The 72,089-nt window shown below is 34.4% G+C and overlaps 2 pseudogenes; one reads left to right on the top strand and one right to left on the bottom strand.

Annotated features, from left to right (window-relative positions):
- Nucleotides 1–17,869: 17,869 nt before the first annotated feature.
- On the top strand, nt 17,870–18,856 carry LOC150017951 (casein kinase I pseudogene; annotated as a pseudogene).
- Nucleotides 18,857–48,514: 29,658 nt separating this feature from the next.
- LOC150017950 (small nucleolar RNA SNORD116) lies at nt 48,515–48,602 on the bottom strand (annotated as a pseudogene).
- Between the last annotated feature and the right edge of the window lie 23,487 nt (nt 48,603–72,089).

Here is a 72,089-nt window from a genome sequence, read left to right as displayed (position 1 = left end):
TGTCTCTCCTTGATTCTGCCATCATTAGTCTGTAAGTTCTTTGAAACCAACCAATTCATCTTCCTTTTTAAAAAACCTTAGGGCCCTGCATATTTTGTATAATGATCAGCTTAAATAAATTTTTTGTTGACTAAATCAACAAGGTTTACTAGAATGAAGCAAGTTTGCTAGAATTAGTTATAGATTTTAGATTACAAGTCTCCTTGGATCCTACCCAAGAAATGCATTTTGTTTGTTTATTTTTTTGGTTTCTTTAGATTGCCAACTTTAAATGATTTGTGTTGAATACTTGGGAACAGAGCATTTGGAAACATCATAAAACTATCTGTGGCCTCAGAGAGAAAATCTGCAATTTGGCTGAATTGAGCTTCTACTTCTGTGAGCTCTGAGGGAGGAAACAGGTCCATAGGGATTAAATGCATTGTGTAAAGTCTCATTGCCAGTTAGGAACAGTCTTTTTATGAAAACTCAGCTCCCTTAATTACTTATATAATATTATTCAATTTATGATATAACATTATTTGCCCTATAGTTATGAAGTACAATGGATTCACTTGAAATCTTTCTCTTCTTAATGAAAGCTTCACACTCTCATTTTGGATCCTCATAATTTAGTCCCAAAGAAATATGAAAACAAAAATAAAAAGAAAGTTTTAATTATAAGAAAAAACTGCATTAAAACTTCTAAGATATAAGACTGTCTACCTTACTTAGCAAAGAAATATTAATGAATTAATTACACACTAAATATGGGAATATATAGTAACATAAATATCTAGTTCAATCTTTTTCTATGTATATAATATATTGGATAGAAAACAAGAATTTTTTTAAAAAATTTCATTTTAGTAACCAGTCTTATATAATTTATTTCTAACTACATGAGGCTATTATGAGAGTACATGAGGATGGAAGTTTATTAGCCAAATAACATATATGCATATATGCATAACCATGGACACAGACAACAATGTGGTGAAGGTCAAGGTTGGGGCTAAGCAGAGGGGGACAAGGAGGTTGAAAATGTGGGACATCTGTAATAGTATCAACAATAAATATATAATTTCTTCCTTTCTAGAACAGTGAATCTCTGAGTAAAAGTCACTGTGAACACTCAATCAAGCCCTCCAAGACCAGGTCCCTTGTCAACTGCCTTCCACGTAGCTTTGGGAGATAGCATTCAAATATCCAAGTTTGATTATGTTATCTCCACAATTAAAACCTGAATATAGATAACTTTTCATTATCACCAATAAGGAAATAACTTTTAAAAACCTTCAAAATATTTTAAAGTGCCTTCAGCATTGATACTCAATCTTTTGTACTATCTTTCTTTGATTTTGTTATTTTAATTAATTTTTTCTTGAGAAAAAATAAACCCAGTCTTTCTATCCCCATGGAACTGAGCCATAGGCATATTTTGCAATTTTTGGCTATAATGCACATAAAATATATACAATTCTGGACCATCTACTTATAACAAATATAATCTATTAACTGATGAAAGCACAACAGAGTCTTTTCACTTCCCTGAGAAAAGAGTGTGATAATAAAATGCATTAGCATGGAATAAAAATTGCATTACTATCTGGCCCTGATCTCCCTATTCTGACTTATCTTCCCATCCTTCAAAGTCTCCATTCCACTTCCTCCTAGTCAGTTTCTTTCCCCAAAACTTTTTAACCTAGTCACACAGAATTTTGTTCTTATCTTTTAAACCTTCGCCTCCTTGCCTGCGATGCCCTTTCTTTCAGAAATATCCTTATATCTTTTTTTATTGTATTAAAATACTTAATATAAAGTCTATTCCCTCACTAAGTTTTAAAATTTTTATTATAATAAGAGCACAATATGAGATCTACCCTTACTTTTTTTTTAGTACAATATGGTATTGTTCACTGTAGAGACAAGGTTACATAGAAGATACCTGGAACGTATCTTCTGTAACTGAAACTTGAATAGCAACTCCCCATTTTCCCTTCCCCCAGCTCCGAGCATCCAACATTTGGCTTTCTGTTTCTACAAGTTTAACTATTTTAGAGTCTTCAAATAAGTGGAAACATATAGTCTTTGTTCTTCTCTGACTTATTTCATTTAGCATAATGTCTTCCATGTTGATCTGTGCTGTAGATTATAACAACAGTTTTCTTCTTTTTTAAAGGCTGCATAATTGTCCATTGTTTGTATAAACCACATTTTCTTCATAATTTCATCTGTCAAAGGATGGACATTTAGGTTGTTTTGACATCTTGGCTGTTATACATAGTGTTGTAATGAGAATAGGAATGCAAATCTCAAGATTCTAATTTTCATTCTTTTGGATAAATATCAAGAACTGAATTGTTGATCATCTGGTGGTTCTGTTTTTCACTTTTTCATTGCTACCAATTAGATGAAAGGGTTTCAATTTCTCCACATGCTTGACATTTGTCACTTTTTTAAAATTTATTTTTATCATTTTTTATTGTTATTCTATTATAGTTGTCTCAATTTTTCTCCCTTGGCCCTCCTCCACCCACCTCACCTCTCACCCCATAGTCAGTTCCCACACTGTATCCATGTCCATGGATCATTCATACATGTTCTTTGTCTAGTCCCGTCCCCTTCTTTCCACCATTATTCCCCCTCCCCCACGCCTCTGGTCACTTTCAGTCTGATCCATGTTTCCTTTCCTGTGGTTCTATTTTGTTCATTAGTTTATTTTGTTCATTAGATTCTTATGATAGGTGAGATGATATGGTATCTGTCTCTCACCAACTGGCTTATTTCACTTAGCATAATATGCTCCAGTTCCATCCACCATACACCAGAATAAACTCAAAATGAATAAAAGACTTAAATATTAGTCATTACACCATAAAAGTATTAGAGGAAAACATAGGCAGGAAAATTTCAGATATCCCATGTATAAATTTTTTTGCCAACATATCTCCTAGGAAAGCATTAACAAATGGGGCTACATCAAACTAAAAAGCTTCTGCACAACTAAAGAAACCATCACCAAAGTGAAAAGGGAGCTGATTATATAGGAGAACACATTTGCCAATGATACACTGGACAAGGGTTTGAGCTCCAAAAAATATATGTAATAAACAACTCAACAGCAGGAAGATGAACAATTCAATTATAAAATGGGCAAAGGATCTGAATAGACACTTCTTCAAGGAGGACACACAGATGGTCCATAGACCTATGAAAAGATGCTTGACATAACTATCAGAGATGCAAATTAAAACCACAATAAGATATCACCACACACCTGTCAGTATGGCCATTATTAATAAACAACAAACAAGTGCTGGCGAGGATGGGGAGAAAAGGGAACCCTGGTGCACTGTTGGTGGGAATGCAGACTGGTGCGGCCACTATGGAGAACAGTATGGAATTTCCTTAAAAAATTAAAAATGGAACTGCCTTTTGATCCAGTGATTCTGCTTCTGGGAATATACTCTAAAAATACTGAGTCACCAGTTCAAAAGAACTTCTGCACCCCTATATTCATAGCAGTACTATTTACAATAGCCAAGTGCTAGAAGCAGCCTAAGGACCCATCAGTAAATAAGTGGATAAAAAAACTGTGGTAAATTAGTGTTTTGTGTGCGTGTGTGCGTGTGTGTGTGTGTGTGTGTGTGTGTGTGTGTGTGTGTGTGTGTGTGTGTGTGATAGCCATCCTGAGAGATGTAGGATGGTACTTCATTGTGTTTAGATTTACATTTGAATGGTAATTAGTGAAATTGATTGTTATTTCATGTATCTGTTGGCCATTTGTATGTCTTTGGAGAAATGTCTATTCAAATCCTTAGCCCATTTTTAGTTTTCTTTTCTATTTACTTGAAGGGGTTTCTTATTTATTTTGGATATTAACTCATTAGCAGATAAAGGGTTTGAAAACAGTTTTTTCCATTCTGTTGGTTTCCTTTTATTTTGTTGCCTTTTTCTTGGGTGTGCTTCCTACTTTGGAGTACCCCTGGATGTTAATTTTGCTTTTGTTGCTTGTGCTTCTGGTGTCGTATCCAAACATTTTTTGACAAGAGCAATAACCAAAAGTTTTTCCCCTCATTTTCATCTATCAGTTGTATAGTTTCAGATATTACCTTTAAATACTTAAGCATTTCAATTACATTTTTTTATGTGCTGTAAGATAAGTGTCCTATTTCATTCTCCTGCATGTGGATATCCAGTTTTCTCTGCATCATTTGTTGAAGAGACTAACTTTAGCCCATTATGTGTTCTTGCCATCCTTCTGAAGATGGATAAGCTATATATGTGTAGATTTATTTCTTGGCTCTGTATTCTGTCCCATTGGTGTGTGTATATATATATATATATATATATATATATATATATGATTTTTATCATACTGTTTTCATGCTATAGCTTTGTAATGTCTTGAAATCAGAAAGGGAGGTGCCACCAGCTTTGTTCTTTCTCATTTATTTTGGATTTTTTTTTTGTAAAATAATGCCATTTTTATGATGATTACACTGACTCTAGATTACTTTGAGTAGTATGGATATTTTAACAATATTAAGTCTACCAATTCATGAATATGAGATCTCTCTATTTGTTAACGACTTGAATTTCATTTGTCAATGTTTTTTAGATTTCATGGTACAAGTCTTCCTCACCTTTTAAAGCTTATTCTTATTTTATTCTTTTTTATGCTATTTTAAATGTGATTGTTTTTTAATTTGGTTTCTAGATAGTTCTTTGTTAGTATATAGAAATACTAATTGGTTTTGTATGTTGATTTTGTATCCTGCAACTTTACTGAATTTATTAGTTCTAACAATTTCTTTTTGTACTTCTTCAGGGTTTTTTACATATACAATCATAACCTCTGCCAACAGAGACTACTTCTTCCTTTCTGGTATGAAGACCTTTCATTTATTTTCCTAATTGCTCTGGCTAGGACTTTAGTACTATATTTAATAGAAATGACAAGACTGAGCATCCTTGTGTTGTTCCTGATGTTAGAGGAAAATTTTTCAATTTTTTCCGTTGAGTATGATGTGAAATATTGGCTTGCCATATATAGTCTTATGTTAAGGTAGTTTCCTTTTATCCCTGTTTAGAGTCTTTATCATATTGAATTTTATCAAATGCTTTTTCTGCATCTAAGATGATCACGTGATTTTTATATTTCATTCTGTTAAGGCACTGTATAACTTCTAATTAATTTTCATGTGGAATCATTCTTTCATCCCTTTTGGTCATGGTGAATGATCCTTTTGCTGTGCTGTTGAATTTGTCCTGGTGTTTTGTTGAGGGTTTTTGCATCTGGGTTCATCCGGGATAATGGACAGAAGTTTTCCTTTCTTGTGATATCTATACCTTGATTTTGTACTAGGATAATATTGGCCACATAAAGTGTGTTTGGAAATGTTTCCTCATCTCCAATATTTGGAAAAGTTTGAAAATAATTGGCTTTAATTCTTTAACAGTCTCAAGCACTTTTCTTTTTATATGAAAATGTGTGTTTCCATCATTGTAACAGAATTCAGTGACCATGCATAATGGAAAAGGTGGGTCAGCTGGTTGCCTTTCATAAAGCAATAGCACCTCCAAGGCTTCAAAACGTTTGCTTTATAAACTACCCTCAGATTGTCACTTACAATTTCTGTTTTCATTATAAATAAGCAGCGAAATGTGCAGACTGTCTGTGTTGCAGTAAAACACAGCTGTTTCCATTTGCTCTCCCATCAGTTTCATTTTCACATCATTCTGCAGTGGAATTGAATTGAATCATTTCATGTCTAGCACAATGAGCATTCTGCAGCTTAGTAGCAGGAACCCTTAATCCTTAATTTCACTTCCTTATGTGTTTCCCAATAGCCTCGAAATGGGACTTCAGTTTCCAGCTGTGGTATTTTTAATGTAAAATATGTGGTCTTGGGCACAAACACCTGACCCTGATTTACTTCCACATGATATTAAAAGAACTTTTTGCCAAACTCTGAGTATCAAAATGTAGTAAGATTCTTTCAATTCCAGTTAATTGTAGAAAATAGTGTGTTTCCATAACTAGGAGAAAAAGCGATTAGTATGTGTTTTACAGTGAGGAAAGACAAAAATTAGATGTGAATTATGTTTGTATCACAATAAAAGTTGGTCTTATAATTTAATAATAACTGCTATGTGTATAATGTATACTTTTAAAATACTGGCAATATTTTATCAATATTTCCTTGACTTAGGTAGGCAATTATTATTAACCTTATAAGTGATGAATGTGAATGTTAGAAAGATTATTAATATCAGCTCAAAATCATGTATACAATGGCTGGAACTATAAATAAGGTTTTTGAATGAATGAATAAAGAGAGACATCAATTAATAAGTTCTGGGGCTGGAATTTCAGTCCATGCACAGTGAATCATGTTCTGCTTCATGCAGAGTTGGCGATGTTATGTGAATTCTCATTTAGATCCTGGGCCATTTCTTTGCCTGGTATCTGTATTCTCACAGATGGTGTAAAGTGCTCTAGCATTCTCTCAGGTACACTCCCACCAAAAGGTGTGGGTCCTGCCACTTATTATTATTCATGGATGCCATTGATCTTACACTTGCCAGGAGGGACATAAGGCTCTCAGGGGATGGTGGATAGTTGTAGAGTAAGGTTGTGTGACATGCATCTCGGTCCCAGGGAACTGATAACTGGGTGAGCTCTGGGTACAGTAGTGTTCCCCTGGTTTACATATTGGACAGATGTTTAACTAGGACTTTGACTCTACTACCTCTTAGGATTTTAAAATATTGCTGAACATGGGAATATTTTAGCATTCTTACTCAGCCCTACTTCAGCAAAGATGTTTTGCTATATTGGGCAATCTTCTTGCTCAGAAACCTTTTTGTTTTTTTTCCTTTGGTTCCCTTTGCTGTCTTTCTACCTGTACTCCATGGCTTGTCACCCACATTATTCTTTATACTGAAGATCTATTGCACTATTCAAAATTTTTTGTCACAGTAACACTTAAAGGCCCATTAAAACCAACATACAAGTAATAATCAACAGAAAATTCAGAACCCCATTTTTTAAATTAGAGATTGTAAAGGATTCTTACACCCTGAAAGAAGGTTTATATTTATGGTCCTTCTCAGAGAAAAATCAAAGTCTTTTCCTACCAATTAATGGGCTAAATGATGCTTTCTAATATAGCAAAGGAAAAAAAATGTTATTTTTCTAAAAGTTTAACATTCTTAATTTACTAAGCTAGTCACGTTTTTACCTGATTTAAAAAAAAATGAACTTGTTCTTAGAACAGATTTAGGTGCAGAATAAAATTGAATGGAAACTATAGAGATCTTCCATCCATGACTCAGTCTGCACGCACAACTGTCAACATCTTGCATCAGAATGGTACATGCATTATAATCTATGAACCCACCCTGACTTACCATTCTCACTGAAAATCTATAGCTTCCATAAGGTTCACTATTGGTGTTGCACAGGGCAAAACAAAACTAGGTTTACAGTTGTGAGTACACAAAACACAATTTATTCTTGTATGATTATTTATTAATTATTGTATTATTTTTCCATACAAACTGTAAACCTAATTTGTTTCACTCTGTATATTTTATGAGTTTTAATTAATGTATAATGGTATATATCCACCATTGTAGTAACAAACAGAATAGTTTCATTGCCCTAAAAATATTTTTTGCTTTGCCTATTCATTCCTTCTTTCTGCACATCCTCTGCCAGCCACTGACCTTTTTACTGTCTGCATAGTTTTGCCTTTTCTAGAATGTCATGTAATTGGAATCATGCAATGTGTAGCATCAGATTGCCTTCTTTCACTTAGTAATATGCATGAAAGTTTCTTCATGTTTTTTAATAGCTTCATAGCTCATTGCTTTTTAGCACTCTATAATATCCCATTGCCTCAATGGGCCACAGTTTATTTATCCATTCATGTACCGAAGGATATCTAGGTGGATTATGAGTTTTGGTAATTATAAATGAAGGTACTATAAACATTTGTGTGTAGGATTTTGTGTGGACATACATTTTCAGCTCATTTGGATAAATACCAAGGAGCGTGATTGCTGGATTGTTTGGCAAGAGTACGTTTCATTTTGTAGAAAACTGCCAGACTGTCTTCCAAAGTGGCTCTACCATTTTGTATTCCAATGATCAGTGAATGAAAGTTCTTGTTACACATCCTCGTCTGTATTTAATGTCATCACTGTTTGTAATTTGGCTCTTCTACTAGATGTGTAGTGGTATTTAATTATTGCTTTAATTTTCAATTTTTTTAGTGATATGTGATGTGGAGTATATTTTCATATGCTTATTTGGCATCAGTATATATTTGGTGAGATGTCTACTCAGATATTTTATTTTTTAAATTGAGTTATCTTATTGTAAAGATTTCTTTGCATATTTTAGATAAAAGTTCTTTATAGCTATGTCTCTTGCAAACATTTTTTTCTCAGTCTATGGCCTATCTTTTCATTTTCTTGACAGTGTCTTCTGCAGAGCAGGAGTTCTTAATTTTAGTGAAGTTCAGCTATTCAATTATTTATTTCAGGGATTGTGCCTTTGATGTGGTATCTAAAAATTCATTGCCAAAACCAAGGTTATCTATATTTATTTCTGTTATTCTAGGAGTCTTATAGTTGTGATTTTTACATTTAGGTGTTCAATCCATTTTGAGTTGATTTTATGAAAGATCTGTGTCTAAATTTATTTAATTTTTTTGCATATTAATGTCCAGTTTTTCCAGTATTGTTTGTTGAAAAGACTATTTTTTCTCCATTATACATGATGAGGCAAAGTAGATTTACAGCTGTGAGTATGGAAAACAGAGTTCATTCTCGCATTATTAATTAATTATTGTATTACTTTCCATACAAACAACTGTAATCCTACTTTTGCCCCACCCTGTATTTCTCTTACCTTATTGTGAAAGATCAGGTAACTATATATCAGGGTCTGTATCCAGGCTTTTTACTCTGTTTCATTAATTTTTTCCCAGGAATTGTATGCTTATCTCATGCAATGCTAATAGCCTTTATTACACTCATTTTGCAGATGGAAAATGTAGGCTTTTAGGGGATAATTACTTTGTCCAGTATTGAGCTAAACTATGTTTAAATTCGGCTTTTTGTTCTTCCATAGCTTCTGTTAATCCCACTAAACCAAATATAACACTTATATAAAAGATTTGGAGCAGAGTACTCACACACACAAAAGAATGAACTAGAATGGGTTCAACATTACTTTAATACCAACTACAATTGTTCTTCCTTTCTCTACTATTCTATTGTGCTCTTTTATGCTCTCTTATTTTAAATCTTTATCTGGTTCTGGATTAGTGGAAAAGAAAATTAAAAGTTTCCATTTATATCCTCAATATTTAAAAGATAAAGGTGGTCACACCTGAAATTTTTTCATATTTAGGGCAAAAGTTGTGTGACTAATTTCTCACATTAGCACATTTACCCACCCCACCCCATTTCTTCTGAGTGAGCCCAAATAAAGAAGAGACTAATGCTCTTAAGTAATTGAAAACGTGTAAGACCAATTATTCACTTTTTAAAGCTCTTTAAAAGCCACAGCATCAAGGGAGAAAGATAAGTTATTTAAAAGAAACCCAGTTTGCAAAAAAAGGTATTGCTTGTGCTTTGACTTCTGATCTATTTTTAAGGCATTCAATGCACATGCTGTCATTTGGGGATACTGTTTGACAGATGAATCTGTCACAAAGAAAAAAGATAATCATGTTTTTTAAAACTATCCGAAGAGAAATCAGAAAACTCTTTGCAAGTAATGGGAATTTATCTGAAATAAGATCTAGTGGAGACCTATTAATATTTTTTGAGATAAGTTATTTATTTCCTTATCCTAAATTGCACAACAATAGAGGTTTAAAAGACATGCTATTTATTTTCAAACAGTGTTTTTCCCAATGTGATGGGAGTAAGCTGAACAAGAAAATGGTTTCTATGACATAGAAAGCATGTCAGCTGATAAGGTAGATTTACTATTCACACTCTATGTTATGTGGATTGAGACTATTATGATTGCAGATACATTAAAACATTTAATAATTTAACTGGGCATTTAAAAATGTTGCCTCTTCTTTAGATACCAAATTAGCTTCTGTTCTGTGCTATTTGCAAGTATATTTCAATATACATATTCAGAAACATTACAAATGAATCAATGACTAAATAGATCAAAGTAAAAATTATTGTTGACTTCTGAATTGGAACAGAATATTAGTAAATCTTAACTGAAGTCATTTACTGTCTTCACATTGTATTCTCCTTAAGTGCGATTGTGGTTTGAAAAGTGATTGTAAAATGGTAGTGATTTTCTGAAATATCTCCTACATTATATTTACTCTCCTATGAGGAAAATGAATAATTTCTCTCATTGCCAATGTTGAAAATACTATTTGGAATTTAAAGCTATTTTGACAGCCCTCTTAAGATAAATAAGTTCATTAAAAAATATGTTTATTTATTTTCTTCTCTCTTCTTCTTACTGTGAAAGGAAATGTTTTCAAAAGATTTTCTATCAAAATTTGGAGTATAGCAGTTTACTTCATTAAAATCATTCTTATTAAGAAAAATTATTACCAGAGGCATGTAAACAAGGAGCAGACTAACAGTGACCAGGGGGGAGGAGAAAGGGGGGAGAGAGGAAGGGGGGAGAGAGGAGACGGGGGTAAGTAAGGAACTAGGTCAAGTCAAGGAACTAGTATAAATTACCCATGGGCATGGACAACGGGGTGGGGATTGACTGTGGGAGAAGGGTGGTAGGGGTTAGGGAGAGCAATGGTGGAAAAAGTGGGACAACTGTAATGGAAAAACAATAAGTAAATCAAAAACATAAATAAACCAAATGGAAGAATAAATATGGAAACGTACATTGGAAGGGCTAGCCCTGGGAAAGTTGAGCAGGGAGAGGTTTATTCCTAGTTTACCTCTCTCTTCCCTTGTCTGTATCTTCCGGCATCTGAGATCCCCACTATCTGCCAAAAGCCTGTGCAGGATCTCCTTACAGACCAGTCACCTCTTGCTTAAGGCTTTACATTATAAAGAATCTGTGTTGGGGCCTTGTGCCAGGGGATCTTAAAAACTAAGAGGCCTTTAAGCCCCAATGCCATGCCTCTCTAGAGTGCAGGAAGGCATTTTATTCCCCAAGATTTACTAAATAAATTTTATGGCTGAAGTAATAAAATTCACAAAATCACTTCTCCATGATACTGGCTTTGACACAGGAAACTTACAATATTCCTGTTAACTTTTTTTAAAAAAACCTCTTTTTTAGATTTTTAAAAATTTATTTTTCACTTATAGTTGACATACAATATTATAGTAATTTAATTCTTAACAGTGAGAGTGATTCTCTGGTGGTTATTTTGTTTCCCTATACAAGGATTGTGTGAGTTTTCCAGTTGGTCATTCTTAAACAGTATCCTCTTGTTTAGAACTTAATATTGGCAAGAAGCTCTGTACCCATTTAACTTGACTTGCTTGGATGAAACAAAAGTGGTCAAAATAAATTTAAAAAATGAAATAAAAAAGAAAAATTATAATAATAATTATTATTATAATTATTATAATTATAATTATTATTATTATTATTATTGGGTGATTGCTTCATTTGTTACATTTTACTGAGCCCCTTTACATGAATTATTTCCTTCATTGTTTAGTTTTATAATTTTCTAAGGCATCTACCAAGAAGATATTTATGTGAGTAGTTATATAAGAAGACAAGAATGGTCAAATATTTTGTGGGAATCCACTTCATCAAATGTATACTAGATTTAGCTCTAAATGAATTTTTTAAAAAGTCTTAAAATAGGTAAATAAAATTAAATTTAATAAAGTAAAAAAAAAAGAATCATTGAGAAGATGGTGCCATAGGCAGACATGGCTCACCTTTTCATGCAATCACATCAAAATTACAACTAAAATATAGAACAACCATCAGCTAGAACCATCAGAAATTGAGCTGAATGGAATTCTGATAAGTGCTAAATTAAAGAAACCACATCCATCAAGATGGAGCCAGCAAACTGGTGCCATATCTGAGACTCCACCAAGCTGGCTAACAGTTTCAACTGCCTTGGAGATCTGCAGACTCTGCCCCACCCAACTTATAGGCCCACCCACGTGACTTTTCCATATGAATGGCTGGTCTTGGCTCACACTTCCCAAGTTCCTAAATCTTATCAAGCAAGCAACAGCTGGCCTCAGTGAGCTCTAAGCCCAGCACTAACAGCAGCCAGCTGAAACTCACAGCTTGGCTTGGCCTGGGAATCTACAAGCTCAGCACAAGTAGCAGCCATCTCAGATTGCTTTATATCTGAGGCAGAGTGCCCCAGGGAAAACAGGTTGGGGCTGACCTTGGCCTGCACCACCCAGTGGACAGCTACAGACCAAGACTGAGCACCAACACCCTGTCTCTGCACAGTTGATCCTCCATGGAGGGTGGAGGGTGGTGGTCAGTGGTCAGAGCCAGTCCTTGTAGCTCACTGGCCTGGGTAAATTCCTCTCATTGATTTTCCAACAGTGACCAAAGCTAAACTACAAGAGGAGGGTGTACTCAGCTCCTACAAAGGGTGCACCTTGAGTATGCAGCTTGGCTGAGAGGGGAGGCTGTACCACTGGACTCTCCAGGACACCTACTATAATGGTCATACTACCAAGAGATGGAGTCAAAGCAGTTCTAATCAATACACAGAAACAAACACAGAGAGGCTTCCAAATGGAGGAGGCAAAGAAATATGGCCCAAGTGAAAGAAAAGAATAAAACCCCAGAAAAAGAACTAAATGAACTAGAGATAGCCAACTTATAAGATACAGAGTTCAAAACACTGGTGATAAGGATGCTCAGAAAAATTATGATGTCCACAAAATAAAGGAAGAAGTGAAGGTTATATGAAGTGAAATAAATAAAAATATACAGGGAACCACCAGTGATGAGAAGGAAGCCAGGATTCAAATCAATGAGTTGGAACAAAAGGAAGAAACAAACATTCACTTGGAACAGAAAGAAGAAACAAGAATTGAAAAAAATTAGGGCAGGATTAGGAACCTCTGGAACAACTTTAAACGTACCAGCATCCGAATCATAGGGGTGCCAGAAGGAGAAGAGAAAGAGCAAGAAACTGAAAACTTATTTGAAAGAATAGTGAAAGAAAACTTCCCTAATTTGGCAAAGGAAATACACATATAAGTCCAGAAAGCACAGAGAGTCCCAAACAAGTTGGACTCAAAGAGGACCACACCAAGACACATCATCATTAAAATGCCAAAAGTTAAAAATAAATAATCTTAAAAGCAGCAAGAGAAAAGCAGAAAGTTACCTACAAAGTCAGTTCCATAAGACAAACAGCTGATTTCTCAAAAGAAACTTTGCAGGCAAGAAGGGACTGGCAAGAAGTATTCAAAGTGATGAAAAGAAAGGGCCTACCACCAAAATCACTCTATCCAGCAGAGCTATCATTTAGAATGGAAAGGCAGATAAAGTGCTTCCTAGAAAAGGTAAAGCTAAAGGAGTTCATCATCACCAAGTCCCTATTATATGAAATGTTAAAGGGACTTATTTAAGAAAAAGAAGAAGATCAAAACTTTGCGTGTTGAAATGACAACAAACTCATGGCCATCAACAACTTATCTAAAAAACAAAAACAAACTAAGCAAACAACCAAAACAGGAACAGAATCATAAGTATGGAGATCATTTGAAGGGTTATCAGCTGGGAGGAGGAAAGGGAAGATTGGGGTAAATGGTGCAGGGATCAAGAAGCATAATTGGTAGAAACAAAATAGACAGAGGAATGTTAAGAACAGTATAAAAAAGTGTGAAGCCAATGAACTTACATGCACAACCCATGGATATGAACTAAGTGAGGGATTGCTGGAGGGAAGGTGGATAATGGGTGGAGGAGGGCAAAGGGAAAAAAATTGGGACAACTGTAACAGCATAATCAATAAAATATACTTAGAAAAACACATGGAACGTTTATGGGCAAATAATGAAAGAGGATGTAATCCAGGCTATGTAAAGCTATCTTGGGCTACTCAATGCAGATAATAAGAACTGACTGGATTTGGAAACTATTTTTATGTTTTGTGATGATTAACTTTATGCATCCACTTGACTGGGCTAAGTAAAACATTAGTTCCGAGTATGTCTGTGAGGACATTTTTGGAAGAGATTAGCATTTGAATTGGTAGACTGAATAGAGCAGAAAGGGGGAGGAAGAGCATTATTTGCTTTCTGCATGATCTGAGATATCCATCTTCTCTTGTTCTGGCACATGAGTACTTCTGGTTTTTAGGCCTTCACCTTGGACTCGGTTCTTATACCATTGGGCTCCCATGGTCCTCAGGTCTTTGGACTGGGAATGAATTATACCACTGGCTGTCCAGCTTCCAGAGAGAAGATCATGGTACTTCTTGAATGAACAGGCCTGAGCAGACTCAGAAGGCACAAGTTAGGTACATGAAGAAGTGGCCCAAATGTCCATGGTCCTCATTCTGCTTTTCTCTCCCAGTCTGCACTTGTAGTCTCATGGGAAATTCCCTCTGATCATTTGACAGGGGAAAAGAAGGCCTGCTTTGCAGATGATCCTGCAGGATATGCAGGCACCTCCTGAAAATGGACAGGTACAGCACTACAACCCCTCTCTGGTACATTCCTGAAGGACAGTGATGAAGGGAACTTCCCCTAGTGGACAGAAAACATGGCTATTCACTTTTCTTAGAAGGCAAAATGGCCTGATATGCAATTAATTATATACTGATTCAGCCTGTAGCCAATTGTGGGGTTGATGGTCAGGGTCTTGGATAGAACATGATTGGAAAATTGGTGATAAGTAAATTTAGGGAAGAGATATTTGCATAGAGCACTCTGAATGTGTAAAAACAAACAAACAAACAAACAAACAAACAAAAAAAAACATGGAAGATATTTGTGTCCTATGTCAATGCTCACCAAAGCATGAGTTAAGCAGAGGTCCTCTGGAGAATGAAAAGCATCACAAAAGGCATAAGTCCTATTAGGGAAGGTATCAGGTGTATGATCAAGGCTTCATTACTCCCCATTAATCTACCTTCAGGCTAGAACATAGATCATCTGTTGCATGTAAACAAGAGATGGAAATAGAGACTAAGTAGAAGTGATGAGCATGTACTCAAGGTAACTGCAAGACAGAAGGTATTCTGGGCATTGTAGTGAAGAGCTGGCCCAGCACCATATAAGTTTAAGATGAAAAGGACATTTTGTCTTCATTTTAGAATAATGCTATGCAGGTAAATTGAAACATCTGGGATGGCAAAGCACTCTATTGTGTATCTAGGTATTATGGTTTCTTAGAATCAAAGATATTCTTTATGCTTGGTCTGAAGATAAGTAGATGACTCCCATGCATCTCAACAACACAGAAGTAGCAGAAGTCATTCTTGGACCTGAAGGATTATATCAGATATGACCTATGTGGACATAAATAAGCCTGAGGTCTGGGTGGATTGAAGATATCTTAGTGGAAGCTTAAGTGATTGCTGCCTTTAAGAATTATACACAACTCTACCTCCAAATCAAGTTAAAAATCATAAACTTAGATACAATCTCCTGGAAAAGTGTGGAGATGACTCTCAAAATGATTAATACTGAATTTCTGCACTGATTGAAAGGTGGCTCAAATTTAGTAAAATTTATAGAACATAAAGTTACATTAATTAAACTTCAAATGTATAAAATCCCTTTTATCTTTATACAAAACTATTATCAAATTCTAAATTGCACCATTATCATTCCAGTGATTTACATAAATTGTATTTGGATTTCAATTGTGGCTTTGGTCATAATCTTTCACTCCTTAGCTATAATACAGTTGTTAGGGTCTTAAAAAGCTGCCTAAAATAGCCCCTCTGCCCCCAATTTTTCAAGAATTTAGTTTTATAGCTATAAGAAAAAGAATTTAGAACTTTAATCCTTTCACATTCTTCTAGTCAATGGATATGTACTACAGTGTGTAATAATACTTAAGTCATTCCTTCATTCTGAACTCATTCCAATTCTATTATTTGATTTCCAAAATGAATTTTGAACATGGGCCTGTTTGACTAATCAGATGATCACTTTCCTATTCTTTTCTATTTAAATGCTGAGTGGCAGAGCTGTATTTGGGAGGGCAATGATTTCATTACAACAATAGAGGAAACTGCCATTCCAGCAAAATAACAAGAGCCAAGTTGGCTAAAGGGAAACGTTTCCTATCACACTGAGGGGGCCACAAGAGAAGTACTGAGAAAATGTCACCTCAAACACAATGACTACAGGATTACAGAAATCTAATTAGCCATTTCATTAACTGAGTCCTGTCAGTGAACATGGCCAACAATAGGGGCTTGGAAGCATCTATTCATCAGGAATATATGGAACTGTCAAGGGGATTGTTCAATAATTGGTTTCCCATATTTTTTTCAGGTAGTGAAGGTGGGGCTAGGGAGGTTGAGTGACTTATTAATTGGGTGCATTTCAGCCTGTTTTAAAAACTGAAGACACTTTCAGGGAGTTCAATCCACTACTATAGATAGATCAACAATAAAGCTTTAGAAATTTCACTTCTTTTTTTACAGACATGATGTACGAAGGGCTATAGCTGACAAAAACCATCAAAAAGAGGCTATTTGGCACAATTGTATTTTCATGTAGCATTTACACTGTCTATGGATTACCCGATTACATTAAAACTCTGCTAGCAGGTGCCTCATTTGACTCATAGTCATATCCATAGGTTTCAGCATCTGAGATATTTTTTAATGTAATAAATGAGTGTATAAAACAAATTTTTAAAGGAACAAAATATTTTAACTTCAGAGTAATAAAGGAGTGTGAATCCAAGAGAAATGGAAAGCAACTGATGACACTGTTGCAATTTCTGATTTACTGGAATAACTGTTTAGAGTTGCCACTGAATTTTGATGAGGATGTTATTGCTGATAAAAAGCACTGAACTAGACAATAGCCAAGCTTCATTAAGTCGCACCTTTTCTCTTTGGTGCCGATGAACATATCGTCCATGGTTAATACAAATTAGTAAAGTACACTGTGTGATCAGGCCAGTTGCCACTTCTTTGGCGTCAGTTGATGGCTGCTGCTTTGTGACTTCGCCCCTCCCATTATTAGGTCATACTTTTACGTGGGGTGGGTCCATGGTGAGATCTTTACCCCAGCTGCCTTCAAGGTGTGTCTCTCACTGATTCCGTGGAGGAAACAATGTATTGTTCACACAGAAAAACAGAGAAAAGTGAGGGAATATTCCTTGTTTAAAAAACAAAAAACACAAAACACCTGACTGTTAGGAGGAGAGAATAAAAGGCCAACATTCTAACCAGTGATGAAGCGCTTACCTCTCTGAACTTTCATTTTTCATAAATTTAAAAATTGATATTTAAATAGTTGACCTGCAGACACAGTAAGAGTATGCATGAGGAGCTCCCCCGGGACAGGTGCGTGGGGACTCCCTGGTGTGGCTCCGCCCACGCCCCGCGGGGGGCGGGGCGAAGGCGCTGGAGACCCCTTTCCCAGAGTGCTCTGCGCCCTGGCTCTGAGGAGGGGGCGCCCGGGGTGTGGGCCTTTTCCCAGAAGCAGGTGGCCCAGCCTGGGCACCGCGAGAATCGCCCACGGACTGCGGCCCAGCAGAAAGGAACGAGACCGAGCCACTCTGATCAGGTCCCCCTTGGCGGAGTCTGCGCTCTGTGACACCAAGAGCCAACGCTTTCTGTTTCCTGCCGCCCTCGGCCACAGCCTTCCTCCAGGGACTGGCCCAGAGACCTCGGTCCGCTCGGAGGTGCCGGGCTCTCTCCAGCCTCTGCCACCTTCGTCTCTCAAGATGGAGAGCAGTAGTGGCACCAAGGCCGAATTCATGGTCGGAGGGAAATACAAACTCGTTCAGAAGATCGGGTCTGGCTCCTTCGGGGCCATCTACCTGGCCATCAACGTCACCAATGGCGAGGAAGTGGCCGTGAAGCTGGAATCTCGGAGGGCCAGGCACCCCCAGCTGCTGTATGAGAGCAAACTCTACAAGATCCTCCAGGGTGGCGTTGGCATCCCCCACATCCGGTGGTACGGGCAGGAGAAAGAGCACAATGTGCTAGTTCTGGATCTTCTTGGACCCAGCCTCGAAGACCTCTTCAATCTCTGTTCTAGAAACTTCACAATGAAAACGATACTTATGTTAGCTGACCAGATGATCAGTAGAATTGAATATGTGCATACGAAGAATTTTATACACAGAGACATTAAACCAGATAACTTCCTGATGGGTATTGGGCGTCACTGTAATAAGTTATTTATGATTGACTTTGGTTTGGCCAAAAAGTACAGAGACAACAGGACAAGGCAACACATACCATACAGAGAAGATAAAAATCTCACTGGCACTGCCCGGTATGCTAGCATCAACGCACATCTCGGGATTGAACAGAGTCGGAGAGATGACATGGAATCCTTAGGATATGTTTTGATTTATTTTAATAGAACCAACCTGCCATGGCAAGGACTAAAGGCTGCAACAAAGAAACAGAAATATGAAAAGATTAGTGAAAAGAAGATGTCCATTCCAGTTGAAGTTTTATGTAAGGGGTTTCCTACAGAATTTGCCATGTACTTAAACTATTGTCGTGGGCTGCGCTTTGAGGAATCCCCAAATTACATGTATCTGAGGCAGCTATTCCGCACTCTTTTCAGGACCCTGAACCACCAGTATGACTACATATTTGACTGGACAGTGTTAAGGCAGAAAGCGGCACAGCAGTCAGCCTCTTCAAGTGCGCAGGGTCCACAGGCCCAACGGCCCCAAAGCCCCACAGTTTTCTAAGCATGAATCAGTGAACAGAAGAAGCGGCGCAGATGATGGGAGCAGCGTTTGCTTCTCCCCGAATCTAGAAATTTTAGTTCATTTGCACAGTAGCTAGTGGTTGTGGACAACCATTTACTTGGTGTAAAGAACTTAATTTCAATATAAACTAGCTCTGAACAGCATTGGTTATGCTGGGTCCCAAGATGTAGCTGCTGTAAATATGAATATTAACAGAGAATGGAACATGGTGTTCAGTTTTCTATTGAATTCTTTTCAAGCGGAAAAGTTAACTAAATGGTCGACATACATAATGTTGTGGAGAAATTGTACATATGCATATATATGTGTGTGTGTGTGTGTGTGTGTGTGTGTGTGTGTAAATCTTTTACTTTGGAATCTATGGCTTTGAGATCTCATTTCAGAAGAAGGGAATGAACAGTCTTCAGCCAGTTGTTTGATTATAAATGCTCGCAATTGTGCATTCTTAAGGTTTACTTATCCCTGAGATTTGCAAGTTGTTCACTTAAAACATTCTTGAAATGATTGCCTTCTTGTTTGCAGGTCTGCTGATATAGTAGCAACCAAAGGTTCAGGTGTTTGAGCATATGAAAGATTCTTCCTGTTTACCTGTGCTGCATCCTAAGTAATGACTTAAGAAAAACATAGTAACTGCTAGATTATCTTTAGGACTCTGCATTAACTTTATAATGTTCTTATTATTTAAAAAAGAAATTGTCACAGAAGTTTAGTTAACATTTTAGAACTAGTGTGTATGTTGCTTAGATAAATGTAATCATTGTAAATGTTTGTATGATATGGGACTCTGTTATTTTGAAATGGGATCTTTTTTGTTTACAAGTTAGAAACTTGAAAAAAGAACACAATGGTAATTTAAGACATTTAATTTTTTTCCAGATATATTGAATTTGTTCAAAAACACATTTCTACCTAGAGCAGGTACCAGAACAAACAAACCTAATAATAATATATCAGTTTAAAATAGGAACAATGAGATTAATGAAGTAATTCATTATATTGGAGAAAACTACATTAAGGAAACTTTGAATAACCGAATTGGTTGCTTCACATTAAAAAGCAAAGAAAAATATTTTTTAAAGGTTTCTTCTTTGCCCTTTATAGATTTTTCAGGAGAATATGCAATTTTAAAGGCTGAATTTAAATTAGCATCTTTCAAAAGGGATTGTCTATTAGCCACTTCATTGACTAGGATTAACAATGACCTCATTCAGTTAAGTGCAGTTACTTGTTTGTTTGAACTGAGGTCTCCTGGATATTTCACTGTCATTCATGTTAATCACTAAGAGAAAGTGAGCTTATAAATGAAAATATATTTCTTCCTTAAAACAGATGTAAGACACTATTTTTCCTGAATTCCACTTCCCATGTGAGACTAAGACATTTTTAAAAATTAAATTCTTGTTATATGAACGAAAGTCTTCTGTTTCCACCAAAGAGTAGTCTCAATTTCTTAATCTGTAAAATGGGGCTAATATACCCTTTAAAATGTTCAAAAAATGCTTGAGATAATTAATAATGATATGCTTTTTCTATATTACTATGTAAAAACCCGAGACTCTCATAACTAAAGTATAATAAACTAGTTGAAAGATAAGAGATCTTCTAGAAAAGAATCTGACTGATGCTCATAGCATGCTGTGTATTTATGGCAAGTTACATATTAGTTACCTGTTGTGAGCAATACCCTAACTTTATGACTATCCATGCTGTAGTATTTCCTCTAAGTCAACCTCCAGCTTTTGCCATGGACTGGAGGTGCCAGGTCACCTATACGGCCACCAACCCTATAGATAGCACCAGAACAAGGTGACTATGTTATTCAGTCAGCTTTTATTGGTGTAGGTTCAATCTCAATAACAATCATTCAATAGTCATAACACTCAGAAACAATCAGTAACAACATCACATAGAAGGATAACAAACTGGAGTCCCAAGAGACCAGATCAGGTCTGGGTATGGGAAGCAGCTGATCAGTGTCTTGTAAGGCAGAGTCTGCATGGCTTCAGATTCAGCTAGTGCAAGGTCGATTGGAGCATCAATGCATCGCTGTCTCTCCTGGCCCTCTCAGTTGTCTGTTAGAATGCCTTTGCTTTTGTACTATTCTTTGTTGCAGAGTCATGTTGTTTTGCACAGTCTCTTGTAAACACGTTTTTCTCAGTTCTGATAAGTACATGTTGTTTATGTCAGCAGTTCTGATAAGCATATCTTGTTAGTGTCAGCTTTGATAAACACATGTTGTTTTGAACATTTCTGGTGCACATATTTTGACCACTCCATTTTACTGTGTCATGTTGTCTACCACACCAGAATCGAGTGATCGTGCCCATTGACCAGGTTGAAGTGCACATGCTATAAACATGGCATCGGTCCTGCTCTCCACACTAACCATCAGTGCAGTGATTCTCAAAGTGGGGTCTAGGAAGCTTTGGACATCCTTAACATACTTTTTGGGTATCTGTGAACTCAAACTATTTTCTTAATAATACTTACACATTATTGGCCTTTTCACACAATGTTGGCATACTGATGCTACAAAAGCAAACACAGTAAAATTGATAATAACATAGAATAAAAGTAGTGGCACCAAAATCCATGAAGCAATTATTGTGTCCTTCACTATCACACAAAAACAATAAAAGCAATGCCAGTTATACACAAGAATGTCCATATTAACTTTATTAAATATCAACCCTTTAGTACACTTTCATTTTATTTAGTATTCTGTGTTGTAAAATGAGGAGTACTTCTGCTGCAAATCATAGTAAGGAGTTGTATTTAGGTCTGTTTGTTTATTTGAATTTTGGTCAATCTGCTGCTTTTTGTAGGCAACACAATTTTTACTTGGAAGCACTGTATTAAGACCAGCATCTGTGAACTTTCCCCCCAAAAGAACCAAAGTAAGCTTATCACTGTAATGAAACATAGTAGACAATTTGCTACAAATAATTTAATTCAATATTTTAAGTGAGAGTTAGAATTTAAAAAATACCTGTATCAGTCATGTGAGATTGACAGCTTAGTACCTAAAGGTGTCTCATGATATCTGTGGGATTTTAAACAGATTCAATTATTGATGTCATGAACTTATCCATATTTGGAAGTTCTCCATAACTCAGTGTTTAGGCACTATATCTTTTATCCACCCTTCCTTCCATCCGCTCTCTGGTATACCTGATAAAGCAAAATGTTTTTCATTACTATGGATAATTGACCACCAGAACATGGGTTAATACTGAAAAAAGATTTTTGGGAAATGAGTAGCTTTCTTCTGATATTCCTGAGACTCTAGAGAGTTCCATGAAAATAGTTTACGGTCACTGATGGACTCCCAAGTAAAAGAGAATTTTCCTTACCGATTGCCTTGAGCTGGGCCATTGGTCTCTTCATATCTTTGGACTCAAACTAAAACATCAGCTCTTACTGGGTCTTGAGCCTGGCTGCTTTCTTATTGGAACATACAGAATCAGCTCTCCTGGTTATCAGGTTTTGGGTCTCAGCCTGGAAGTGCACCATCACTTTTCCTGGGTCCAGCATGCTGATTGAAGGTTTTAGGACTTCTCAGCCTCCACAATCACTGGTAATAATTTATACCTCTCTATTTATCTATCATCTATTTATCTACTATATCAATCTAACTATCTATCTATCACCATCATTTGTATATATACACCGTTTCTCTGGGGAACTCTGCCTGATAGGATGGTCATGTCAAGTTTTGTTTTATTCTTTTAATTATGTATTCAGAATCTGCAAAATACACTGGCTTAGTTATCAAACTCTTATGGTGCTTTACTAAATATATTTTCTTCATATACATTCTCTATATAAGTGTATATATTTGTAAAACAGGCTGGCGCAAAGTAAGAAATAAACAAATTTTGTTAAGTAAATTATGCACATGCATTTTTTTCTTTATGAACATTGTCTTTGATTATATCTTTTATATAAAAAGAAAGAAAGAATGAAAGAGAAAAAAAGAAAGAAAGAAAAAGAAAAGAGAGAAAGAAAGAGAAAGAATATTTGATTTTGGAAGTGATGTGAGCTAGCTCCCAGCGAAGAACTGGGAGGGTCCAACTTCATTTTAGATATAAAGAAAAACATGATGCTTAGGTAACGGGCCCAAGGTCACAAGTCTTGTGTGGGGTAGAGTCGAAATTAGTATCCAGATGGCCTAAGGTAGCTCCATACTCCCTTTGATTACCCTATGCTGCCTCTCAATTTTACAAGTTCAAGATCTCTGAGGTTTTATATTTGCTTGTTTGTTTTGTTTCTATTTCAGTCACTATCACAGGATTTGGGGCCATGGCAACAGCTGCTACAGTGATGCTCCTTGCTTGCCAGTTCTCTGGGATGGCTGGCCATGTAAATGATGGTTGATTATCCTATTGGCACAATTGTGTGCTTCTAACACCTCTGCCATATGGTTGTGTTTTCCCATTGGAAAAATGCAACTAGTTTGTAAACTTTTTTCTTTAAGAGCAGAGACCATGTCTCCTACTTCTTGGAAAAATTTATTTTGTGCTGAGTATAGTACACACAAGAGCAAGATCTTGATAAACATAACAGGGATTCAAGCCCCACTTAATATCTTCTTGTCTAGCTAGTATATATGGTTTCTCTGTCAGCTTTCTATTGCTACTGTACTACAAACTTAGTAGCTTAATACAATGCAGATATATTACCTTACAGTTCTGGAAGTCAGAAGTCTGAAATGGACTTCACTAGGCTAAAATGAAGGGATCCACAGGGCTGCATTACTTTTTAGTATCTCTAGGGGGCAGTGTATGCATTTGCCTTTACCTGCTACGACAGGTTGCCCAGTTCCTTGATCCTTCATCTTCAAAGCCAACAAATAGTGGATTGCTTCTTTCTCACTTCCCCTCACTCTGACACTCTGTCTATATCATCCACCTCCTACTCTCACTCAGACTCTTCTGCCTAGGTCAATTATAAAGAACTAATTGATTATATTGGGCCTTCCTGGATAACCCAGGATACTCTATTTCAAGGTCAGCTAATTAGAAATCTTAACTCCATCTGTAACTTTTATTCTTCCTTGCCATGTACTATAGTCACAATTTTTTGGATAGTGTACAGACATGTTAGGGAATGTGTTCTGCCTACCATAGTTTCTTTTAATCATTTAGTGATTATTTCTTTACATATACATCTCTATTTTCTAATTGTGGAATTTTTAGCATAAATTCTATCCCACCCCAGTTTATACACATCAGTCATAACATGGTTTATATAGCATAGAAGAGGTTAATATAGTTGATGAAAAAGTGGAAGCATGAAGAAGTATGCCAGTTAAAAATATACTTTACCTAGGAAGAGAAATATGCACTCTAAATGTGAACATTATTCATTCAACAAACATTTAGAATTTTTAATATATACCACAAGAACTGCTCCAGGCAGTTTGAAGAAGAGTCACAGAAATTCAAAAAGTATAGATTTTAGTGGTTGGTGAAAGTCACACATAATTAACAGAATATATAGAACATTTATGATATATAAGAAGATAAAGGATGGGAGAAATGAACATATATCGTCTACACAAAAACTTGCACATGAATAATCATAGCATCATTGTTTATAGTAGCCAATAAATGTAAACAGCCCAAATGTCTAATAACCAGTCAATGGATAAAAAATATATAGTATATTGATACAATGGAATACTATTCAGCAATAAAAAGGAAACAATTATGGATATATGCTAAAAGGTGAATGAAACACAAAAAACATCATGCTCTGCAAGAGAAGCCACATGCAAAATAACATAAATTTTAAGACTCCATTTATTTGAAATGTCCAAAAAGACAAGTCTATATAGAGAGAAATAGGTTAATAGTTGCCTGGGACTGGTTTTGGTAATAGGAAATGACTGTATGTGGCATGAAGTTTCTTTTTGGAGTTATAGAAATGTCCTCCAATTAGATAGTGGTCTTGGTGGGACAAATATGCTAAAATCATTGAATTGTAAGCTTAAAACAGATGGATTTTATGCCCTTTAATTATATATCAGTGAACCTGTGAATTAAAAGTTAAAGAAAATGAAATGGAAGATGATGGTGGTCTGGGTGGTTGGTTGGGTGAAAGTGTAATTTTCATTAAGGTGTTCATGTTGGGTCTCATTAACAAGGACATATTCGATCGAAGACTTTATGGGAGTGATCTGAATGTGAATATATGGGGGATATGGGTCCCAGCCTCAAACAAATCATGTGAAATATTTCTCACGCAGGTATGTGTGAGGGCTGTGGCAGAAACAGCCAGGAAGCAACTATCAGAAGCAGAATGAGTTGAGTAGGTGATAATGTTAGATAGTTAAAGGGTGGTGCACAGAATGGGTGGCTACTGTAAAGAATTTTACTTGACCTTGAGTGAAATGAGAAGAACATGGAAGAATTTGAGCATAGGAGTAAGATGTTTTCACTTACATCTTAAAATGATCTTTAGGATACTCTATAGATAATTATTGCAGGAGGGCAAATGTGGACACAGGAGAAGCTGGAAGGTCAGGAAGGAGGCTTCTGCAGTAATCCTATTAATAAAGGCTAATGGTTGGAACCAGGGAGTTTGGAGTACATGTGGGCAGACGTGGTTTGAATTTGTGTGTGTGTATGTGTGTGTGTGTGTATTACTACTAAGAAAGACATTTTCTTAGCTTTATAAAAGTAATATGACATCAGATTCTTTTCATTTAAGAAGCTAGATGTCATTTTGCTGTTCTACTATAGACCTTCAGATACGCTAGTTTTGTCTGTCATTGGGAAATTTCCTTACCTTAGCTTGTTTTTGGTTCTATAAAGCAGTAATGGTACACATTTACAGAAGCAATGTAGCAAGGAAACAATAAGATAGATCTGAAAACGTAAAATTTTATCAACCTTGATAAAATATAATTTTAGCTTCTGGATCAAACAAACAATGAATTGAGTTCTCAGGACATCTTCAGAAAAAAATATAAGAAGACTTTCAGGTCTTAAATAATAAATACCTGAACTCTAGTGTGAGAAAAATAAAAGTTTTTGTTTTTTATTTAAAATAACCATTCAAATTTGTATTTAAAAATTTCAAATGACATTTATTTTATAGATTTTTGTGGAAAAATCTGTAGAAGGGTTATTAAGTTCACATTTGGGCACAATTCTAATTACTTGTCAGGAATCTTTGAAAAATAAAATGACTTTTAAACATTAAATATAAATATTATTTTGTTATAAACAATATATTCTGGAGAGTGCATTAAAAAGTCCGCATTAGAATCACTCTCCTGGTGTCCTGAAAAAACAAAATAAAACTTTTTTTCCCCTTACATGTGAAATTTACATCAAGATGTATACATGCATACATATGAATATCTCAAAATGGAATTATTCATTAATTTAAGTTATTGTGTACAAGATACTAACACACACACACTCCATTTTATACATGATAGTAGAGAAATTTTTAAAAGATAAGAAAAGAGAGCCAGTGAGATACCAATTTTTGCTAATCTATCAGATTGATATGATCTTTGGTCACTTTATTCCCACCATATAATATTTTTTATATTCTATAGGTAGTACTTAATAAACATTTGTCCAAATCAAAAATTGAGGATAATTAAAAATTTAAATGCAATTAAAAATGAAACTCTGTATTTGAAGATTTTGCACTGCATACTAGAAACAAATTATGATTAACAAAAGCACATCATAATCCCTCAATAATTTTTTAAAACAGAAACTTCTGGTCAAAAATAATCTTATTTACCTTGCTCATGCTTATAAATTTACTTTCAGATTCTACAGTATTGCTTTAATTTAGGTATGGCCATTTTGTGATGACATTTTAAAATTTAGAGATAAATCTAATCTAAAAGGCTAGTGGGCTACTTAACAAGTTACACTCAGCATGCAAATAGTAGAAAGAGCTGAGGTTCATTTTCTAATTACACTGGAGCCTTTTAACACTATATTTTGATCTAATAGCCATAGTTACCACACAAGGAAGTGAGAGCTGTTGAGATCAATCTTTTTATAATGAATATTGGTTTGTTAAATTGCATCATAAGAGGGTTAAGAAATATCCTGTCAATAACAAAGGGCATATTTCCTGATTTTTCCTTCCCTTTATAATGTGACTAGACTGCAATATTGACTGTATAACCATCAAAGCTAACACTATATTAGAAAATGTGTAAATGTAAGTATGTAAACCCATTTAGAAGGAAAAATTCATTGTTTTTTCCCAAGTTGTAGTGGAACCTTAGTTATGGTAGCAGTGTTTTCAGGCTTCTAATTTTCTAATTTATTGTTAGACAAAGTTATGAAAAAGTCTGATAGCAATATTCTGCAAAATAAGTCATAAAACAAATGTAATCAAGGGCTGAAGCCAGTTTAATATTCTGATGACACACACACACACACAAACAGGAGTCCAGAATATCAACGTAAAAAGCCGCCACATATTGAATGTGCCGTGATTCTCTGGCTAACAGAAATGGTGAGAACATACTTTAGTTTCCACAGGATAATGGAAGACTCTTCATCTTAACAAAATTGCCTACTGATTCATATGCAAATTAGCACTTGTGAAGCACTGCTTCATAGAATATCTCTCACTTGAAAAAAATTACAATGTACAGTGGCATCAAAAAAAAAAAAAAAAAAAAAAAACCCTGAGAATCTGTGTTGCACAGAAACTTGCTTACCATTATTATTGTTATTATTATTTTCAAATATCCCAATTGTTTTATCATGGTTGCTTCTTAATACAACACCCGCCTGCATCCCACAAAAGTCTAGTGTTCTGTGAAAATAAGATTGGGAAGTTGATTAAATGAACTACATGGGGAAGAGGTAGAGTCAGAAAGTTAGATGTTGGGTTCTAAGTGGTGTCTCTTCCATAAACCACCTCCAAATTGGAAGATTCATTCATATGATCCTGGTTAGACACCCTGATTCTAACAGGAAGACTTTTAGTTTAGTTTTGTTTTTTTTTTCATTCACTCCTTTATTCATTCTCTCATCCATGCTTTTGATCAGCAAAGCTTTATGGATGTACTGTACTACTTTCACACACTTATTTATGGTCTGCCAAAGCACGAGTAAGCAAGATTTCAGTGGAGGAGGGGGACCTATAAATAAAACATTAACATAGGCTGTGAACACTTGATATTTACAATGGGTAGACCCATCCATTTGGATAGACTGTTAGTGAGTTTGCCATAAAATGGACCCCAATTTGTAGCAAACTCTATTAAAAATTGTGATTTTAGAATTAGCCTATGAAATGATCATGTTTTCTTCCTTTATTCCACATAAATTGTAATCATCTGTCTCCCCTCTCCATTTGCCTGTACATTGAGTTTCTATCTCTTGTATTTTAAGAGAAATACTATTAAAAGTAAAAATTAACAGAAATGAGATCAATGTGAGGTGATAGGTACATTCAAACAAAGGAAAACAGTGTCTCAAACTAAGGAGAAAATACTTAAAATTATAATGTGAGAGTCTAATGGCTATACCCTAGATATTTCATAAACACAAAGTATCTCTTATATCGTTATAAGAGATACATACTCTTGGCTGAAACACAGATGAATGTGTCATTTGGCTTTTACTTGTGTTGAACCTGTTCTGGTACATTATTATGTTCTTGAAGAACTGTTGGAATAGGGAAGTTAATTCTACTCTTAAGGATTAATAAGAATACTTCGTTCATTTTAGGTATGCTCTTAACTTTATGGGACAAAAAAAAAAAAAGGAGAAAAGAAGGTGTGGCTTAATTTTCCGTTTGCAGAATGTGGCTCCACTAAGCTTAACTTCATGAGCTTAAATGGGAGGAATATATTAAATTGCACTATTTATGAAGAAAAACAAGTGCAACCACAAAACACATGTTCTCTTACACTAATGGAACTAGAATATTCCTTAATGAACTGTTAAATGGTATACCTCTTTTTAGATCCCAGGTTATTAATATTTTATTTTTAGTCAACTTTATTCAGGTCCTGTTAAAGCAAAATAAAATATACCCATATTTGAGAGTGTTGACAAATTTATACCATTGTTTACCAACTACCCCAAGCAAGATACAGAACATTTTTTCCACACTAAAACGTTTATCTGTAAATTTCACACTCAATGCCATCCCTTCTTCCCAAATCCTAATGTGTTTAGGAAATCACTCATCTAATCTACTTTAAGTCATTATAAATCTGATTTGTATTCTTCAGAGTTTCAAATAGGAAAGCATATAGTTTTTGCTATTTTGTGCCTAGCTTCTTTCACTCATCATACTGATGTTGGGATCCATCTGTGTAGTTGTTCATATCATAGTCCATTCCTTTCTAGATAAGCAGGATGTTCTTGCACGGACATACCACAATATGTTTAGCTATTCCCTTGTTGATGCTTCTAGGTTTTGTTTATCATGAATAAAGCTGTTACAAACATTTGTGTACATGTCTTCGTGTGAACATGTTTTTATTTCTCTTGGATAAACACTTAGGAGTAGAATTTCTAGTAATCACATATCCAATTTTATAAGAAACTGTTGAACTGTTTTAAAGAGTGATTGGAACCATTTTCATTCGCACAGTAATATTTAAGAGATCCAGTTGTACCATATCTTCTCTCAGTTTTGTGAAGCTTTTAAATTTTAGCAGTTCTAGCGAGTATTTGCTGGTTCATTTTGTGGTTTTAATTTGCAGTTATTTGATGGCTAATGGTGTAGAACACCTTTTTCATGTACTTATTTGCTCAGTCTTTGTTGTAGTGTCTGTTCCAATCATTCTACCTATTTTTTATCTAGTTGTTTCTCTTCTTATTATTGAGGTGCAAGAATTCTATTACACATTCAAACTATAGTCTTTTGCAAAAGTTCCTCTCTCCCATTTTGTGGTTTAGATTTTCGTTTCCCGTTCATTATTTCTCAAAGTGCACAAGTTTTCAATTTGGATGAAATTCAACTTATATTATTTTAATTTAGGGTTTGGTCTTCATGTGTTCTGAGTAGTTTTGCCTAACCCAAGATCACTAATATTTTTTACTCGTTTTTGTTCTAGATGCTTTTAGTTTTAACTTTGACATTTAGGTTTATGAAATATTTCAATTAGTTTAAATTTATTGAAGTAATTAAGTTTTTATTTGCTTTGAAGGGAATAGGACAGTGTTCATGTGACACTAGAAATTTTATTAAAAGATGTGTCAAATATAAATTGACCACATATACATATATATTTCTTTTTTTGACTACATTGTTAATCTCAGTAAACATATTTTTTAATTTTAAAACACATTGCATTTTTCATCTCCAGATATTCTCTTTGAGCCTGTTTTAATAAATTCCATTTAGCTCCTCATTGTATTCACATTTTCCTTGATCATTTGGAATGTGTGCATGTATAATTTTAATGTTCATATTTGCTAGTCCCATAATTGCTACAGAATTCCTGGACCCATGTGATTTCTGGAGTTTATTCAACTTATAGCTCTTCTGTAATTGTTATCTTTTACATTTTTCTCTTCCAGCATATGTGCTTTCTGACACATGTGTATTTAGATTTTCAATCAAAGACACCTCTCTGAAATACTCTACCCATCTTTTTCTCCCTGACTTATCTATATCTCCTTATCATAGTAAGACTGCTGATCTCTGCACGGCTTCCCATGCTTTGCTGAAGCTGCGAAATGCTTCCAGATAGTAAACTAGATAAATTGTAGGGTTCAACTCATTTGTTGATATTCTCTTTGTGCTTGTTTTCCTGCACTGCCATTTATCCAATGCCCCAAAACAGTTATTTGTTATATTTTGTCCAATTCTCTCTTTGTTAGAACAGGAGGGCAGTTTCCATTGCAGGTTATCTTTCATGAATAGAAAAAGAAATCTCTCCATTTTATTTTAAATGCAATCAATTGGTGGAATAAAAATTATGTGCACTTTACCAATAGTTTTGCAATTCACATATAGCACATACTAATTGTATCTACTAAAAGCAAATGATATACAATAATATACTTAAAATATTAGTATAAACATGTATTTCAACTCTGAATTAGTTGTTGGTTGTCTCTGTGAAATATTGTGGTTTATAAGAAATGTATATTTGGTCATTTAGAAGACTGAAATATATTTCTCATATATTTTGGTATCTGTCCACAATTACTGTCTTACAGCTTCAGAAATCTTGGAATTTTCCATGTGTTGAGAGTGATATAGGTGTCTTTGGTTATGTGAATGAGGTGACTTGGAAACACTTTAAGATGGAAGCCTGCTGCTAAGATACCCAACCATGTGATTACAGGGTTAGAACTTTCAGTCCTACCATCCAGACCTCCCAATGGGTGAGGAGGTGGAGACTGAATAAATCACAGTGGCCAGTGTTTTAATTAATCACATCTATGTAATAAATCCTCCATAACTGGACTTGAGATTGTCATTCAGAATTGAGGAGATTCTTGGACTATCCATTCTGTGGCCAGTTTGTCAGAAGCATAGGTGACCTGGACTTGGTCTGATGTCTGGAGTGTGTCAGGGGGTGGGGGGAGAATCTTATAAGACTGAACCCTTAACCTGTGGAATATGATGCTACCCCTGGCTATATAGTGTCAGAATTAAGTTGAATTCTCAGACATCCCACTGGTGTTTGCTGGTGTAGGGGAACATCTCACACCAGGGTGGAATGGGAGGCTAAGTCAAGAGGACATGGGGTGACCTCTAGCTAATCCAAGATGAATACATAACATAAAGAAGATATAAACTTTAGCTGTTTCAACTCACACACATTTTGTGGCCATTAGTTACTACAACATAACTTAGCCTATCTCAACTTGTACATCATGTAAATTTAATCAACCTATTAAGTTCATTGATCTCAGATACACCAACTGTAAAATTTAAATACTATCTCCAAAATATCACATAAAGTATTACTGAGATAATTTAGTTCATGTGTATATAGATTCAACTACAATTATTTATTATTGTCACTGCCTAAGTATGAAGAACTCATTCTAAGCCATATCTAGTTCTTAATTTTAACATTTTAATCTGTGCTGTTAAATTTAGGAGAATATAGTTTAATTTTAAAAGACTTTGCAATTAAATGTACTACAATTCCCATCTATTGAGTGCCTTAAATTTTGAAAGCAATCTTTTCTTTCAAAATTCATTTTCCAAATACATATCATAATTCAAACATTAAATACACTGAATGATTAGGTAGTGACTATATACTTTTTATTTATCTATCTTATTTATGGAAATTTTTATGCCTCTTCAAAAACTGTAAATGCTATAAAAATATTGTTCTGTTCTTTGATGTTTTATTCTCTAGCTATAGAGATCTGGGAACGTTACATTGCAAAATAAATTTTGATTTAATTATTACCTTAAAATAAAAAATTTAATTCACTTTAACCCTCCAGCACATTTTGTAACCCATAACAATATATTTTCCTTTCTTGTAAAAAAGAAACTTTTTTATATACATTGAATCCAAATCTTCCTTTCGAGAGACAGGGATGGTCCTGCTAGGTAAATTGCTATATTCCAAAAAGTCACATTTTCTAGCTATGATAAAAAAAATTACCTAAACAAATAGAAACTACTAACATTTCAGATCCTTCTTTTGCTCTCCAATATCTTTTATCATAGTACCATATATGTATCAGTTCTTGACTCACTTTTGTACCTTAAGGAAAAAGATTTTTTCAGTATATGTTCAAATCCATTTAAAGTTTGTTTAGGCATTCTTTTGTGTTCTATCTCAACACAGTTTTATAATAAAAGAGCTTGTGTTGAAACTGTGCTTTGGAGAGAACATTGTAGAAACATTTTTTAAACTATCTTCTTTTGGTTAATATCTTTCACAACCTCTTAAATAGACATATTTACTGCAAAATACCTTAGGTTAGAGAATTTAATACATCATCAAATTTTGTGATTCTTCAAATGAAGGGTATAGTATGCATTATTTTCTGAAATAATTTGACCATGATGCCATTTTATTTATAAAAAATCTAGCAGAATGTTACTCCCTGGATTTTTTTTTTTTTTTTTTTTTTTTTTTTAACAAATGCAGGACTAGAGTAATGGCATGGTATTTCTAAAATAAGACAGTATTTGTTTACCATTAAATAAATAAAGTTCTGTCTCATCTATAAAGGAACATCCTTTTAAAAAGTGATTGCTATTGCTATCCCAGATGTGATGTGTGATTGAAACTGGAATTTGAAGAACATGTAAGATTTATATAACATATTGTGTCTGAACTCCAACAAGCCATTCAAAAGCCATATTTTTGCAGCTTATCCTCATTAAAACAATTATTTTTATTTACTCTTTTCACACAAGTAAATCTCCACTAGCTTCAGAAAGTATTTACCTGCAAAAGTGGTATTTATTTAATTTCAAAAACGAGTCATGTCTTCTTAAATCTTGACCTAAAAACTTGCTATGACACCAAAGTCTGTTTTTTCAATGGCCAAATGTAGTTTCTTTCACATGCAGACCTGGCCTCTAGTATTTTCATTTTATTATTCACATCAGATAAACAAAAACCCTATTGGTTTATAACTTCTGCCTGAAATATCTCTGGCTTATCGAATAATTGAGATAAATGAGTTTCATACTCACTTTTGAGTTGGGTTGGTGGACATTTATTATATTATCTTTCCAGACACAATTCATTAATGAGGCATATTCAAGTCGTAACACAACAACAAGAATGTTTTTCTCATTCTTTCTTTTTTCTTTTCCTTGGGTTATGTTATAAGCCAAAGTAATAATACTAGTTTCGACTTTGGGAATTGAAGGTGTCTGCTATAAAATATTTATTCGTTCTCTTTTTGCTTGACAAAGCCAACATTTAATGGCTTTCTTGAAAGTGAATGCAACATTGAAATTTATGTGCATTTCCCAAATGAGTTTTTATTTTAGTAATTTTAGACATTTTATAGATGACCTTCTAGCAGCCACAAATACCTTTTAGAAATTTTTCTTTTTTGCAGTTACATCACTATCTTCACTCTTCCCCAAATTTTGTGGTTTGCACTGTTTATTGCAATGTCAATAAACAGTAGAAAAGGAAAATTAGTAAGCTTCTACAGGAAGTGTGAGTCTAAGGTCTGGATCATATCAGATTACATTATTTTGACTTCTTGCTACATACACCAGTCACTTTTGTGCTTTGCATGGCATGTTGGAGTGACAGGCATTATACGTATTCTTCTACTAACAACTGTAAAATTATCAACAGATATGAGGCAATTGTTTTCAAGGGAGGGACCAAAGTTAATACTCAAATGTGATACTTGAGCAAAAGGAAATCTATGCTTACAGTAGATTTCTGCCTGCTGGAACTTCCTAAATGACAACAGAAGGAAGTAGGGTTCAAGGAGAGAGAATGTTCTTGCTTAACTAAAGAGGGACATACTGGAGTCTGAACTGCTGCAGTGGATAATGTTTGTGAGGTAGTGCACTGGAGGGGAATGAGTTTTAGGGTCAAGATTACCAAGTGGGGTTTACCTACAAGAACTTGTCCAAGAGTCTATCCACATGGAACAGAGCAAGACTCTGCAAGGCCAAGTAGAGATCAGAAGTTGTGAAGTTAAGAGCCCCCCAAAATATCAGTCTCAAAAGAGACAATAAAGATCTCACTATGATCCATGAGTATTCAATTGACAATCCAGAAATGACATAACTTCAAAGTAAAGATTATGCCCTAGGGTGAGTTCAGTATCAGAATAAATTTTACTTAATACCGTGGGAAGCCAAGTTTGACAAGATAAAGAAAAATTTGCCTCTGGTAACTTATATCTCTGCCAGACCAAACTCAAAATAGCTTAAAGGAAGAAAACATATTTTAAGCCCTTTATATCTTGTCTTCTACCCTGTCTATTATTTACTAACAACACAACACAAAACAAAGCATTAAACTTGCCCTTAAAATCAAAGGATGGAAGAAGTATTCAATGGAAATGGAATGTAATATTCACAGATGTTGCAAGTAGTACACAAGGACTTAGTCGGCTATTATAAATATGTTCAAGGACATAAGGAAATAAAATGTTGATGGCTATATGAATTATAAGAATATATAAAATTAAATTTAGAGAATGAAAATTACAATATTTAAAATTAAAAATTACCAAAATAGAATTAAGATCCAGTTGGAAAGTAGAAAAGAAAATATCAAGGAAAAAAAGACAGGTAAGAAAAAATTATTCCACCTAAAAATCATAGGGAAAAGGATGGAAAATAGTTAAGTACAGTGTCAGTGATTTAGGAGTATAATAGCCTGGCCTAACTGTAATTGGAAACTGACAAAGGGAGAAAATAGAGTTGTAAAGGAAAAAAAAAAATTAAGAAATATATTAAGCAACTTAAAACATGTTTCTGCAAAAGTCTACCTTGTAAAATAAAATATAAATCACTAACACAAAAACAAAGCTAGAAACACCTAAATATCCATTTAAGAAAATGGCAACATTATACTTCATTACAAAGAAACCCTATCCTAGGTAATACTTCGCTGCGGTCACTGTAGGAACATTTCCAAAGGGTAGTTCTGTGTTTAAAAATAGAGTAGAGACTCTGATTTCTGCTCCAAAATGTAAAAAGCTTAGAAGTCATTACTTCTGTTTTTACAACAACAAAAATTTGGACACATTGAAAGAACAAATTTTTTATGGAGCCATTAGAGATGAGGTTACTGGGCAAACAACCACCCTGAAATCAGAAGACTCAGATTTATTCAAAAACAAACCACCAGGACCTTACATATAATAAACTTGGAGGAACACAATGTCAATTTTGATAAAATTTTGGAGGCTCAGCATAATTTAGCTAAGACAAGCTAAAGGAGACATGACAATAAATACAACATTGTATTCTAGCATGGATCCTATAATATAATAAAGGTTTCAGGTTAAAAACTAAGGAAATATCAATATGTACACCAAGGAAATATCAATACATATGTATGCACTTCAGTTAATAACAACGGATTAATATTGGTTCATAAACTGTGACAAAGGTACCACAGTAAGGTAAGAAGTTAATAAAGGAAACTAGGGTTGGGGTACCATCCTTTCAATTTTTCTGTAAATCTCTATTCTAAAATATAAATTTTGCTTAGAAAAGCATTTAGGAAAATATATAGTATACTATGGTTTATTAAAAAGATTATCACATAAAATCAATCCTTATTTTTCTATTAAACAGCTATGCACTTGTGTTTCTGTGCACATAGGCTTGTGTATGTGCATGTTTAAACATGGAAGAAAATACTATGAAGGTATAGACAAAAACCATGTAATATAGTTATTTTTATAGAAATTTTGGAAATGAGTGTATGATTAAAATAAAATCTTAGTGCTATCCATAGTGTTCCCAAATGTACAAGAGAGTAATGCAATTAATTACTTAAGTGATTTTTTTCTTTGAAAAAATTAAGGGCATTCTCCTTAGAACCAAAGTAGGCGAGCCTAAACCTTCATACCACTCTTCATTAGCTGCATAGTTCTAAACAATGCTCAAACTCTTTTCCGCTCTGAAACACGTAAGCAACATTTCTGTTAATATTGTAGCAGTTTACCTTGCAACCCTTACCTCTTCCCCACATATAGATTTTTCTCAGATCTCAATGCTTTCACAAATTACTCTCTGATTGAGAAGATCTATAACAGAGCAAGTTCAAGGTGATCAAGATCCCTGGATGGGAGTAGGTGAAGGAACTGAGATGAGAGATTGGTGGAAAACATAAAAGTCAACTTTAGACCCCAGAATGTTTCTGAAAATTGATACTATTGTCTAGGGCATGTTTTGGATACTCAGTCTGTAAGGCAAAATCTCTGAGGTACACTAGCCAAATAAAGAAAACATCAGCCATTATATAAGTACTTTACTTATTTACAAATATGCAGAGTATATTGTCATTTAAAAATATATACAAAGTTCCTCTTTTGTTTATATTATGTGTATATCTTTTCATATATAAATTATAGGCATCTAGTCACACATATTTGGATAGATTGCAGATATATATATAAGTTCACTAAACAGACCAAAGCATGAATTTCAGCAAGTGTCGCATCTACAGTTTTCATAAAATTACCATTTGTTTTCTTTTTAATTCCCTGCAAATCCTAAAACAGTACTGCTTCCAACAGGCAGGCTACAGTAACTCAATACCATCTCATAGGATCCTGAAAAATGGCTCAAAAGTCTTGAGTGCTTATGTGACGTTTTACATCTAACTTATCAGAGGATAGGGATTGATCATGTTCATAAGACCTAAGCTTATGCATTCTCATTCCAATAAATACATAGTATGTAGATGGTGCCAAAAGAAAAAAGTTTCCCAAAACAGCAATACTATCAGTCCTCAAATTACACGAATGATTAGTTTCAAAATGAAGCTGAAAACCCAAATTTACTTATTCCAAGTTCAGTGTCTTACAAGGCATATTGCAAGTTGGACTATTGTGACCTGACTCCTGGAAAGGGAAATCCTGCTATGATTTGGATGGATCACAGGAGGCTCCTCTTTCTCCAGGTGAGTAGGAGCGTTTGCTGTCCTGGGAGTCTAGCAGGCCATGTTATCTATGCCATGCTTAGCAAGCAGGACTTGACATTCTGATTATCGCGAGCTTTCTGAAATGCAAATCACCAACCTAATTTTGAAATTTCCAGGTTGCGTAACAGTATAATATCAGGAGGAAATATAGATCAGTATTAATTTCATAATAGACCAAGCATGAGACATGAGTGATAAATACAAATTAAAAGAATCAATGAATCTAATAAGGAGGAAATGGAAATTATGTAGGCAGGTAGATGTAGGGAAACGAACAAAAAAAAAAAATCCTCCTTAGTTAATTCTTATATTAGTAACAAATGCATTAGTATATTCTAAAGTGTCTGTGCTTATTTTAGTATTTCAGCCTCTATGTTCAGTATGTGTCTGCATACCGACTGCTTGGAACTAAATAGAGTGATACACTATACATGCTTTTAGGGTACAGAATGCACAACCCTTGCTGAAAATGCTGTGCAAGATAATACAGGGAATTACCATGAACTTATTTATATCCAAAGCCAGCAACCAAAATCTTTATTTGCCCCTTTATGGAATATCTAGATACCCACTCTTTCCCCAAACATTGCTCACAATGTGAGTGTTTTTTAAACACACTTTAAATTATTTCAGTATTTTCTCCAGAATTCTCTTCAACCAGAGGGAAATTAGGATCTAATATATAACTCTGAAGACCAGGGCCTAATTTATAACTCTTATGTTCACTGGAAATTTTAACATACACCCGTCTCAGCTCACTGGCTACTGAATGAAAGCTCCATTTTTATATTTTAGAAACAAACATTATATTACCGTCATGTTTAGCCCAGCTGGGGAAGCCTAATGTAGCTTGAAATAAATTTTCGTTATAAAGTAGTGACTCTGAGTTGGAATGCCTAGTCTTGCTGTCCAGGGGTGTTTACACAGTCTGGAGTCATCTTGGGACCTGCCATTTGGAATAAAGGCAAGCGTTGTGAAGGATCAGAAGTATTTCAGCTGCAACCACAGAGTTTGGTGTTATTTGTCTGTGGCTCTGTTTCTCTGCTGGACTTTCCCTTCCTCCCATTATTGCTAACCTGAATTTCTTTGGTTTCCATAGTAATACCTCCAGGGAATTTCTCTTCTTCTTGTTGAGTTGAGGATTCTTTGATTTCTGGTCTTACTCTGCATCATAAACCCATTTTATGCTGAATAGCACTGAAGGGTATTAGGGAATCTGTTTGAAGAATCAGTGTGTCAGTCTTCTCTATTTCCAAAATAGGATAAAGCTTGAGTTCTAAAATGTAGCAATTCTTCTAAAATAATCAGAATAAATCTTTAAGAGCAAACAGGCCTAGATACTTTCCAAATAGAAGTTCAAAAAGGGCACTTAATCAGATATTTTTATACCACTTCAAAGCAATAAAAATATATCTATACATATGGTTAGCTATGCTTTTTGATTAGTGCTTACTGGTGAGCTCATTATATAATTAAAAATACGAATGTTCTTTCTTTTAAGAAACAAAATCAGTATATTTTAGAGAAAAAAATCACCTATCACCATGAAGACTATTGAATGAGACACTATGGGAACGGCATGGAATGGAATAGGAGGGGTAAAACTTAACAGTCTGGGCTCTAGTCCTGAGGTTTTAATCGGAACCTGTGACCTTCAGCGAGTCAGTTCATCTTTTTGGGTATGTACTCCACTTTCTCGTCACCATCTTAAAGTGTGTCCTGAACACCTTACATGCATTCAGTAGGTACTATTATTTTCTACATTTTAAATGGGTAAACTGAGGCACAGATAGTCTAAATAACATAACCAGGATCACACAATTAATAGGAAGCATAATCCTATTAATCATCTTTCAAACAAGTCTAATACTAGGGTCTGCTTTTAAGACAGTGTACATCATTTGAACTGAGTAATGGGCATGTATAGAAAAGTAGACTGAGGTAGGCTGGGTAACTCACTAGGGGCACGTAGATAGTTGGTGGCATATTTTAGACCTGTAACTCAGTTTCTTTTCTCAAACGCTCAGTGATATTATAAGAATGTCTATATTTTTAATACTTAGCCATACTCTGTTCTTTAAGAAAATGTTTTAAAAAAAGCAGACACTATACATTTTTTCAAAGATAAATGAGCGCCATGCTGTAAATGTACCTTTAAGATTTTCTTAAACTGGAAAACATTAAAGAGGAAATTTATTTTTAATCTTATTCTCAGCATTTATTTTCTATAGTAAGTAAATGTTCCTTTAGGATAGAGAATATGTATCGACCCTTTTCTTGCAAGAGTTAATATAATTTACTAAATGGTGATTTATATATTTATAAATGCACCACACCCCCCTTGTGTACCCCCTTGCCCCCCAAATTCTGCACCACTTGTCTTTTACTTCGGCGATTTTTGTCGTGACCAGCTTCATTCAGCCATGACCCCATTTTGCCTCAGCTGTACCTCATTTTGCTGCCTCAGCTTCTTTCTGAGGCTTCTGGGTTTGTGTGGAAATGACCGACATGCCTGCCTCTGTAATTCAGAAATGAGATACTTGACAAATGGGGGAATACCTTTCATCTGTGCTGAAATCACTTCACCAAACACCCGACATGCAGAAACCCAAGTGATGACATGAGGTTAGAAGGTCCAGAGGCTATATTTTTGTGCGTTCACCCTTATTTCTACATGTATCAGAAGGGGACATACTGTATTTTCAAAATTTGTACAGATGCTCTTATCCTTGAATGGGTTTCAGTTGAAGTTCTTTCTAAATAATCCACTGAAAGCTATTACAGGGTGGAGCAAAAGTAGATTTACAGTTGTTCCTATGGAAAATCATACAGTAATTTAAAAAGAATATGAAGAATTAATTCTGTGTTCTGCATACTCACAACTGTAACCCTGTATTTACAAAACTGCTCATAGTTTCTGCTGTGCTTTAGAATATAAACACACACATAATACACACACACACACACACATTCTTTAAAATAGCATTAATCAATTTTAAAATGTGTATATCTGTGTATATATTATGTAAACATATAGTATGTAATAACGTATATTAACATATATACATGGAAAATAATGTCTTATCATCTGTTAAACCTGTACTTTTGGACTACATTAAATCAGAATTACAGGATACCATGAGCTAGAAAACAGTTCAAGGGTTTTATGAATAGTTGCCTCCTCACTCAGTGCAGGGCTGAGCAATATCCAGAAAGCATGACCTTTCTTTCATATGTTTGTGGGCTTTTTAATCAGCTGAATAATTGTGAGCCTCAGACTGAGCATTTCTCATTTGATGATTGAGGGCAGATGACAAAAGCTTCATGCCTGCATACTGCCCAGAGCTAAGCTGTTAATGTTAAGAGTGAGAGGTGGTGGGAAAAAGTAGGCCATGATCTGTCTGCCTTTATTGCTTTTCACAAAGAAAAAGAAAAGTGAGGATCCACGGTAACCTCCAAAAACGTTGTTACTTTTCCTGATTTTGGACATTGGAAGGCTGGTTTCTCCTTATTCTTAAAGTATAAATGAGAATATAATGATTTCTAAAGAAATGTGCTTAAAGCGCAAAATATTTAGGTATTTCATGTTCATGGATTTTGAAGATAAGCAGCTTATTTGGGTAGGCTTACACTGATGGTTGTATGACATTAACAGAATAAATAGTAATGGTAAAAAATCTGAATAAACTTATTAAAGTATTTACAGAACATAAAACATCTAGTTTCTAATTAGTCCTCATACATCCCATGGATTAGATGTATTATCTTTCTATTAAACATCATAGTATACTCTTGGCATTCTTACAAAATTCTACTTTTGAACTCCTAGTGATTGCTCCCACACTATGCTAGGTATGTTATTATCATTCTTTTCAATATGAAAAGCAAAGCACAGAAAGATTAAATTATATGGTTAAGGTCATACAGCGAGTAAGTTGTGGAACTATGCTGGAGGCTGAGTGGTCTGGCCACAGAGCCTACAACATTCTGCATTAAACTGTAGGACTCAAGACTGTCAATGGACAAGAGTTCTAAGACTGTTTGTGTCATTTCATGGGAAGTGTAGAGTGTTACATTGTGCGCATAGAATGTTAGGCTCTAGGTAGATTTTTTTTCTAACTAATCTCCCATTACAAATGTACACAAAATGCAGATAATAATAGAAATTTGTCATTGTTTTTGGTTTTTTCTTTGATTGGCATTCAAATTCTCTACAATGAACATGGTTAGCTTTAAAAAAAATTTTTTTTAACCCTCACCTGAGGACATGCTTACTGATTTTAGAGAGAGGGAAAGGAAGGGAGGGAAACATCTATGTGAGAGACAAATAGATTAGTTGCCTCTTGTACGTGCCTTGACTGGGAACCAAACCCACAACTCAGGCATGTGCTCTGCACTGGAATCAAAACCATGACCCTCTGTTCCATGGGACAATGATCCAACCAACTGAGCTGCAACAGTGAAGGCAACGTGGTTAGCTTTGTAATAAAATTATCATTAAAATGTATTTGTCATAAAGCTATGGCATAAATCTAAATGAATACCATAAATCTGTAAAAGATAACAAAGTTAAATATATTTATATTTTAATTATTTTAAATTTTATAAATTGTGTAATCCATAACATATATATGTACATTATATATCCAACCATATATATCTCAATGAATATTAAAATACTGAACTTACAGATTTAATGTTTTTTCATTGAATTTTATTATAACTTTTGACATCCAATCTTTTGCTATATTCTTGTCATAATTGACCTCATGTTGTAAAAGTTATTGATAAAAACATCTAAATTTTATGCCATTACTATATATGCAAGTTACTTAAGCACCTGATACAAAAATCTCTTACTATAGCTGATAATTTATAATCAATCTCTCTTGACAACATTATGTTCCATATCAATGAATTTTGTGTATTTATATCTTAAAAATACATTTTAATCTCCATAATAATTACAAGTTAGTGTGTCAGTAATTTTCTTTCATCACAAAACCCTAGTATTATCTGTCCTTTATTCCATTTCCCCCCAATTATTTATGTATAGGAGAAAAATCTCAAGGTCCAAATTCATTCAGTTTAGTTAATATAATTGTTTTAATTTTTTGCTAAAAAGTTAATTTCTATATTGAGGCCCCATGTCAATATGTGCCGAAATTTACCTGTCAATTTAATTCTCTTCATAATTCTTGGGTTCTATTTATATTGTATTATCCAGTGTTGGGACAGGAATATGATGTTTAGTCCATTCGTGTTTTTTTGTCAAAATGTTATTAATTTATGCCCCTCTCCCTGACCTTTATGTCTCTCCAGAGACTCATACATTTCTCTTTGGCTAATGGGAACTCAGTGAGGTTTTTTGGGGGGGCTTCCCAGAACTTGTTCTCTCTGTGGACACATGAGAAATTATTCTATTATAATAAGTGTTCACTTAACGTTTTTTATAGTTTCTTGGAAATTATGACTTTAAATAAATTGGCAATAACAAATCCAATTGTGCTACAGACTAATTGATGTAAAAAAGAGTTAAGTTTCTATGGTGTATTGCTTGTCACAAATGAATACCCCAAAACCAATTTTAATATTAAAAATTGAAATAAAGGTGAGCTGTACATACATTTAAGAAAAGTTAATAGCCTTGACCAGCATGGCTCAGTTGGTTGGGGCAGAGTCCTTAAAATGAAAGGTCAGGGCACATGCCTAGGTTGTGGGTCCAGCTTCTGGTTGGTGCAGGTACGAAAGGCAACCAATTGATGTTTCTCCCTCTCACATCAACGTTTCTCCCCCACCTCTTCCCCTCTCTCTACCGTCAATAAGCATGTCCTTGGGGAAAGCAATTTCTTTCCCTCAATGTTATAACAAAACATTGAACAAAACTACATTATTTAAGGACCTGCTGTACTTTTCTGGTAATTATTGAGACAAGAATTTCCATAAACTTCCTTTTCAAGTCAATTGCCTGAACATATCAGCCATTTTCTTTGGCCCTATGATATACTGCATTAAGGAAATGTGGACCTTTGTTTTTATGCTTGGGGGACACACACAGCCGAGGGTTCTGATCTCCTTTGCTTTTAGTTCCCTCACTCCAATCTGCTGGTCATGTAGACCAGTAGAATTAATCATTTATTTGCACTGTGAGTTGTCACTGGAGTAAAATAGCATATACTTGAAACGAACGGATTTTTTTTTACTCAACATATGAATAGACATTTTTTATATTTTCCCATTTAATAAAATCTAGTAATTTCCATTCTTAAATCTTATGTAATATAACATCATCAAAAGAACAATACGTTTCTTTCAGATGATGCAGAGAAGGTGGAACCACATGAGAATATATTTCTTTGGTTGAATAATCTATACATTTATAATTTCTTTTTTGTTTTATTGTTAGGTATATTTTATTGATTATGCTATTACAATCAGTTGTCCTAATTTTTTTCCCCTTTGGTCCCCTCTGTTTCAGTGTCTCCTTCTCTCCAACAATCTACCACCTTAGTTCATGTCCATGGGTCATGCATATGAGTTCCTGGGTTTCTCCATTTAGTTTACTATTCTTAACATCCCCCTGTCTATTTTGTACCTACCAATTATGCTTCTTAACCCCTGTAACTTTCCCCCCATTCTCTCCCTTCCCCTCCCACTGTTTACCCTCCATATGATCTCCTTCTGAGTCAATATATTAACATGATATACCAATTTTAAAATTACAGTGGTTTATTTATAGATAACATTTTCTTTTCATTATATCACAGACTAGTTAATGACTATGTTTTTAATAGATGCTTGAGTCTCTCAGTATGAGATAATGAAATTTCAAGATGTTTTAGGTTAAAAAGCCAAAATAATTCACTATCTCATAAAAAAAGACAGAAGAATGACAATCAAAATTCTGTGTGTAACATAGAAGCTGCTATATTTATTGAAGGATTTAAATTATATTTATAAAATAATAGCCTCTGAGCTTAGTTATAACCCATGAAAGGAACTAAGAGTCAAGCGAGCCACTCTAGATAAAACGGATCATCAAATGTTGGCTGGTGTGTGATTTTTATCCACAATTGTGGTATATATGTGCCCAGACTTCTGTATTATGTTTTATTTGTAAGTTATAAGAGCCTAAGTGGGAGAAAAATGCAGAGAACAGCTAAAAATATAGAAGTCCTTTTACAAGAATAAACAGCTGTCAGAGGGAAGGGGGATTTCGGGGCAGGTGAAAAGATTAAGCAAACAAAACAAAACAAAACAAAACAAAAACTCATAGACAAAGAAGGACAACAGTATGATGATTATGAGAGGAAAAGATAGGTATGGGGGAGGTAGAAGAGGATATTGGGGGGATAAATGGTGATGGAAAGAGACTTGACTTGGGGCGGTGAACATATAATACAATATACAGATGATGTGTTATAGAAATGTACACCTGAAACTTATTTAATTGTATTAACCAATGTCACCTCAATAAATTCAATAACAAAAAAAATTAAATTTAAATAGAAAATTTATCACTTGTGTGTTTATACATGAAAGCTAAAAGGTAATATGATCATAAAGGAATTGAGTGGATGGATATTAAATGCTCACCAATTCCTAACCATTAGTATGTGAGATGGTCTTTTGAGGCAGTGTAAAAATAAAGACAGATAAAAATCAAATCAAATCAAATTATTCTTCTAAATCACAAAATATGGAGTGAGGGTGAAAAAAACAATGAATTCAGTTAAATTTAAGCTATATTTGAAGTGGGCATTCAAGAAATGAGCTGTTTTATTTGTATGAGAAGATAGAGATGCTTGAAGTTATAGTTATCTAACCAAACTGTTTATCTAGATCTATATATAGACACACATTTCATTTACACATTTACATGCAACTTAAGTACTATAATTACTAATAATGTTGGGTTTGTATACACCATATTATTATTCATTTTGTGTAGGTCTGAACTGTTTTTCTTTGATTTTGCTTTCCTGCTGTATTTTAGATTAATCAAACATTTCTATGATTCCTTCTGTTCCTTTCATTAGTTATTATATGTTCTTTTACTATCCCTTTACTAGTTACCCTAGCATATGCATTCTTTATTAATGTCTGATACAAATAATTTATCATTTCTAGCCTGCTTAATTATTAGAAAGTTTAAATTTCCACCACATTTTGCATCATTTTGTCACGCATTTTAATTCTATATATATAACTTAAATTTCACAGAACATTACAATAATTGTGTTGTACAGACAATAGTTTATATGGATACGTAGACTTACCTTTTATATTGATCTTTATTACCTTGTCAATGCCCATGTTACTATTGAAATCATTTCTATCTTATTCTGCAGAGCTACTGGCAACAAATTCCCTCAGTCTTAGTTTATCTTAACATATCTTTATTTTACCTACCTTGTTTGAAGGTATATTCTCTTATGTATGCAATTCTAGGTTGGCAGTTATGTTCTTTCAGCAATTTAAAAAGTTATTGCATTTCCTCTGTCTTTCCTCGTTTCTGTTGAAGTGTCAGCTGCCAATCTTATCTTCTTATTTTTGCTTCATTGAAAGCAATGTACCTTTTCTCTAGTGGCTTTGAGATTTTTCCCCTTGTTTTTGGTTTTTAACATTTATATTGTACTGTGCTTGAGAGGTTATCTTTGGTTTTATATTGTACTGTGCTTGAGAGGTTATCTTTGGTTTTCTGCTGTTTGTGGTATGCTACGTTCATTGGATCTATGAATTGATATTTTCTTTTTTCTTCTAGAAATATCTTTTACATATCTATTAAACTCTTATTCTTTTTCATTACATTTCTCTCTCTCTGTCTCTCTTTCTCAATGTCTCTCTCTGTCTCTTTATATATCCATGTTTCATTTTGTATATTTTTTATTAACCTATGCTTAATTTAATTAATTCAGTGTTCTTCTTTGTCCAATATGGTGTCAAACACATAAACTTTCTCATATTATATATTCATGAAAGGAGGTATTCCTACAAAATAAAGCAAGGTACCCACTGAAGTTAATTAGCTTCCTGCCCCCCAAAGAAGCTGGGATATAAGGTTGCTGTCTTCTTTGGCAGCAGGAAGGCTGTTAAACTTTGTTCCAGCTGAGGGAAATGTGAAGGCCATCTCAGTCACTATCTTAGATTATCTTAGTGACAAATAATTAAATATGTTCTTTCATAGAATTTATAATTAATCTTAATCTTTATTGCTGCTAAATATTTTTATCATGTATTGGTACCATCATTTGTTTAACAGTCCCTTGCTACTGGAGCATTTCTTTCATCTTTCTTTTTTCTATTTAAACATTTTTATAGCAGTTCTAGATGTGCATTGAACTCTCTCCCTATGCTAACCATGTCTACTTAGAAAATCCACCTCTGTTAATAGTGTGGTCTAATGTAGACCCCATATCTTGATTCTGTCCAAAATGATTCCACATCTAAGTTTATGGGTGTCTGGATAAAATGGCATCTGATTGGAAATAATTTTTTCCCTATGCTCAAAGAAAGCTATAATTTCTTCATCTAGAATAAGTGATGAACTGCTCCAAATGGATTCCTCATGAATTAGAACCGGGACAATGACAGAGTGTTGACACTTAATTGTGGGGAACTCTTCTACATTCGAAAGTTATGATATTTAACAGTGGCAGAATTTTCTCTCCTACTGTAATATTTTGCCCTTTGCAAGCATAAGAGTCATAAATGAGACCTCAGATTAAAACAAGTTGTTTCTCTTACGGTTTGCATTATTTAAACATAAAAAATTTTTTTGAAGTGTGCTCCAAACAAAATTAGATATTTTTCCACAAAAATTATCCTGTTTTTATTTTCTTGCCAAAGAAATAATAATGAAAGTATGAATGAATGAACTATGTGTCTGACTAAAATTATTTCTTAGTTTACCTTTATTATTTTAGTAATAAATGAGTAAATAAATTTCCCAGTGTCTATAGTTTATGTTTAGTGAGAGACTAGCTTAAAATTAAAAGCATTTTCCAAGTTTACTATTTTCAAAATATATATAATGAAATTTATTTTCTTTGCTAATTCATATAGCTGCATCCACTCTTAATAATTACAATTCTCATCTAGGGAAGAAATATATACTGACTTTAACACATCTTTGGAGTATGTTAAATAATGATGACTATATCAAATATATCTAATTCTATTGCCTTGTGCAAGTGTTTTTTAAAGGAGGTTGGAAGCAATTTTAAAACTCATTGGAAACATAAAAACAACACATTTCCAGGTTGATCAGCTGGAGCTTAATAAAAAATTCAGGCTCCCAGGCATATAACGTCATACGGAGGTCTCAAATTTTTTATGGCAGTTAAAAAATAAAAATTATTCATAAAGTTAAATGCTCCTCTACCACTTTAATCCTTGAAAATGAAATTTGTCATGGTTTTTATGTTGGGAAAGGGAAGAGCACCTTAAAGGAACATTGTCGCACTCACAGTGAGGGACTCTGACAGCTCATGAGGGTTAGTTGTGCTTCATTTCACTCTACGTTCACTAACGTAACCATGTGTTTGGGATGAAGTCCACTTCCAGACTGCTGGACTATCAGGTCGTTTTGAACGGAACTGTCATCAGCGCAGAGACCCTAAGCTGGTCAGCAGGTATTGTTATCCGTGCCCCTTAATTTTCTCATATGTATGGAATTATTATTGGGAGATGGGGCTAAACAAATAAACAGTGCAAATTTCCACCTACGTCTCATTTTAAATCATTTAGTGGAAAGGATCTAAGGGTTCATAGCAACAAATATGCTTTTGCTAAAAATCTCACAATATATTCATTAGTGTTCTAGGAATATAAATTCTACCTGGCACATGTTTGTTCTGTCTCTGAATGGTGGACAGGACAGCCAATAACTGATGTGAAAATGACATTTGGATTATGAAAGGAAAACTGTCTAAAATCTACAGTTTCACAATCAGTGCAGTGGGAAATACGTTCCAAAGTCAAGGTCAGAACTGAAATCAGTTAACTGAGGTTCCAGTTATTGATTCTAAAGTGATTTTTTATTTATTTATTTATTTTTACCTCAGATCTGATGAGAACGACGGTTGGGGTTCTCACTCATTTTGTTCAGATTTCCAAGGAAAGTGATTTTTTAAAAACTGACTTTTTTATGACTTGACAACTCATACCAAAGCACCAAATGACTCACTTTGGCCTTTTTCCAAATACCTCCATTTATTGCTCTGCATAACAAGTCTTGCTTGTTGGAAAACCTTCAGAGTGTTGAGGTTAGCAATAGGAACAGAGGATTTTTTTTTTTTTTTTACATACTAGAAGTCATAACCGCTTCTAAAAGAAGACTGATATTCTAAGTCATTTAGTTTAGTTTATCCGCCTTCTATTTTTAATATGAAGGCACTGTTTCTGTCATTTTTCCAAATAAACAAATGTTGTTAGTAAAGAATTGAAGCCTGTTTGAAATGTATTATATAGAGCATGCTATCATTTACAAAATTTTAAGACTGTTAGGCAAAGTACAATTACAAGGTGATGACTAGGGACTGGATTTATAGAATCCACTGAATACTATGGGCATCAGTTAAGAGCCAGGAAACATGATACTTTTGCACTGGGGCTATCATGACATAAAATAACAACTATCTTGAACATACTTCATAGTACTTTAAAACAAACTATTGAAAGGATCAAGACAATCCAAAAGTAAATTAACTTGGAAAATAAAATGAAACATTCCTCAAAGAAAGATAACAAAACCCAGACACTGAACAACACTGCACCTATACTGTCAAAAAAAATTTTTTTTAATTATGAGATGTGAATGAGAAGGAAATTATGACTCATAACTAAGAAAAATTTAGTCATAAGAAATACACATAACTAATAGAGATGTTAAAGTAATCATAAAAGGGCTTTAAAATACTTCAACATTATGTGTAAGGATTTTTAAGAAAATAATGAGGGAGCAGATGGTGAATCTAAATATAGAAATAGAAGTAATAGAAAAGAGTGATCGAACATTTATAGAACAAAATATACCTAAAATGTAAATGTATAAATTGCTGGAAGCTTTTAATAGCATATTAGCTATAGCAAAATCAGCGAACTTGAACAGAGTACTATAGAAATTATTCAAATTATATAACTACCCTATATACCAGTAATAAACAATTGTAATTGGAAATTGAAAACTTGCAGCATTTACATTAGCATCCCCCAAATATTTAGGTTTAAATGTAAGAAAACATGGATGTTGATAATGGGGAAGCTATGCATGTGTGAGGACAGAGGTATATGGGAAATTTCTGTGAATCTAAAACTACTATAAAAAATAAAGTCCAGTTGATATTTCATAGACAGACAGACAGGCAGATAAATAGATAGGTAGGTAGATAGGTAGACAGATATTTAAGTACTTCCTATTTAAAATCCCAATTCTCTGTGGGCACCTGTGGGTCAGGAAATTCATTGCTCTCATGTCTGAAACACTGTTGTTACCTAGATAATATAGGATAGGAAAATGCTGATATAAAAACAACAGTGTGAAACGGATTTCAGAAAAAGCTATATACAGGAAGTAAATCTTGAGCTAGGTTATGAGTATAATTTGGTCAATATATCCTCAGATCTTATTCAAACTCAGAAGAATCTCACAGTATAAAAATATTCTCTTCTACTTGATTCTTTGACACACACTCCCCTGATTCTTTTTTTTAACCATAATTATGACAACTTCTTCTTAGTCATTTTAACTTTCCCCTACTTTTCTTTAGGCTTTTAATATTTAGATGTTCAGTATTCATTCCTAGGTCCCATTTTCTCCCTTTCTTCACTATGAGTTCTCTTAGCAGTGATCAAGATTTTATTATTATTTGTTGTTGTTGTTATTGTTATTTATCCTCACCAGGGAACATGTTTATTGACTTTAGAGATAGAGGAAGAGAAGGAGAGAGAACCACTGATCAGTTGCATGGCCCTGACCAGGTACTGAACCCGAAACCTAGGCAAGTGCCCTGACTATGAATGGAACACACTCACCTTTTGGTTTCCAGGACCACTCTCCAACCAGCTGAGCCACACCTGCCAGGGCACAGGATGTCATTATCAATGAGTGCCCTGCCTCCTCTCTAGCTGTTAAACTATTCTTTGTACTTCAGCCAGAATCAATCTTCTCAAGTCTCAACTCTGATTATGTGGCGCTCCTACACTCATTTAAAAATATTTGATACCTTCCATTTACCCTTTGCATCTGGGTTAAAGTAATGACAATTGTCAGAATAATCTCTCTCTTAAACTTAATTTGATTTCACTCCCTACCTTATCTTTCTGCCAACACTTCCTGTTTTGTTGCTGTAGCTTCTCCCTTTATCATTTAAATCCTTTTAAATTTCCTTTGTAGAATACATAACAGGCTGACATTTTTTAAAAATAGTATGGATATTTAGTTTTAAAAAAATCAAATAAACCTTCTTTGATTAGAGCTTGACAATTGTAAATGCAATAATATTCATATAATTTGGGTTTTTAAGAAAGAATAAATTACATAGAATTTTGCAGCAAAACATTTTGGGACATTATAAAAGGAACTAAAATGAGGGTACAGTGCCTTTTATTGAAACTCTTAGTTTGTAGCTTTATAAAAACTCTAGTGATTTCAATTTCCTTCCCAATCTGTTCAATGCCATTACATCATATGAACCAAATATTAAATGCAGGAGATAAAATGGATTTTCTTCTCGTCTTTATTCCTTTAATAACCTTCCTCCCTGTGGCTCCCTGTCCAGTGCATGTAACTTTTAAGTTAGTTAGAAATCCACTACTTTATCTCATTAAATTATTCTGCAACCAGGAATTTTTTGAAGTACATATGAGGTCTCTATGCGAGTCAACAGGGGATCTTTTAATTGGCTTTTAGAAATTGCAATAAACAGCTTTTAAAATAGTTCAGATACAAAGGGAAGGGAAAATGCTAAAGATATTTTGTAAAAGCTTTGAATATAGTGAGAGTCAGATCTAAATTTTTAGCTAAATAAAACCATTGATATGTATTGTATAACAAAGTACCCATAGACTCTATAAACAAGGTATTTTCTTTTGAAAGATATTTAGGCAATTATCAAATAATGCTATTTAAGCAAACCTAGGATAGAGTAATTCATGCTTGAGTAAGTGAAACATGGACATTCTTATTTTCATTTCTCTTACATTGGACCTTCATGGATCACCTTCATGGTGCTTTACTTGATTTCAGCATATGACACATTGGATGGTGCAAAAGGGGCAATATTGGTTCCTCCTCCCCAGGACAAATGTGTTCAAGTACAATGCTGCTGCTACTCAACAGACCAAACAGAAATCCTCTTGATTACCACAATTTTATATTGTCATCATATTAGTAGTGTTAGTCCTTCAATGCTGATCTTTACTGTTTTGTTGACTATTTCTAGGTTGTTTGCATTTTCATGTAAAATTTGAAATCAGCTTATCCACATCAACAAAATAGCTTGCTAGTATTTAGATTTGGATTGCATAGAGATTATATATATATATATATCTATAGACTAAATTAGGAAGCATTGGACCTTTAACAATACTGGATCTTTCAATCTATGAACACAGAATATCTCTCCATTTATTTTGATTTTTGACTACTTACATCTATGTTGTATAGTTTTCTGCATACAGATCTCATACATGTGTTATTATATTTATATCCAAGAACTTCATTTTTTGGTGTTACTATAAATCATATTTGTGGACAATTAAATAACTTTTTACATAGACAGTTATGTCATCTGTAAAGAAAGACATTTATTAGTCATGAGTTCATATTCCCAATATGCATACATTTTGTCTTTCTTGTGCTATGGAAGTAATTAGGGCTTCTAGTACAATATTGAGAAAGAGCGGTGAGAGAAGATATCCATGGAGTTTAAAGGGAGAAACTATTCGGTCTCTCACTATTGAGTATTATATTAGCCACACTCTTTAAAGATGTTTTTTATAAAGTTGAGAAATTTCTTCTTTATTTTTAGTTTGTTTTTTCATGAAATGTAGTTTTGTATTTTGTCAAATGAGTTTTCTGCTTTAATTGACGTGACCACATAATTTTTCTGCTTTGTCTGTTATGCTGGATTACATCAATTAATCTATAAATATGGAACCAGCCATGCATACCTAGAATAAATTTATTTTTAAAGTTTTGAAACTAACTGTACATTCTCAGATTTATAGTTATTAAAATTATTTTTATTGAAAACTGAAATCTCTAGACTGTCTTAGTTCCTTATACATTTTTTTAACATCAAATGTATATCATATAGCTTTGTGTATATGTTTTCTATATCCTGTCATGTTAAGTAAGATAAAGGCTAGGAAAAACTTGGGCCCTATACCCATACTTTCTTCTTCAGTATGAAGTCAATTAACAAGATTCTTTGACTTTTCTCCTTTTCTTGGTATATTTCTTGTCACTTTTTAGGCAAGTGAATTTAGATAAGAATTTTATCCCCTCTAAGCTTTAATACTTGTAAAAATATATTAGGTACATATTAAGGCTTGTATAAATAGTAACTGCCAATGCTAATATTTATTTATAAATCAGATTTTAATTTTTAATTGTTCTTGAACATAACCCCAGCCTCACACACATACTTTGTTTTCTTCATTCAGCTTGATACCTGAATAGAACTTTACAATTATTATGAATCCTCATGAACTGTGCATCTTTTATTTCTTATTTAATGTTTTCCAAATTATCTCTTCAGTAATCTATACCTAGGATTTAAGTTAAGCACACCAGTCTAATGCATTCAACATATTCTTTTATGGGAGGAAGTTGTATATGTACTTATCTTTTGAGTTTTTGAAGCTTGGTTGCTTACATTTTGCTGAATCTGCCCTATAAAGATATTTTTGTTATTAATAGTATATGTGAGAGGAATAATCTCAGATGCCAAAAGCAAGAAATTAGTACAAAATTTTTCTCTTTTAAGTGTTTCAATTATTTTTTCAGAAAGATCATTGTTATCATCATTGATGTGATGTTCAAGGGATCATTGAAATTACTGGATGGACAGATAAAGATTCCCACATTTAACCTTTGTTAATCTTTTTTTCTGTCTATTGAGTGCTATTTTACTATTGGTTATTATCACTGAAATAATTTGTCTTTTATTTCAGATTGATGCTCAAAAAACAACTAGGTATTTCTTTTCTTACTTTGTATTTCCAAGGCTCATATGGGATGTTTTTTCTTCTTTGGATCTCATTCCACTAACACTTAATCAGTGATCCAGGTCAGATCTTCACCACTAACTTCCACTTCAGATTGCACTAAGGACTACACAAACTATTTTGATTTTTCAATCCAAAATAGCCATATTAGTAACATGCTACTGCTTTGCTTACCAATGAACTATCTACATCTTAAATCATGTGACCTGGAAGACAAGAAAGGCTCAAGAGCAATGAATGGAAAGGGGTGCCCGTTTGTAGTGGGAAGATTTGTGTGTCATTCTGTTCACGGATTCGAATCTGTGGCATTTTCTATCCGACTGTATATTTAAAAATAAAACAAAATAATTTGAAAAATTATATAGCTGCATATAATTTCTCTTCAAGAAAATTATTAACTATGCAATAGAATGTGCAATTTTCTCATATATCCTATTTAAATTAAGATATTTTAAAGAAAAATGCACACATATGTTATATATGAAGAAAAAGAGATATTTACTCCTGTATTCTACATCCCATGCTGAAATAATATCCCTATTCTTTCACATTTTTTGAGGAAAAATGCTCTAAAAGTAAAACTAAAAAGGTTATAAACTTTCCTCCCCTATGATCTCCGTGTAAATAGGTTTTTCCAGGGATGTAATGTAATATTTAACATTTGAGGTTTATAATTTTTGTGTTCATTCTGTCACTGTTTTAAGCATAGGCAAAAAATTGAAACTATTTAAATAAAATTGTCTGTGTCTGATACACTACATCTTTACTCTGAAAGTCCCATTTCTGTTTATTTAATATGCTTAGCCCATCACTAGGCTGAACTTGATATCTGTGAAATGCCATTTCTTGTCAATTTTGATTTCTTTGCCAGAGGACAAATTACTATTTTTCTATCATAGTAGATGCCATATTGACATATTTTAATGTAAATTCCATTTATCTACTCCTATATATTTGAAAATAAGAAATTATAGAAGAAATCCTCTCCAAATAACCCACTTCATCACAGTCCTATTTCTAAGCTGACACTGTACTCTCTCCTTGCCAAAAGTTATCCCTTAAATTTAAATTTTGGTTTTATTTAATTTATGCATGCTGCATTCTCTCCTTGTATGAATAACATATTTATTTTTAGAAATTGATAAAACCTGAAATTGTACTATAATTGCTCTTCATTTCTTCAGTCTATTTTTCTAAAATTTTCTTCTTTGCTTCCCTGATATGTCATCCTGGTGGTAACCTTGAACCTTGAATACTGTCAGAATTTTCTTGGTCACTTGTCTTTATTTATTGTTTGAAGAATGACTATAACAAGATGGATTCAAAAATAGATTTTCGACACCTCTAGAATTCACAAATAGTTATAGATTCGTATGCTTAAATTCTCACATCTAGAGTTTTAATTTTTTTTTTCCAGTTTGTAGGGAGGATACTGGAAAGTTTGAGATACATGAGCATACCTGGATTCATTTTCATTGTCTGAGAGGAAAGGGAAGCTATTAATATAATCACCTGTCTAGACACATTATGGAGAAGAGGAAAGCTTAATCTACCCTATAGAGAATTTCTTGTGAATAGCTGGGTCAAAAGGCAGTTCTATTTTTAGGTTTTTGAGAAAATTTCATACTGTCTTCCACAGTGACTGCACCAGTCTGCATTTCTATCAATAGTGCACTAGGGTTCCCTTTTCTCCACATCCTCGCCAGCACTTGTTGTTTGTTGATTTATTAGTGATGGCCATTCTGGCTGGTGTGAGGTGGTATCTCATTGTGGTTTTAATTTGCATCTTTCTGATGGCTAGTAATGCTGAGCATCTTTTCATATGTCTATGGGCCCTCTGTATGTCCTCCTTGGAGAAGTGTCTGTTCAAGTCCTGTGCCCGCTTTTTAATTGGATTGTTTGACTTCCTAATGTTGAGTCATATGAGCTTTTTATATATTTTAGAGATCAAACCCTTGTCTAGGTATCATTGGCAAACATGTTCTCCCATATGGTTGGTTCCCTTTTCATTTTGATGATGGTTTCTTTAGCCATGCAGAAGCTTTTTCATGTGATGTAATCTCATTTGTTTATTTTTTCCTTTACTTCAATTGCCTTGGAAGATATATCAACAAAAATACTGCTATGTGGAATATCTGAAATTTTCCTGCCTCTACAAATTTTATGGTGTCACAACTTATAGTTAAGTCTTTTATCCACTTTGAGTTTATTCTTATGTATGACATAAGTTGGTGTCTAGTTTCATTTTTTGCATGTATCAATCCATTTCTCCCAACAGTATTTATTGAAGAGGCTATCTTTACTCCATTGATGCTTGCACCTCCATTGTCAAATATTAATTGACTGTCAAGTCTTGGGTATATTTCTGGGCTCTCTATTCTGTTCCATTGATATATGTGTCTGTTCTTATGCTAGTACCGGGCTGTTTTGATTACAGAGGCCTTGTAATATAGTTTGATATTAGGTTTTATGATTCCTCCTACTTTCTTCTTCTTTCTCAAGATTGCCAAGGCTATCTGGGGTCTTCTTTGCTTTCATATACATTTTTGAAATATTTTTCTAGATCTGTGAAATATGCCATTGGTATTTTAATAGGGGTTGTGTTGAATCTATAGATTGCTTTGGGTAGTATAGACATTTTAATTACGCTAATTATTACAATCTATGAACACAGTATATGCTTCCATTTATTTGGATCTTCCTTAATATCTTCCTTCAGTGTTCTATAGTTTTTTGAATACAGGTCTTTTACCTCTTCGGTTAAATTTATTCCTAGACACTTTATTTTTCTTGTTGCTATAGAAAATGGAATTTTTTTCTAATTTTTATTTCTGATGTTTTATTGTCATTGTACATATCATTCTTCAATATTTCAATTTTCTTTACATGCAAAAAAGTAGACTATTTTAAACTTTTTATATTTTGGAGACATTCTTATCTTTCTTTGAAATTTTTTTTTTTTCCTTTATTATTTCCTTGGTTTTGTGTTCAGAGTCCATAAGACTATCCTCATGTCTTGTGGCCACTAGGAAGACTTGGAGGACTAAACATATCATCGTACTCTTCAGCATGATTTATACCAGCAAAAGCTGCAAAGCAAAATCAGCAAAGGGAAAACACACAGAGAATGAACTTCAGGAGAACAACTGAGTGCAAATTTCGAAATGTCTTCTCCTGTAAAGTCATACAGCATCAAACCATGACCGTAGGTGTGAAATGTTGTTAACAGGGGAGCTCATTAGAGGCTAGCACCCAGGGTTTATGCTGGCGGCTTGTCACATAGGCACCCTCAGCTTAGTATGTACCAAAACCCAGATGCCCAGAAGAAAAGCAGGTGTTCAGCATAAATAACATTATTTGTGGCTTCTAGGTACAGTGAGCCACTCTTACCTTTTGGGAAAACTAAATTATCAGTGTAAGAAACTTTCTGCCATCATGCCCATTTTTACTAGCCAAGAGCCAAACTCGAAAGGAGGACTGTTTAAGGATAACAGTCTCAGGTCTGCTTTGTTAACTTTGTTTGTTTACTTCTTTGTTTTTTGCAATGATGTATAGACAATTATACTGGACTTTTCTTAAAAGTATATTTTATTAATTATGTTGTTACAGTATTGAAATTTTTTCCCCTTTGCTCCCCTCTGCTCAGTACCCCCCTTCCCTCCAGCAATCCCAATCCCCCTTAGTTCATGTTCATGGGTCATGCATAAAAAATTCTTTGGCTTCACCCTTTCTTATATTATTCATGACTTGCCTATGTCTATTTTGTACCAACCAATTATGTTTCTTAATCCCTGCACCACTTCCCCATTTGTACCCCTTCCCCCTCCCAGCTGATAACCCTCCAAATGATCCCCCTACCTATGATTCTGTTCCTATTCTGGTTTGCTTAGTTGGATTTTGTTTTTATTTTTTTGATTCAGTTGTTGATAGTTGTGAATTTCTTGTCATTTTAATGTTCATAATTTTGGTCTTCTTTTTCTTAATTAAGTCCCTTTGAGATTTTATATAATGATAGTTTGTTGATGATGAGTTCCTTAAGCTTTACCTTGTCTGGGAAGCACTTTATCTGCCCTTCCATTCTAAATGATAGCTTTGCTGGATAGAGTAGTCTTCATTGTAAGTCTTTGCTTTTCATCATTTTGAATATTTCTTGCCAGTCCCTTCTTGCCTGCAAAGTTTATTTTGAGAAATCAGCTGAGTGTCATATAGGCACCCCTTTATAGGTAACTCCCTGCTTTTAAGATTCCCTCTTTACCTTTAACCTTTGACATTTTAATTGTGATGTGTCTTGTGTGGTCCCTTTTGGGTCTAGCTTGTTTGGGACTCTCTGTGCTTCCTGGACTTGTATGTCTATTTCCTTTCCCAAATTTGGGGAGTTTTCCTTCATTATTTTCTCACATAAGTTTTCAATTTCTTGCTCTAACTCTTCTCCTTCTGGCACCCCTATGGTTCAGATGTTTGCACATTTAAAGTTGTCCCAGAGGTTCCTAAACCTCTCCTCATTTTCTTCAATTCTTGTTTCCTCATTCTGCACTGGTCGACCGTTTTATTATTCCTTATGTTCCAGATCATTGACTTGAACCCCAGTTTCATTCCCTTCACCATTGGTTTTGTGTGGATTTTCCTTTATTTCATTTAGCATAGCTTTCACTTCTTCCCTTATGTGTTTGCCATACTTAAGGATATCTGTCAAGTCTGTGAGCATCTTTATCACCAGTGCTTTGAATTCTGCATCTCTTAGGTTGGCTATCTCTTCGTTGCTTAGTTCTCCGATTGGAATCTTGATCCATTCCCCCTTTTGGGCCATACTTTTCTGTCTCCTCAACTTGATAGGCTCCTGTGTTTGTTTGCCTCTGCGGCTCAGGTAGAGCTGTCACACCTGTTATGTTGTAAGGGGCGGAGCTTTAAGTATTCATCAGTTTCACCACGTTGTGGTGCTGTATGTGGGGTAGGGGTCTGAGAGGGAACAATGTTACCTTCTCAGCACTCACCCCCCTTCCAGGCACTTCTCCCACTTTCTTATGGGACCTGTGCCTCTCTAACTGTTGCCCTGGTTGTTGTTCACAGAGTGGGTGGGTCTGTGGATGTTCCAGGACCATGAGGGCCCTTCAAACAAGCATACTCTGCTGAGAGACCGGCAGTTTCTGCCTCCACCCCAACCCCCACTGGTCTTCACAGTCAGAAGCAATGAGACTTGACTTTTCCCAGTGCTGGGACCATGAGCTGCGTGGTGTGGTCAGGAGCTGGGAACACTCCCCAGGTATCCCTCCCAACTTTCCAAAATGTGTTACTGTGCTTTCCATCAGCCTGCTGCTGCTGCTGCTGCTGCTGCCACCACCACACCCTGGGTCCACTCCTCCTACCTGTCTGGATGAGTATTTTTTCTTTATATTTTTGTTTGTTGTACTTCCATGCAGCTTGATATTTTGGAACTTCTGGTTGTCTCTACCTTTTAGGTAGTTGTATTCCTTCTTAGTTCTAGGCATCATGTCTGTCTAGGCCTCCATCTTGGTTGGAAGTTATACTGGACTTTTACAAACATAATGTTTTATCATTTTGTTACAGATGCTAGTTATCTACTCTGTTTATAATGACAGGTGCTTATGAGTTATGGTACTATTTTTATAATACTCACCTGAAAGTCAATCTCATGTTAATAACAGGGATAATTATATATCATTTTTTTTCTCCACCCAATGATATAAGCACTAAATTAATAAAACAAGCAAACAAACAGACAAAAAATTTTGCTTGGCATGGTCTCTTTTTATCTCCTACTAATTTTTCCTTGCCCAATAGTATTCCTCAAAATCTTCCCTGAAAACTTCATCCCTCATTGACTGCTCTCTCTTCTGATTGCTTTTGCATTGTTGAAAGTAAAAACTATTACCATCTTACTAGGAGGGTATCAGCTTTGTGACTGCACCTATAGTTTCAATCCACTCTGTGTTTCTTAGGCATGTATTATTTCTTAGTTTTCCTAACTAATTTGTAAAATGTTGGTTAACTCAGTCATTTTCTATAATTCTATCATCTTATCACTATGCTTGGATACTTAAGGAAACTTCATACTATTCCTTTGAATAGTATGCCATAGACAAATAAATCCCAGAAGTTTATCTATTACAAATAACACCAGAAAAATTTTAAAACAGCTCCTAACAATTCTTCCTTCTGTTACCTGACTATCTCTTCCATTCTAGCTGGATCTGTAACCCCCATGCTTTCAGCATTCAAGATACTCAAGTGTGGGCCTCCATTCACCTTTTATTTTTAATTTCAAATCTAAGAGATCACATAGCTTAATTGCTTTTAACTCCAATAAATCCTAACCATAAGGTAAATTAACTTCTTGTCAATAGAATAAACCAAATTTATTGTAGTTCTAATTTCCATAGAGTTGTTGATTCCTGAAGTAGAGAGTGAGGAAACACACAAAGTCACCATTGCCAAAGGCAGCCCCTTGAGAGTTCCAGTCAGTTACTTCAGCCTTGCTTAGTTGGCTCCAACCAGAGATGTTTGGCTGGAATTTGTTTAAAATTGTATTTCAGAATTCTTCCAGTGAATTTTATTCTTTAACCTATTATACAGCATAAAACCCAAAATTGTTGAGAAATAATGATCAATTTTGATCAATTAGAAATATAAAATTTCTAATTTTATATTTCTTCTAATTGTGGATGTGTTATTTATACATATTTTTAACATATAAAGTTTATTCAACTCAATCATTAACGCCATCCACTGGTTGATAATTAATAAATTATAAATTATTTATGTAAGCATACACCAAAACAGTATTATACTTTTATTTACTTTTTGAATGGAGGTCTAGGAATTATTTTTAATCCTTTAAAGTAATTATATTAAATATAATAAAACTTTAAAATGTTAATATCAATGAATGCTGTTACATGATAAAAATATAAATATTAGTTTTATGAATATAAAACAATGCATTGATCTTACTGATGATGATATAAGAGGGCTATCTAAGGAAATGCGAGGCTGACAATTTTCCTAGACTTTCATCTGTTCAGCTTAGTAATACCTAACATACTTCATTATAGCACAAAGAAAGACTTAGAAGAACTCAAAAATAGCTATTTGAGTTTTATAGGGCCTTTAGAATTCTAATACCCTGATTAGAGTAAATGAACAGAGAAAGCTGTACAAGATACTTCAGTCACTATTAAATAGTGGACAGATTTTATTTCAGATACCTTGAGGGAAATAGATAGACATTTAAGAACTGATTATAGAAAACAAAATCAAACAGCCCTTGAATATTTGCCTGTGGCTCAGGAAAGACAATGGCCTTTCATCAATCATACTCATCTGTCTTCATAGTTCAAGAGAAGTTCATGAAAATAATATAAACAGCTACTAGAGTGCATAAAATCCTTGAGGTTTATACCAGTCATAGGCACTGAGGTGACTAACAAGCCCAGCATAGACCCAAGAAAGACAAACAAAACTTTAAAAGATTAGTAAGTGATAGCTTGTTAGTTTTATAGCAGGATTTTATTTCTGACAACAAAATATTGCTATAAATGGTATTGGAAGGAGGAGTTCCCCTCACAAAGGGCAGGGAATTATAAAAAATTCAAAAAAAGCTAGTCTGCCTGATGACTTTCTTTGTAAAATAAACTTACACTGATCTATATTGCAAAAATACATTAATATACTATTATATTATTAATAAGACATTATTTATGAGACACATACATTGTTTCTTGGATTGAGTAAATAAAATCATGTATCACACAATAGAAACATTAAAGTCATGACTAACCATGTCCTGATGCATTGTATTAGACATAAAGTCTTTGCTTGTAAAATTATCTTCAATATAGACTAAATATTTCCTTTCTATTATATTTTCATTAAGCTTTACTAATTGGTTTCTTCACCATGTCTTCTAATTTCTTATTCCCCTCTCTTGCTTTGTGTTTCTTCCTGCTTTAGGAAATATTCTAATAACTATTTCAAAGAGGATCTTTGATTGATAACTTTCTCAGACATTGTATGACTGAACACTCACTTCATTAGTTTCTTACACATGATTTTATGTAACTCTTTTGCTGAAGCTGTATGAAAAATGCATATATCATAAAAATGCGACTCTATGAATTTTCACTTAGAACCACTATACATATCAAGAAATGACTGTAATTTGAAATAGAAAGCAAAACAAGTGTGTTTGTGCATGTGTGTGTGTGTGAATGTTTGTGTATAAAAATAAAACATCAGTAGGCATCTTGCTTCACATCTTGTTTACAAAATAAGCCCTACAGATTCAAAAATCATAAAAGGAGCTTTCTAGTTTAAACAAAGATTTATTTAATAATAAGTTTTGTACTTCTTACAACAGAAACTTTGATGTAAATGAAGAATTCCTTTCCAAACCTGCAATTTTCTGCTCTAGTGCTCATGGTCAGATATAAGTGTGAGATTTTATAAATGAAAGAAAATTATTCAGGGCATAATAAATAATATGGATAAATTTTGAGTAATAATTATGATAATGAATATAATGACAATTTAAACTTACTGTACAATCTATATCAGGAACTTTATCATGCGTTTTATTTTTATTTATTTATTTTAAAGAGTGAGGGGAAGATAGGGAGAAAGGGAGGAAGAGAAACACCAATGTGTAAGAGATACATTGTCAGTTTCCTCTCACATGATCCCAACCTGAGTAACTGGCCCACAACCCAGACATGTGCCCTTACTAAGAACTGAACCAGCAACCTTTTGGTTTGCAGACCAGCACTCAATCCACTGAACCAAACCAGCCAGGGATCGATTGTTTTATGTGATTTATTTAATTTCATGATGAGGCAATACTCTATAAAATGAAAATGGTAATAACACTATAATCATAGAGTTGTTGGAATATCCATACATTCATACATGAGAAGCATTTATAGAGTGCCTGAAATATATTATTATTTAATTATTTGTGCTATTGTTATTATATTTATGTGCCATATTAAATGAATAAAAATTGTTACTTTAATTATATTGATGAGACTCAGAGATATTCAATATTTTACCCAATGTTTCTTAGTGAATAAATTGGAGAATAGTGATGTAAATCCTTCTTGTTCTGATCCCAAAGTTTATGCTACTTTACTGTGCAACATGATCTCTTTTGATATTAGGAAGTGAGTAAAAATATGCTATCTGCATATATATCCCAAGCTCATTTGCTCATTCTCCATATATGTAATTGGGCTATCTATACCTAAATTTTGTGATGGGTTAGATAAAGAAGTGATATTTTCTCCCCTTTGCATGAAATATTAGTTTTCTTTCAGCCAAATAATTCTAATTAGTCTGCAAAAAAGTTCATGCCATATGTATACTTTTAAGCATCTTAAAACTAGTTCTATAAATAGGTCCCTTTATCAAAGATCTTCATTTGATCCATCTATACTGCTTTGAGATATTATGCAGCAGTGTAAGGAAAGAAAAATAGAGCTTACTTCTCTGGGAATTACTAAAGCAACTTGTAATAGATGTACAAATTGGGTAATTTTTACCTCTTCAATGTAAAAAAAAGGAAAAACTAAGGAGGATTGTTGCTACTTGGCATTTATTTCTTTCTTGAGCTGAGAGCCATGAGAAAAGATTCTAACTCAATTTTTTATATAGAACCCAAATTAGACTTAAAAAGAAAGTGCCTCTTTTCTCTGTAGGTAGCTCCTTGATTTTGTTAAGCTGCCACTTCTTCTTCCCTCTTCTATTAAGTCACTCATCAGTTGGCAAAATGGGGCTTATTACACACAGATGAAGTGAGAGCAGAAACCCAAAGCCATTAGCTATGAACCTGACCATAGCAATGTATCAAGTGACTTTGCTGAGCCATGTTCCCATGTGGCACATAGAGGCTGGCTAAAGAACACACAGATGGCATTACAGTTCTGAATTTGTTTTTCTTTTTTGCTGATTCTGAACAATATTAAGGCACCTTAAAATACCCTGCTATGAGAATATACTTAACATCCTATTTTCAATTTGAGAAAAAGAAAAAAGAGGTCATACTCTCAGGAGCTCTGACAAAGAGTCATGGTTGGATATCAACCTATGATATAAGAAAAGATGTTTCTTATTAAATGGAAACAGAATGACATTCTTAACTTTCTGTAAATTTCTGTTAACATATTCAATTTCCAAGCTGATAAGTAGAAAAAGTCAAAGATATAATTTTGATAAGCTGTGGGTAAAATGGAGTCAGTCAGGCTCCCTCACCCAGGTGTCCGGGCATGAGCAGCTTAGAGATAATAATTAGACTCACATGTGCTGAGCACTCCCTGTTATGTAACCAATGATGTCATATTTTGGCAAGCAGCCAGCTTTGTCTATGCATAGTATATAGGGAGGGTGAGACCCCCCCACCTCAGGTGAGAGCGAGCAGGCGTGATGTTGTATGTCCCAGTACCCAGAATCAAGGCATGTCAGATATTTCTTCAGTTCTGCATCTTTTCTTCCAGCTGCCTGAGTCCAATTTGAACCTGCCAGGTCTTGAGTGTCTGTAGAACATAAGCCATGACAGGGCAAGGACAACCACATAGAAAGCTTGAGTCAGAATGAATGCAAAAAAGAGCATAGCTTTCTAATGGGAGAAGAGCTTTTTACGGAAGTAGTAAGAGCCAAAGTCATCCCTTCATACCAGCCGAAACTATATGAAATCCATACCAGCATTTTTAACCACTACCCCTCAACATCTACCCTTCCTTCTTTTTCCAGACACACACATAAACGAACAAAAATGCCTGATACATTAACAGATGCCTTTTGCCATTTGCAAAAATAGAACATCAACGTGTGATCTGCAATATGATTCTGGGTCTTAACTACATTAATTTGTACAAGAAATATTTTTGAACAGTTCTTTGATAGGGAGTGTTCTAGGGTCCACTATATATTACCAAACAAAATAAATAGGAACAATGATCATACTAGAGCTTACAGAACAGACAAGGTTGATAATATATAATAAACATAATAAATACATTATATAATATACTGCTAAGGGAAAACTGCCATAGACAAAATGTAGCATGAAAAATAGCATTAGGATGTAAAGTGTGTTGATTAGGGCGGGTGGAAGCTGGAGGGTGGAAAGTCGGAAAGCTCTCGCTAATAAGGTAGCATTCAAATACAGACTTAAAATAGGCGCAGGGGAGGGGGGATTAGGCAAGAAATAATCAGGAAAATGTAAACTATTAAAGATAAAGGGACAACCAACATAAGATACCTCAATAGGACATATTATGTTCTTGGAATATCAAAGTATATGGTAAAGAGAAAAACAACACAGTAGGGTTGTGTGGCCATCATTTAACTTTGAAATGGGTTTTGAAGGGGGGAAATACTAAGAGCTAAAATTTAAATGAGTTAAGTTTGAAATGCCTATTTGTTATCTTAGTGGAAAAATCAAGCAAGCACTTTGATATATGACTGAAGTTTAGGAGAGAGCTGAGATATATAATCAAGGGATTTCCAGCACATTAAGGATAATTTAATAGGTGATAGTGAATTATGTGACCAGGAGAGTGAGTAAAGATGGACAAGATACCAAACACTAAGATCTGGGGGAAAGAACAAAGTATACTGAGAATAAGCAGTCACTAGGTAAGAGGAAAACCAAAAGACAATGCTGCCCCACATGCCAAGGAAAGAAAAAATACCAAACTAGAAGAGGTGATCAGTTGTATCAGATGATGCTATTGGTCCATCATGATAAGAACCATGAACTGACTAGACATCTAGGAAGATCTGCTCCTAGATGTTTGCTTTGTCTATTTGTTTGTTTATCTGCATTTGACTCTATCCAGTTTATTCAGTCTCAATATGACAAAAGGGTACATTTTTCTTGTTCATCTTTACATCTTGCGAAATCAGCACCCTGCCTTGAACATAGAAATTCAATAAGTATTGGTTGGATGGATCACTTCATCTATAAACATTATATCAGGAATGTTGTTAAGTCCATTCATTTCAAAGAAGTTTATAGACAAACTCAATTTCACACTCAGGTCATATAATTTACATTGGGGGTCACCCACAGGCCAGCAAAGAGTGCTGTCATCCCTGATGATGGAGTCCTGGCATCAGGAACACCTCACTGTGACACTCTGGACTGTCTTACATGAAATGCACAATGCAAAAAGGCAGCTTTAGATTGTGCTGGCGGGGCTGCACAGGGAAAAATTATACAGCCCATTACCAACCAATTTCAGATGCTTGCTGAAGCTGTTTTCTTCTCTTTCTTTTCTTAGCATCAGCACACCATGACACTGTTATTGCCCACTTTAGGAGTCTCAGGGAACAAGTGTATGATAACTTGTCTCTCACCTACCTTTGGGGAAATCAGCAGTTTTTTTTTTTTCTCTTTCTTATCTGTCTAGAGCTATAGTGCATTTTGGAATATACATACAGGTTGTCTTAGAACCTAGACTTTGAGAATCAACATTCATTTGTAACTCACAGTTTTTTTCAGTGATACAAATATACTTATTTCAATATAAATAAAATCTGAGTATAGAGCCATGCTTTGTAAGAATACAAAATGTTTAAAATTCAAATTTAATGTATATACAATTTATTATTTATTTAAACATAGATAAGAGATATTATTTTTTACATATCAAGAGATCATCATTTCCATTTTTGATGAAAATATTCTTATCTACCTTAAGAAAAAAGGCCAAAAGTAATTACAATAAAATACATACTTTGTTTGGCCTTGAATACAATAACTATAGTTATTTTACCCATCTTTTTGAACTTATTTATTTTTAATTATTCTATAATGAAAATGTATGACTTTCAAAGTTACTGCAAATTTGTGTTAATGTTGACATTTGAGGTATTTTTACTTTGAATTGTTTAAAATATTGCAAAGGTTTTGTTAGTGATTTTAGACTACCTCTCTTTTTTCCTTCCAGTAGTAATTTTTAAAGAAAGTAGTTATTTAAAAATAAAGTGTTTCCACTTATAGTAAGAAAGATATATTGTGTTCACTTTTCTTATTTCTGTAAGATAGCTAAGACTTGCTACAAACTTCAGAAATGCCTTCCCTCATTAGCTTCCTGAGACATCTGCCAATATTTATCTGTTAACAAACTAAGCAATCAACCTCAGTAAATAAAATATCAGATCCAAACATTGAAACATATACCAGTTAAGCAATTAAAGGAACACATAGGAATAGAATATTAGCATAAAAATTATGTCAAATATCCTACTTAATGCTGATTTTCTTGCACAAAAAGTAATAGATGGTAAAACTAGTAGAATGATAATGATAATTATTAAGCTTTACCCCCATTGTTAAACCACGACATTATTGATATCTAGAAGGCGCTTAGGAGAAAGCACATTTCAGAATGAATAGGGCTCCAGTTTATAAAAGTTAAGCAAAATCAAGGCCAGTTGCTGATAATCAACTAAAGCAAAGCTATTACTCACATGCCTCGCACTTTTTGTGACCTTGGAAAAATGGACTCTCTTCTTTGTTGATAGTCATTAGGTGGATTACAATGCCTAATAGCCTTTGACTTACCAGCTGTGAGGAGGTTACTTAAACTCTTGAGCACATAGAAAGCATATATAGAGTAGGATATAAAATATGCTTTATGTATAAATTGCTATGAGAATTTTGAGATAAAATGTGTAAATTATGCTGCATAATACCTAATGCTAAATAGATTTTCCATGTGTATCAAAACAGTTATGTTTAGAGAAACTTACACAAATAGAAGGCACTCAGTAAATAGCCAGGTCCTTAAAAGTAATAGCCTTTTGTCTATTCTACATGACAATGATTATTTTGATTACATTATAACATGATCTCAGCATTTTGAACAAGCTATAGGTACATGATCTTGTGAATTTGTACATTCATTTTAACCCTGGCTATATTCCTGGATGATATGAAATTGCTGAAATTTTTTTTTTCTTTTCTTAGAAGAAAAAATATGGGAGAGGAATACAAAATACAGTAAAGTACCCCCAAAATGGCCTTAGAATAAAAGAATTGTGATAAAACCTACCCTACATGCTTGTAGTACTCTTTTGAATATCTAGATTTTATATGAAAATTATGGATAATAAAATTCACATATGCATAATTTTGAAACAACTTAGTAAGCTATTGAATGGGATTAGTGTTTACCAAAGAGGAGGTTATTAATAAATTAATAGCTTAGCTCTCTACTATAAAGTAAAATGACAGTTCTATCACAAGGTACAACAGAGTTTTTCCTGATTGTTAAAGATAAAGCTTCTTTCTAATAAACTAGATGATGAAATAGTTAATATAGAGAAAAGACTAAATTCATTATCATGTTAAACGTATCAAAAATATTGGAAATTTTTCCCCTGCTTGTTGCTTTGATATTACCAATTACATATAAATATGACATTTTAAAGAGAGAGAAAAATAATGTGAGTCATAATATATATGTGTGTATATATATATATATATGTAATTATCAATGCAGTATGTATAATAAGAGTATAAACTTGAATTCTAAAGTCTGAGGTCAAATTCTATTCTGTCTCTTAATTATATGCTTGATATCTCTATTTTCTCAACTGTAAATTGAAGATCTTGACCAAGTCTCCTTATCCTGAATCCTACACTTCACAGAAATCAAGGAGCAGCAGTTATATGAAATTAAGTATTAGACAGTTAGTCTCAGGGGGAGAAGCACAAGCCACTGTTAAGTTACAAATTCTTCATGGACATATCATCCGTTCATAATAAAACTCTAAAATTTAGTTTTGTTATGTGTACAATTATCATTATGTATGTTCCTTCATGCTCCCCCTCTAACAACCTCCTAATAACCACAGACTTTATTCTATCACCAGGGATTAGTTTTATATGTTCTACAAATACATATAAATTCAATAGTATACACTCATCCATGCTTCTTAGACTCAGAAGACTATTTTTAAAATTCACACACTGCTGTGTAGTACTCTATTGTATGACCGTACCATAGTCTGTTTATCCATTCCCCTGTCAATGTACAATTTAGTTATTTGATTAATGATGAATGACCATTTTGATTTAAGCCTTTTGTAGACACATTTTCATTTCCTAGGAGTAGTTTTGCTAGGTATTAAGTAAATGTTAACTTTTTAACATAAGGCAGTTTTGGGTGACACTTGTAGGGTGACAGTTCTCCATGGGACTCTCACATTTTGCCCTGTTTTGTGAGCAGAAGTACTGACTACCTTTGTTCTGCACTATCTTGTTCATGATGCATCTAGAACAGCCTCAGAAAATGGAAATAGAGCCTACCTCTGGAGTGAAGGGTGAGTTTGATTACTGTCCAGTATAACGAGTAAATTCTTACCCCCAGAACTGTCTGTTATTTGAGATTCAGGTTCCCTAAGCCAAGGATTCCTTTTCTCTTGTGCACCTCAGGACATGTACAGTGTCACCTGACTCTTTTTATCACCTTGTGAGAATTGGGGCTCAGGATAATGACACAAATGCTAATACTCTGGCACCTGTAATTACTGTAAATATATAATTATCTATTCTTTTTCCTTGACCCAGGAGTCTTGTGTTTTCTTTTGGCACCTATGAATCTGTGACAAACTTAATGGTTACCTTGGAAGTAAGGTCAAATCTCAAAAACTTTGTAGTTTTTGGTAGCTTGGTAACAAGGGGTAGATATTGGAAAGGCATGGGTTGCTGGAAAAGGAACGAAGACTATGAGGTCTGTGCAGAAAACATCTAGCCATTGTTAATATAAGAACAGTATACATGACATCAATGTAACCTGGCATCCAAGGAGAGTGGACTGGAATGCACATGTGTGAACAATGATGACTTCACTGTACTAGTCAGTGGGGGTGGTAGATGCCATTGAGTGAGCATGTGTACTGTGTGGTTGTCGTATTCTAAGTGACTGAGTGTGTAGAGAAATGAATCTACATCAAATTTTGAATTAAGCTTGAATGTTCCTCAGTGGAAACTATTCGGATGTTTCAGAAGGCTTTTGGGGATGGTGCAATGAGTGCAGCACAGATAACAATGTGGCACAAATGCTTCAAAGATGGTCAAGAATCTGTTGAAAGTGATCCATGTTCTTTCTGGAAGGTCTACAACAAGCAACGCACCTGAAAATGCTGAATGTGCACAGGACGATCAAAAGATCAGTGACTGACAGTGAGAGAACTAGAAGTTGATCGGGAGATTCCAAAAACTACTGTGTCTGAGATTTTGGACACAGGATCTTGGCATGAAATGTGTGACGGCAAAATTTGTTCTATGGCTTCTGCTACCAGAGCAGAAGGAACATCATGCTGCAGTTGCTAATGACTTGACTCAACCCCCTACCAATGAACCCTATTTCCTCAAGAAAGTCATAACTGAGATGAATCATGGGTCTACAGTTATGAGCCAGAAACAAAGCGCTAGTTGTTGCAATTGAAGTTGCCTGGTTCTCCACTCCCGAAGAAGGCACAGCAATGTCGCAGCAAGATCAAGACCATGTTAACTGCATTTTTTTTGATTGAGGATGTGTTGTCTATTATGAGTATGCCCCTCCAAGCGAAAAAATTAATAAGGAGTACTACCTCAATGTTCTTCATCATTGAGAGATGCAATATGACGAAAATGGCTGCAGCTATGGGCAACTGGTGACTGGCAGTTTCATCACCACAATGTGCCCACTCATGCGTCACATCTTGTGCAGAGTTTTTTGTGAAACATCAAATCACCCAGGTGACTCAGCCCTCCTGCTGCCCAGATTTGGTACCCTGTGACTTCTGGCTTTTCCCACAAGTGAAATCACCTTTGAAAGGGAAGAGATTTCAGACTGTCAATGAGACTCAGGAATATACGACAGGGAGTTTGCAGAACGTTTTGAACAGTGGAAGAGACACTGGGCGAACTATGTGAGGTCCCAGGGTTGCTGCCTTTGAAGGGTACTAAAGTGTCATTTTCTTATGTTCAGTGTTTCCTGTATCTTGTATCTTCTTCAATAAATGTCTCAATTTTTCATAGTACATGGCTTGATACTTTCTGGCCAGACCTTGTATTTTATGAGATTGGAGGGAAGTACTTTGGAATAGGCAGCCAACATGTTGATCAAGTTGTATGGTTAACAAGTGTGTTTGAGCATAAATCAGGCCAATTGTCAAATCTTTGTCTGGTTTCTTAGAAGATGAGAGGATAGAGGTGAATTCTACTTGTTAAGAAAGAATGGCAACAGCAGACTGTCACCTACAGTCTGACGTGCCACTGAAGATTCATCAGACATGAAACTGAAAGATCTCAGAGATTTTGTTTGTTTGCACAGTGGATCCTGGATCTTATAATGTTTATTTGTGCTACTGGGTCCTGGATGCTATAATGTTGGTTTGTGCAGTGGGTCCTGGATGCAGTCACATTGGTTTGTGCAGTAGGTCTGGGATGCTATAATGGCCCTCTCATAGAGATTTCCCTTAGATACAAACAAACAAATAAGCAAACAGCAAACAAAAATCCTTTGGAAACCATAAGTGAAGCATTGACTTGTCGGCAGGTTTATGCTATTCTAGATTGGGTTTACAGGGCTGATAAAATGACCCATCGTCAAATAGGTCTATTTAATATTATTTGTGGTTCCACTGCTCAAGTACTCTTTGTATTGATGCTTTACAAGCTTACACTACAAATGCCTCTAAAGTCAGGGGGGTTGGTTTGCTCAGCCCATCTTCTTGTCCTCATGCTAGCAGTGAACAGGAAGCAATATAGTATCTGAGGAAAAGATTTCCCTTTGGAAATCACTACATTGATGAAGAGCAATGGATCCCAGAGAATAATAAATGTAATATCTCAATACAATAATCCTGCTTATGGTCAGTTGTAAAACTGAGAGCTGAAATTTTGTGGAAGTTAAACAATTGAATTCAGTTATTGCTTACATAGTCCCAGTTGTTGCAGATATTGTGATTGTTACTAACAGATGGATCATATGTAACATGTCATCTTAGACATTACCAACACTTTATGTTTTTGAACCCTAAAGGCAAACAAGAACTCTAACATACATTTGCAATACTTTCCCAGGGGTATGTAACTCCTGCCCTTTGCCACCTGTGGCTGGGTCAGGATTTAGTAGGAACGCTTCTACATTCTGTTTTGCAGTTTTCAGTATATAGATGATGCCCTGTTAGTTGGCAGGTCAGAAGCCTCAGTTACTGAAGCCCTGATTGCAGTGTTACCATATGTCCATTAGTAGGAGTGGTTGATAAACCCTGACAAAATTTAGGGGGCCACTTACCAAGTAAAATTTCTTGGGACTATGTGAATAGATTTATAGCTCTCAGATCCTCTGATATTCAGGGAAAACTGTTTTCTCTTCATCTGATGACATT

This window comes from Furipterus horrens, unplaced genomic scaffold, assembly GCF_987537825.1.
Source record: "Furipterus horrens unplaced genomic scaffold, mFurHor1.1.pri manual_scaffold_2, whole genome shotgun sequence".
Taxonomy (NCBI): domain Eukaryota; kingdom Metazoa; phylum Chordata; class Mammalia; order Chiroptera; family Furipteridae; genus Furipterus; species Furipterus horrens.
The sequence above is the reverse complement of the archived record's forward strand: the minus strand, read 5'-3'. Positions and strand labels throughout refer to the sequence as shown.